Raw genomic sequence first — 67,294 nt, forward strand, 5'->3', positions numbered from 1 at the left:
TGGGTGGCTTCGGGGCCGGCTCGTTCCCCAGGCCCGGCACGTGCCGCGGTGTGGCTCCTGCCACCGCGCACAGCGAGGCGTTAACCAGGTTATTGTTCCACTGCGCTTGTAACCCACATGCGTCGTAATTATTATTATCAGCAAATTATATGGTGTGGTGTGAGGGACTCGGCGGGCGGGTGGCAGCTGGTGGCCCTGGGTCTGGTGGGGCAAGGCTGAGCCCTCAAGGACTGCACCTGTCCTGGGGCTGTCCTGGTACCCCAGGGCTGCCCTGGTACCCCAGCACTCCCGGGGCATGGCCCGTGGCCACGGGTGGAAGGTCCCAGGGTGCCCCCACGACCCCAGGGTCCCCCAGGAGGATGCCCAGGGGTGGTACCACCTGTCCCGGTGCCAGCCCAGCACCGCGGGGCAGAGCCCACGCTGCGTGTCCCGCCGATAGCAGTTGCCCGGCCCCACGTGTGTTCCCCCTCGCCTTCCCCCATCCCGCCTGCCCCCCGCCGCACCGGGGGTCCCGGGGCGCCGGGAGGCGGCGGCAGAGCCGCACCGGAGCCATCTTGCGCCGCCGCCGCCCGCTCTGACTCCCGCGGAAAATCCACCGCCGTGTCTTGGCTGCGCCGCGCTCCGCTCCGCGCCGCTCCGCGCCCATCCGCGCTGCACTGCGGGGCCGCCGCCACTCGCATGCTGCCGCCCGCCGCGCTCCCACGCGCGGGGCGCCGGCCCGGGCCGCGCCGGGACCAGCCGAGCCCAACCGAGCCGCTCCGGTACCGGCCGGGCCGGACCGTCGGGGAGCCGCCCGGCAGCGGCCGGAGGATGTAGGCGGCGGGAGCGGGGTAAGAGCGGCGGGGGACGCGGGGCATCGGCGGGCGGACGGGCGGGGGCCGCGGTCCCGGGGGAGCGGCGGTGCCCAGCGCGGGGGGAGATCGCCCCAACGGGGAGCCGGGGCCATGCGGGACCGGGACGTGTCGCCCGGGGACCCATCCATCGTCAGCCAGTGGGTGCTGGGGAGGTGCCGAGGGGGATGGCAAGATGGCTGGGGGCATCTCACCGGCACCGCGGGGCTCAGCTCAGCCGGTGCGGCTGCTCGGGATCCCCCCGCGGGTGCAGGGGAAGGGGTGCGGGCATCCCCCATCTCCTGGTGCGTGAGGCTTTCGGGAGGGGGCTGAAGCTCTCAGGCTCTCCAGCATCCCCTCGGCAGGCAACACTGGCCATCCTGGTGCTCCCCTGCTGCGGAGGGCTCAGGCCAGGCTTGAGCAGGCCCAGGACCCCTCCACAGCCCGGTGGTCTCTGCTCCTGCCACCCTGCCAGCCAGAGAGAGCTGTGTCCCAGCCGGGCCAGTGTGGGTCCAGGGCTGCTGGTGGGTGCTGGGAGCTGGCACAGAGCACAAGCCGAGTGGCGACTCTCACCATACATCCAGGCTCCATGGTACAGCCAGCCTGGCAGGCAGGGAGAGCTTTTCAGGGGTCTGGGGCTGGGTCTCTCTCCTCTCCTCACCTTCCTTCTCCCAGCTGGTTGGGTTTTGTTGGGGCAGCCAGTCTGGTCCATCCACCCTGTGCCAAACCTGCAGAGCAAGTTGGCTCTGGGACCGTTTGTCACTCTCCATCCTGTGACATCCAGCCCTGCACGTCACCTCCTTCGTGGGGCTCAGGGCCACACTGCCCACAGCAGGTCCCTGCCTGCTCCCTGGGCAGCTATGGAGCCCCGAGCAGGCAGGAGACAGAACCAGGCTGTTGGGTGCCTGCTGCCCCACAGGAATCTGGGCTGGGAGCAGAAGGCCTCCCTTGGTGTAAATTGGGGCAGGATCTGGCTAGTAACGCAGATTCTCCTTTAGGAAATGGATGTCGTTTCCCGTCTATCTGGGTTCCTTGCTTCTGTGCTCCCGGTGTCCTCCCGCACGCGTCTGTGGCTCCCAGCCCCCCAGGACCTCATCAATGGGGGATGGACCAGGGGCATGGCCACCGGGAGACGGGCACAGCCACTCGGGAGTCTGGCAGGAGGCATGGCAGCCCTTTCTAAGTATTATTCAAGCGCCTGCAGGGCCAAGAGGGAAAAAATAGCCATCAAAGTGACTGTGGAGCATCCCTGGAGGGGCCTCTCCTGGCTGCGGGGGTGGCGGGAGCACTGGCACAGCGCAAGCGTGAGCCGTGTTTGGGGCTGCCCCGGGTGTTGTTACCTGCTGAGCCTGGGCACCAGGGCTGGCTCTGGGCATCCCTGCTGCAGGGGAACGAGGTGACACAACTGTGGTGTCTCCATCCAGCCTGGGCGAGTTGGTGCTGAGCCCTTGGTGCCCAAATCTCCGTCCTGAGTGCCCAGCACTTGCAGAGAGCAGTGGGGACCCCAGGCTGGGGGCCCCTGGGGGCCCTTCCTTCAGCCTCCCCATCACAAGTTCAGGGCAGGGCTGTGCTGGCACCTGTGGGATGCAGAGCCCATACAGGAGCGGCTGTGCTGGTGTGTGGGTGTCCATGGGTCTGTCCCCTTGTTGGGGCAGAATCTGGCCCCACGCTGGGGTCTTGTGTGGCTGGGGCTCCAGATCCAGGTTTTGCAGATGCTCGCGTCTCTCCAACAAGCTGATCCGAAACCCTGGATCCCACCCAGCCAGAAACTGGGATCTGGAGCCAAAGGTGATTCTTGGCCCTTCTTGCCATCAGGGGCGAAGCTAAAATCTGGATCCGAGCGGTGACATGAGGAGCCTGGATCCAGATTGTGGCTTGTGCTCCTTCTGCCCATCAAATCGGGTTTCCTGAAATAGCCTGGTGAAGACCAGAGCCCGGCAGGGACCGTATGACAGGTCGCCAGGGGTGTAGAAGCCCCACCGCGATCCTGGCTGCCTGCTTCAGGAGGTTGGCAGCCAGCAATAATTGTAATATACAGTGCCATTGCCGGAGAGCGCAGCGCTGGAGAGCTAAGAATAGCAGGCGAGACGTGCCGGCAGCCGGGGGACACGTGGGGAGGGCTGGGGACCGGGGGTGCACGGTTGGATGTGTCCCAGGGGACACCCCGGTGATGGGATGGGTGGAAGTGGCTGCTCGCCTCCCTCATCGGCGGGAGAACGTTCCTGCGGTGCAGGTGGCACAGGGCATGGCAGGTGCCAGCGGAAGGTACGGGGACGTGCCGAGCAGTGCCTGGTATTGCTGACCCTGCGTAGCACCCTTCAGTGTGGCCTCAGGGCTCTGCTGTCCCCAAGAGCTGCCTGTGAAGCCTGTGCCACCAGAGTGCTCTGTGCCCTCGGGATTGTGGCCGTCTTGATGGCCCTGTGTCAGCCACTACCCCAGCAAATGGCAGCATGGAGGGGGCACCCTGGGATGAAGGAAAGGACCAGACTCTGAGCGCAGCACCCCATGCTCGCCTCCCTCTCACTGGGCAGGATTGAGCCCCTTCTGCTGCCCCTGCCCTGCCCAGCACCCAGGGGGGATGGAGGGGCCGTGGCGCCATGGGCACACGAGCTGAGCGTGAGCAGGGCAGGCCGCTCTGTGCCAGCCGTGGCGGCAGCATGTGGCAGCAGAGCAAGTGCCCATCAGATTAAGGAGAATTAATTTGTACTTTCCCTGTTTCCGTGGGGCCGGGGGTGCTGTGGGCGCCCAGTGTCCCCCTTCCGCGAGCAGCTGTGCTCCCGCAGCTCCTGTGTCAGCTCTTCTACAACCTGTCCTCAATCCTAATTAGATTTTCCATGTTCCCCCCCCATGACCTCAGTCCTCCCCAAATGCTGGAGCGGGAAGGAGCCATGACATGGTTTCTAATCAGCTTCTGAATTCAGATTTCTCTTGCCTGTTGGAGGAGGCTTCTTCCAGCCTTTGTCTGGTGCTGCCTGAGCAGGGTGCTGCTCTGCAGTTCTCCTTGATGCCGCGCCGGCAGCCGACGCCGGTGCCCCAGGGAGCCAGCGGCTCAGCATCGCACACGGAGGCAGCCAGGAGACCCTACAGAAACACGGCGCTGTTTGGAACTGGGCACTTGCGAGAGCATCACCAGCACCCACAGACCCTGGCATGGGTGGGAGCCAAAGCGGGCGGCCCCCTCCGCCACAGCGTGGGGCTGGCAGGTGCTGGAGCTGCTGCGCGGTGCTGTGCCAGCGGTGCCGTGCTGGTTTTGCCGACCGCTCCTGGCAAGCACCAAGCACCACTGCTGCTCTTTTCCTCGGGCTCGCTCTACCTCGCTCCCACACGGCTGGCCGACGGGTGCAGGAGCCGGGTACCGTGCCCCACGTGCCCGTCCTGGCACAGCTCCACTGCGGCCGGTGCATTGCTGGGTTTGGCTCCTTCCCTGGCACCCGGACCTTGTCAGCAGCGAGTTGTGGCTCTGAGCGAAGCCAGGGGATGCAAACACTTCCCAGCGCTGCCAAGCCCCAATTAATAGCCCGTGAATCATGATGCCGTTGGAAGAGCAGATGTTTGTGGCGTGGTTGCCAGCGCTCGGCGTTTCACCGAGGGTCTGTTTGGCCTTAAACTGGCAGCTCCAGGCGGCAGGCGGTGGCGGGAGCCTCGCTGCCTGCCTGGCCCTCTCCCCTCTGTGGGGCCAGGAGCCGTTTGGGCTTGGAATTAGCTGAAGTTTTTGGTGGGCAGAGCAGAGCGGGAGAACAGCCTGTCCGTGGGCGTGTGGGGGTGCCGCTTCGGAGCGAGAGGACTGCGAAAGCTGCAGGTACTGAATCCCAGCATGACGCCCAGGGGGACCTGCCGGTGTCCCATCCCTGGTGCTGTGGCCCTGGTCTGGGACACCCCCTGTCTCCGCAGGGGGCTGGAGGGTCTGCGGTGGGACTGGGAGCCCTGGGGATGGTGAACTGGTTGTTAATGGGGATATGCTGCGTGTCTTGGATGTGGCTTGGCCAGGTTGGTGTCCCCAGCAAGAGGGTCAGGGCGAGACCCCGTGGCAGTTGATGCACCCAGGCTGGTGTTGGTGCAGGTGAGCCGAGGGGTCTCAGTGTTTCATGTCATGGTGTGTCTGCTCTGGACCCCCCAGGGCCCTCTCTGGGAGCGGGGGAGCCGCAGTGGATGCCAGTGGGTGTCAGGGTGCGGGGGCTGGTGGGGGCGAGGGCTGCGCACAGGTGCTTGCGGGGTGCAGAGGAGTGGGTGGGTGTGGGGGGGCGTGGGGATGCCGCGGGTGGGAGTGGGGGGGTGCAGGAAGTGCAGCGCTGCAGCAGGTGTGCATGGCTGTGGGAACATCCAGGTGCACAGGGATGCAGAGTGCTGTGCGTCCGTCCCGGCGTGCGGGGCTGTGTGTCCATCCGGGTGTGCAGGGCTGTGGGAACATCCAGGCACGGGGATGCAGAGTGGTGTGTGTCCGTCCGGCTGTGCAGAGCCGTGTGTCCGTCCCGGCGTGCGGGGCTGTGTGTCTGTCCGTCCGCGCACGGCGATGCAGCGGGGCGGTCCGTGGGCGTGCGGGTGCTGCTGGCGTGGGCAGCCCCTTCCCGGGGGTGCAGGGCTGTGCGCGGGGGTGGCCGGAGCGCGCCGGGGAGCGCGCGTGGGTGTGTCCCCAGCGTGCGGGGGCGCCGGCTCCGCCCCCGCCTCTCGCCGCCTGCAAGGTGCTGGTGTCGGCCCAGGCGCTGGGAGCGTGGCCACCGCCACTGCCGTGGGTGGCCGTGACCCCGGGGACGCCGGTGGCCGCTCGCCGCTCGCTGCGTGGCGTGGCCGCGGCATGGGCAGCCTGCGGGGATTTCGCAGGAAGAGAGCGAATCCAGCCGCCGCGCCGCTTCCGTCCTCCGGCTCCTGCCGAGCACAGACGGGCAACTTCGTGGCATAGCGGCAGCGGTGGGTGAGTGGGGCGGTGGGGGCAGGAGAAGGGGCTGCCCGGTGGGAGGGGAGCGGGGCTGGCTGTGTGCAGGGGGGTCCGTGCCTTGCAGAGCACGTCTCCCAGGAGAACCCTGCTTTGTGCCAGCGGTGCCGGTGCAGCGGATGCGCTGGTGGGGGGAGCCGAGTCCCCCTATCTGGGCAGAGTGGGAGACCTCCAGGCAGCCCCTACTCCCGCGGAGCTGCTCCTAACCCTTTCCTGGCCAAGTCCTCCTCCCCGGCAGCCACCTCCTCGTCTGGGTGTGCAGTATATGGCTCCCGGCCAGCCCTCCCCAGACAAGCCTCGGCACAGCCTCGGAGCTCACCCGGCTGGGATGGGGACTCCCAGCTCCAAGCTCTCTGTTCCCTTTCCCTGCGCTGGGGGCTGTATCTACTGGGGCCGGGGAATGCGTGCATGGGGGCTGTGCCCGCGCTGAGCTCACCCTTGGGGACACAGTATGCTCAGCCCTGGGGACATGGTGGTCTCCATGCGGGTGTTTGCTCAGGATGGAGGAGGCAAGACCTCGCTGCTCCCGGCGCAGCTCTGCACGGCGCCACACTGTGCTGGTTGTCCCCAAGCCCGGGAGCAGAGTCCCAGGGTGGCCAGGCTGAGCATGTCCGAGCGTGTGGGAAGCAGGGCAGGGCTGCACCTCTGTGTGTGTGAGGAACAGGGTCCCCTCGGTGGTGTCGGTGTGTTTGCCCATGGATGGAGCTGGGGAGCCCCGGCTCTTCCTGCCTGCCAGACGGCCCTGCTGCTGGCGAGCGGCACAGCCGGTGCCGACATCTGTGCTTCGAGCCCTGCCTGTCTTTGGTTCACTCCTTGGCACAGTCACAGTGGCAGTCGGGTCCCTCTGTGCCTCTCCATGCTTGTCCCCCATCATCTTGCTTCTCACTGAGATGAACCTGTATTCTCTGTTGTGTTTTCTTGGTGTGAAAACTGAGGCAGGAGAGAGGGAAACAGCAGAGCCCTCACCCGATCCCCACCATCCTCAGGCTCAGACCCACGCCTCACCTCGGGTTGTTTCTTTCCTGCTAAGTGAGTGATGCCAAGAGCCGGGGGGGAGCAAGGGCGTCCCGGGACACAGCCCAGGGCCGTGGCTGCCCTGGGGCCCTGGAGCCGCCTGGCTCCTCCTGCCGCCGCCTGGCGCGTCCCTGGCCTGGGGCTGCGGAGCAGCTGTCTGCGGCGGGCGCTGCCGGGCAGCAGGTGCCACTGGGTGTGGTGGTGGCCGTAGATGCAGTGGTGACAGCCGTAGGTGCACTGGTGGCCATAGTGGCCAAGGCGGTGGCCATGGCGGTGCGTGCTGGTGGCCGTGCTGGTGGCAGGCGGGCGCTGTCCGCGGTGCTGATCACTTTGCGTGGCCGGACAGGACAGGGAGCAGCGTGTCCTGGTCCCTCGGTCTCCCCGGGGCTGCGATGGCCGTGCTGGGGCTCGGGGTCCCCCCAGTCTCCTGGGGACATCCCAGCCTTTGATGTGCGGCAACTCCAGACAGAGCTGGCAGGATGGGCAGCTGAGCTGTGGCCATGGCTGTCACCCCACGCCCTGCCTGTGGGGCTGGGTATGGCCTGCCCACCACTGCCTGCCCCACTGCGCAGGTCGGACTGGGAACGGGTGCCACCAGTCGGACTGGGGAGTGGGGCAGGGCAGAGCGGCCACCTGAGAACACAGGCCACCAAGGCTCCATCACACCCTGCCGGGTCTGGGGCAGGCTGCAGAGGTGCTGCCAGCTCAGTGGGCGCAGGGTGGCTGATGTGGCATGTCCAGGCAGCGCTGCTGGCTGGGGACATTGCACCCACCTGCACCCCCCGGAGCTGTGTGCCCAACCACGGTGCTGGTGTCAGTGCTCCCAGCACAAAATGTCAAACGATGCAAATGAGGTTGCAGGAACGGCTGATTGAAGGGCCCTGCCCCGCCTCAGAGTTGCAATCAAATATGCAAATGGATCCTGAGGAGGCTAGTGAAGGCTATTAATAGCGGGGGATGAGGCTGTGAGGAAGCATGGTGTTCCTTGGGCGGATGGGGCTGTGCTGGCTCTGTGTGTCCCTCTGCCCTGCACGTGTCACCTGGGCAGGCACCTTGGCTGGGTCACAGGTGGTCCCCGTGGGAAGCCCAGGGACACTGGCTATTGCTTTGCCCACCATGACCCTTTGCAGGATGGGTGCTGCCCGTGTGCCTGTTCTCCTCTGTGAACAGTGCTTGTCTCCACGTCAGACAGCTGAGGAATCCCTGGGGAAAATCACATTCATTGAAAACACCAGGCTGAGATTTTCCCCCGGTGAGTCGGACACGGAACAGTTACGTACCTGGGGGCACCTGGGTGCTGCTGGGTGGGTTACTGTGGCTTGGTCTGGTGGAGGGACCTGAAGTAGGTGTCACTGTTTGGGTGCAGGGAGGGGCTGGGTGGTTCCTCCTGGCCCCCCACCCTTCAACCTCTGCTTTCATCTCCCGTTCTCCCTCCTGGTTTTCTTCCATTGCCATTGCGACACAGGATGTCCCTCCTCTGCCAGCTCCAGTGCCAGCACGAGGCAGGTTCCCACCATGGCACTGGTGGGGACTGTGCTGTCCCCAGCATCCCCAGTCAGCGTAGGGGGCTCAGTGTGCTTGGGCCCCCACTGCAGCCTCTCTGTCCCATCTCACGGGTTTTGGGAGCTGGGAACCACCTGACCTTTTTAGAAAATTGTGGAAGTAAGGCTGGAGACAACAGTAACTCATTATTTAAAAATCTGAAACTGGAATAATTAGCCCAATTAACAGTCTCAGGTGATGTCTTATTCCATCTGATAACGGCCTGAGGAAGAAGGAAATTAATTAACCCATCAGCCTGACATTTGTAGGTCACTGCCAGCTCCTCATGCCCACCTGGGCAGGAGCAGGGGTGGATCGGGGTGCTCGTCCTGCTTGGTGCAAGGGATCTGTGGCTTTTGGGGGTCTCGGTGCAGAAGGGGGAGCTGTGGGTGAGTCCAGGCACCGGCTGGGGGAGGTGATTTGGGGATTCATGTGTGGGGGGAGAGGCTGCTGTGGTCCGAGGTCAGGGTGATGGGCAGGGGGACGGGGCTCGGTGTCCCCCAGGACCGCTGCCAGCGTGGGTTCGTTAGCGAGGCAGCAGCTGTAGGCCTTTAAGGTTGCTGTGGAAACGGTGCTGCTCGTTACCGGGAGGAGCCTCCTGCTTTCCAGGCAGGGCCCCCCCATCGCTGTGGGCGGGGGGACCCACACCCTGGACACCTGGGACTGCACAGACCCCCGGGTGTGGGGAGGGACATGGCAAGGGCATGGCCGTGCGCAGGCAGGTGGGTGGTGTTGGGTGTGCAGCTGCCATGGTCCAGGTCCCCTCCTGTCCCCTCCAGCACGGGCGCCCCAGCTTGTCCTTGGTGTGGCTGGTGGTGCCAGGCAGGGCTGCACACGCATGGACATGCATGCACACGCGTGCACATGCATGCGTCCCTGCACAGCGTGGGTTGCCAGTGTGCACACCTCCCCGGGCAGCACAGTCATGTCCCCACAGCCCCTGGGGACACTGTCCTCACACCTCTGCTGTCACAGCAGCGTGCACACATGGACAGGGACCTGGCTGGCACCATGGCCATGGGAACCACGCTGCCAACCCTCCTGGCACGGCGTGGGGTGCAGACCGTGCCACGGCAGAGCCCCCGACCGCAGCCCCACAGGTGGCTCGGGGAGGCCTCAGTGCTGCTCTTAGCTCGTGGAGTTTTAATGAGGTAAACTGTCTGAAAAGCTCCGTTTGCCCTAAATGCCCATCCCTGCGTGAAGCTGCAGCGGCGCCGCCCGGGCGCACCCCGGAGCGGGACAGGGGCTGCGGGCGGGCACACGCTCCTGGGCCTGGCACGTGGCAGCGGCAGGAGGAGGAGGAGGACGAAGGCGGTTTAGCACATTTGCAATCATTTCCCTCCTCCCCTCTAAGTTTACAGCTTACCTCAGCGGCTTATCAGCCTCCAATCTCATTAAATCAGGCAAATTGTAGCATCTGATATTTTATGGAGATTAAGGTGTGCGCCCAGACTCTATAATTATCGGCAAAGATGTATTTACAATACCTTGTTGCTAGTAAACAAAAAATAACTTCAGATCAAAGTGCTTTTACAGAGAAATAAATCTACCAATAGAGCCCCGCTGCGGCCGTGGGACGTCGGTGCTGCCCGGGGTGGGTGGGCAGCGCGGGGGCGGTTCGGGGATGTCCCTGGTCCCACGTGGCCACTGTGGGTCCCGTGGGCTGGGGCCACCCCTGGGCTGGTCCCTCATGCTTGGGTGTCCCTTGCTGGCATCTCCCATGGGTGTTTTCTGGCACCCACCCCTCTGGCCGCGGTTCCACCAGGGGTTTCCACCCTGGAGCCCTCCCCGCTCGTCTGCGGATGCAGGACTGGGATTTATTGGCGTGAGTGTGCAGCAGTAGCACCTTGCCCTTCCATTTTTCAGCGCGGTGGGAGCGCTGCGGATTACCGATGCGGTGATGCTGGTTTATTGCTGCCTGAAGTGGATTTATCTGCGTGGTGGGGACCGGGCTCACCGCTCGTGTAAATCACCGGTTCGAGCCCCGGTGCGGTGGCTGCTCCCACCGGGACAGGCTGTTCCAGCCTCCCCAGGGGTTTCCATGGCCAGGCTCCCCCTGGGGCCATACACCGTGTACCCCAGCTCTGCTGCCCTGTCCCTCCTCTGTTTCACTCTCCTGCCCACTGAAACGAGAATAAAATGGTGATAATGCTGCAGACATCCTCTGGAAAGGGCTCTGAGGCAGATGAAAAGCCCTACTTAAGAGTGAGGGCATTATTATTAATAACTCGGAGCGAGGCTGTAAATTCAGCCGACACAGCTATTACGGGAAATGAACCTGCTGCCGTGCAGGATCCAAGGCTGCACGGGACAGGGATGGGGACCGGGATGGGGACAGCAGAGCGGGGCTGGACGGCTCTGTGCTGCTGGCTGGGTCGTGTCCGCAGCCATCGGGGCAGCACAATCAGCAGGGGCAAAACCTCTTGGCAGACACCAGCTCCCTCTGGGCTCACTGAGATGATTTCTCGGCTTTTCTGGAAAGGCTGGAGGTGTGAGGGAGGGGATATGGTGCATGGGTCTCCCCCTAGCAGGGAAGGAGATGGCTGCGGTCTGCAAGAAGGCTGAGGCCTGGCCGCAGCTCGGGACAGGCTGTGGTCAGCAGGACAAGGGAAGTGATCCTTCCCCTGTACTCTGCATTGGTGAGGCCACACCTGGAGTATTGTGTTCAGTTCTGGGCCCCTCAGTTCAGGAAAGATATTGAGGTGCTGGAGCGGGTCCAGAGAAGAGCAACAAGACTGGTGAAGGGACTTGAGCACATGACCTATGGTGAGAGGCTGAGGGAGCTGGGGTTGTTCAGCCTGGAGAAGAGGAGGCTTAGAGGTGACCTCATCACTCTCTATAACTACCTGAAGGGAAGTTATAGTCAGGTGGGAACTGGTCTCTTCTCCCAGGCAGTTAGCAATAGGACAAGGGGACATGGGCTTAAACTCTGCCAGGGGAAGTTTAGGCTGGATATTAGGAAGAAGTTCTTTACGGAAAGAGTGATCAGGCATTGGAATGGCCTGCCTAGGGAGGTGGTGGACTCACCGTCCCTGGAGGTTTTTAAACTGAGATTGGACATGGCTCTTAGTGCCATGATCTAGTAAATGGGCTGAAGTTGGACCAAGGGTTGGACTTGATGATCTCTGAGGTCTTTTCCAACCTAGCCAATTCTGTGATTCTGTGATTCTGTGACAGGGGACATGGCGACAGCTGGATGGGACCTGCCGCAACTGTCCTGGTGCAGGCTGACTGTGCCCATCTGGGGAGCATCCATAGCAATGTTACACCTTGGCAAAGGTTACATTAAAATAAAAATAACCTGGTGCCGTTCGTCACCTGGCGCCTGCAGCCAGGTCAGCAAAAGGGGAAGAGCTGCGGTGGCTCCCGCTCCACTGGGATGACTTCACCTCCAGCACTGTCACCCCTGAGCGGGGCAGCCCTGGGGCTGGTGGGATGTGGTACCCGGGATGGCAGAGCTGGGCAGGGTCCCGCGGAGTGACAGGGCCATGGCCATGGGCTTGTGGTGCTGCCTGTGCCCGGCTCGGGAGCTTCTGCGGGGGAACGAGCTTTGATATAAATATCTTTTTGCTCAGCACACGACCTACTTTCCAGACAATGCCATTAGCCTCCCGACTCCCTCATTCATCTTCTGCCATCCTCCCCCAGCCCGCCCCGCGCCGGCACCCACACCGGTGCTGCGCTCCCGCTGTGGTGCGGTGAGGCAGGAGGGGTGCCTGGCTCGGTGGCACCGTGGGGACACCCATGCTGGGGCTCGGGGCCATCTGGAAGCCCCATCCCCATGGATAAGGGGGGAGTCTTGCTGCCTGGCCTCTGCTTTGGCCTTGCAGGGGGTGGCTGGGTGTCCTTGGGAGTTTCTGCACCCCATCCCAAGGGTGCTCAGTTCTGTTATCCCTGGCTCTGGGGCCACGCACGTGGCTCATCCAGGGACAGTCCCACGGGAGCTCCCATGTGGGGGCAGAGGCTGTGCCGCACAGTTGGGAGCGGGTGGGTGGGATCAGGGGCAGTTTTGGCAGAGGGTGCCCAGTCGCACTGACGTGGGGCTGCCCGGCACCCCTGGTGACAACCCTGCCACCAGTTTTCCCCTGAGAACTGGAGCCGCCTCCCAAGGAGGCAGCGTGGCCCCCGGGCCCACCGCCCGCACACCTCCACGTGCCCCGGGGCTGAGCCCCCACTCCTCCCCTGCAGCTAAAATTAAATATTCAATTTGTATTGCTGGTAAATCCTGTAAATCTCTTTTATCTCTAAGCTCTTGTAGCAGGAATATCAGTGGTGTAATCTGTGTGGGGGGCCGTCCCGCTGCCCTTTGCAGCTCCCCGATTTGGACCACGCTCCCCTTTCCCCGTGTTTTCCAGGGGATGCTGTGGGGCTGGTGGCAGAGCGGGACCCCAGTGACCACAGCAGAGCACCCCATGGCACCCACTGTGCCCGCTGCGGGGATGAGGATGTGCGCTGTCCCCACACTGTGCGTGATGGGGATACTGGTGTCCGATGTGGTCCCACCAGAACATCCCTCATCCCTGCTGTGCCCCTGGCTCACCAGCCATGTACCCCCCTTTGCTCTGCCCCCACACGCTAAGAGCATTGTGCAGAATTAATGTATTTAAATATTTAGGTTTTCATCAGCTTTGCAAATTAAGCCCATCCATTAAAGCGACAGTTTGGGTCCTCTGCTGGCAAGCTGGGCTGTGCCGTGCCCTGGGCTCGCTGTGCCCATCTCAGCCCTGGTCCTGAGGGTGCCCAGGGGTGGGATACAGGCAGGGAATGGGGCACAGTGGCCCAGAACATCCCTGCCAGTGCAGGGACCAAGGACTTTGCTTCCTCACTGTTCCCAGGTCCTGTTTGCTAGAAATCTTCTACTTACTGTTGGAAGAGCTGCAAGACAGGACGATGTTGCAAAGGGAACTGGTTGGGATGGGTGTTATTTGAGGTTGGAGTGGTTGGTGCAGCGTGCTGGGGAAAATGGGACACAGAGAAACACCGGTGGCAGTGAGAGCCCTGGCGCAGCCAAATGCCCGGTAGAAGCAGAGCTGGGGATGGAAGGACCAGCCTGCCCAGGAGCTTGGTGGGGACGAGCAGAGATTGTTGGTGATAAGGCTGTGCCGCCCTCAGCTCACCAAAGCAGCTTTGGAGTGATCCCCAGCTTAAGTCATTACACCGCGTGGCTGGGGAGATAAGTGGCTTTTTAAGTCTGGGCTGTGTGTGGGTGGGGAGGGCAAAATGACATGGGGTTGGGAAATGGGGTTCATCCAGCACTGCTGCCAGCCGGGGGCCCTGGCACAACCAGCAGTGCCTGGGGGGCTGCCATGGACCACAGGTGCCTGGAAAGGGTTCCCTGGTAGGAGCAGGTCAAACTCCTGGGGATGCCCAGAGCCCACTGCTCTGCAGGGGTGCCTGATGGGGATGGCGGCAGAGCCCCCAGGGCGAGCACAGATGCTCCTGCTCATCCCTTTGGTGTGGAAGAACATCAGATGTGTAGGTCTTGTGTCAGCTCTCCGGGATCACCTGTACTTTCCCCCTTTCCACCGAGCTCTGCGGGGGCACCGGGGAGCGTGTCTGCTGCTGCTGGCCCCAGGCAGCATGGGCAGATGTTGAGCATGTCCGTGGGAGGGAAGCTGTCTGTGGGCATCACCGGTGATGGGTGCTCAGCCATGCAGTGTGGTGCCCATGAACCCTGCGCCAGCTGGCACGGGCTGGGGTCCCCGTGGCCCTGGGGGTCCCTCAGGGTGGTCTCGGGGCTTGGCCAGCTGTGCTCTGGCTGCTCTGGCTGTTGGGGTCCCAGCAGTCAGCTCCCTGTGTGCTGTGTCCCATGGGCAGGATGAGCATTGCTGGGGGGCCAAGAGGGTTGCAGGTGCTGGTTCCTTGGGCCAGCTCCCTGCTGACATGGTCCCTTCCCTGTGCCATCTCTTTCCTTCTCAGCCAACGTCTTTGTGGGCTTTGGCTGCCACCCCAGTCACACCCCACTTGTACAGGGTTTTGGAGAAGAGGCTCTTTCTCAAAGATCCAGGTTTGGGCTTTGCAGGGCTGCAGCGCCAGGCTCCCGGCTCCGCTGGCTCTGCCCCGGCAGCTCCGAGATGCTCCGGCTCCCTTGCAACCCCCAGCACAGGAACGTGGCTCTTGCCCTGGGGAATTCGGCTCCAGGGACCATGGTGTGTGGGTGTGTAGTGCTGGGCTGCGGGTGCTGTGCAGGGGATCCCGCTCCCCCCGCAGCAGCGGTGGCATCTGCGTTGTGGCGGGGAGTCCCGGCGCTGGCGGCCGTGCCGGGATCCCTGGCAGCTGGGGCGCGTCGTGGCCGTATTTCCTCGCTCTGCTCCAGGAGTAATTGCTCAGACGGGGACTTGGGGCAACTCCCATCCCTCTCCCGGCATGGTAATGAGTCAAGAAGACTCAAAGACAAATGGCTCATTAAGAAGCAGTGCTGCATTGCAGGATTTTTCATCCCACCAACCGCTGCATCAGCAGAGGCAGCACCTCTCGTGCTTGCTCTCCCCAGCCCTGGAGAAGGAGCTGTCAGGCAGCTGGGGATGGAGCCAAAATTAATCATGTGCTTAATAACCTGCCCCTCCTGTGGAACGGCCTGTCCCCAGCATCCCCGTGCGTGGAGCGGGGCAGCAGCGCTGTGTTCTGGCCCCGGAGCACCACGGTTTGGTGCTTGGCAAGGGGGAACATGCCGGCGCTGAGCTGGGGAGATGCTCCCAGCATCGGGGTGCCAGGACCCCAGCCCCGCTCCCCAGGTCCTGGGCAGCACGTTGCTCTCAGCAGCCCGGGTAAACACTTCTTACTCCACTCACATTTGCAATTCTTCAGCTGGTATTTGTCCTTCAGGACTTTAAAAATCTCACCTCGTGCCAAATTTCCAGCAGCGGCTGGTTGGTTCCTGCCCCTCACAGCCACTGTCATTAGCAGTAACGGGCTTTGATTTCCTGATTGCATTGAGCACATTACTGCGATCTTTGCATCCTGCTCGCTCCCTTTCCCTTCTTTCCCTTCTTTCCCTTCTTTCCCTTCTTTCCCTTCTTTCCCTTCTTTCCCTTCTTTCCCTTCTTTCCCTTCTTTCCCTTCTTTCCCTTCTTTCCCTTCTTTCCCTTCCCAGCTCTTACTTACCAGGTGACAAACCTCTCCCCGGTGCCACTCTCCTCCCTGCCTGTCACAGCTAATGAACCATCGGTGAGCCGCTTTCAGCTATTTCAACTTTTAAGAAAATAATGACTCGGCGCAGAATTATGTACTAAATTAGGCGATCTCTTACTAAGCCCCTCTTCTTTTTTTTTTCTTTTCCAGGCTGAGTAAATTTTACTAATACAGCCTAATAAAATAACAGAGCAATTAGTAATAAAATAAAATGTTTGCTTTCCACAATCCCTCTCACTTACAATGAGCTGGGTAAAAAGTAAATAGATTAAAAGCACGGTGGAAACAACCTGGCAGTATTCCATATTTATTTTCTTCCGACGACCATAGATCAGATTTGCTCAGCTCCTAAGTGGGAAGACTGCTTTTTTTCTCCCAGGCTCCAGCTTGTGCGCGGCACCAGGCGCTCACGCTGCGTGTTTGTTCTCTCCTGCTTTCATCCCCAGCCATAAAGATCCCCAGCAGGACCTGCGCTGGCAAAGCCTCGCGCTAATTTGCAAAGCAGAACGGGCCGAGCTCGCGTCTCTGCCGGGCCAGCGGCTGGGAAAAAACCCCCTTTGCTCGCGCTGGAAAGCCGGGGTGGCTTTGTGGAGCATATGGCCGGATCCGGAGCAAATCAAAGGCGACGGCGAGGTGGCCGCTGGGCCGGCTCCGGTGCCTGCTGGCAGGGAATTGCATAAGAGGATGGGGCAGGGGATGGTTTTGGGGCTAAGCTGGGCAAAACACGTGTCGGCGGCCGCGCGGAGCCGTTCCCGGTGCTGCCGGCGCGGGCGGCGCTGCCTGTGGGGCAGGAGGGACAGCTGGGCTGCTGCAGAAACATGCAGGGAAGTGGGTCCAGCTGGTTTTGGGGAGGAACACCCTTGTTCTTCCTCCCTGGGCTTCATCTTCCTCATCTCACCCCCCCCCAGAACCTGCTTCCCCCGGGAGACCCCGCAGCGAGGAGCCGCCGTCACCGGGGCCATGAGGACAGCATCCCACTGAGCGCTGGGCGGTAAGTGCCACCACGGCGTCACCAGGACCCCAGCGGGGACTGCCTGGGAGGGCAGGGGGTCAGGACCCCCCAGGAATGGGGCTGTCAACCTCAGCTCTTCTTTGACCTGGAAATTTTGGCAAATCCCATCTTGCTCTGCCCCAGGGTAGTTTGCCAGACCCAGCCATTGCAGTGGGGTTTTGTGGTCCTGTCACCTCCCCACTGGTGGTCCTGGAACTGGAAGAAATCTTTGGGGACTCTGAGTGTCGTGGGGTCCACAGTGGGGGGTTCAGGCTCAGACCGGTCCCCACAATACCACCAAGGCAGGATCTCACCAGGCAGCTGCTGGGAAGCAGAACCGCTGCTGCCAAATGTCCCCATGGGAAATGAAGGGACGGAGCTGAATTTTGGCGTGGCCCGTGGCACTGAGGGTATGGGCCCCTGTCCCTTCGCTGACCATCATGGGTGGGAGACATGATGGGAGCAGACATCAGAGGGGGAATTGCCGGTGGGAGCTTCTCCAGGTTTCAGATGCAATAAAGGCAAGAAGTGAGTTATTTGTAATGGTAATTACGCTCTTCCAGTTTATCCTAGCACATAATTGTGTGGGCGGTAGGTTCCCACTGGTGGTAATTACCCTGGTGTTAAATGGCACAAAATTCAGCCAGGCTGGGTTTTTCCCCCCGTTTTGAGTCTGCGTTTCGGTGGCACAAATCCCCTGCGTGCCCAGGGCTGTGCGACACCAGCTGCCATCGCATGGTGAGGCTCCAACTGGGGACAGGAGTGGGCTCAGTGGCTTCTCCTGCCCTCTGCATGTGGCCGTCCCCACCAGGACATGGGGATGGGGACCCTCGACCACTCTGCCTGTGCTGAGACCCCCAGGATCACTCCTCTCCTCTTCCCCATCCCCAGGGTGCCACAGGGACTGGCTGGTCCCTGGCCAGGGCACAGGCACCTGTGTGGCTTTGGTGAGCTGGTGGTGGCCAGGGCGTAGCATCCTTCACCACAGCGTGTCCCCATCCTTCTGCCCCTCTGCTGCCCCTCTGCTGCCCGTGTCTGTGGCATTGCCGCGGTGCTGCCTCACCCGTGCAGCGGTGGGCCCAGTTTTGTTGAATTCCTCCTCTTGCTGAGCACAAATGCCCGCCGGGCTCATGGTGACGGGCTGCTCAGCTATTCTGACTCCTTCCCGCCGCAGCGGCAATATTTGGATCAGCTGAGAGCTTCCCTCCCCGAGCAGGAGATGATAGCTCAGCTCGCAGAGGCAGAGCCAGGGCTGGGAATCTGTCTGTCTGTCTGTCCTGCCGGCTCAACCCTGGGGCGGCGGAGGCAGCCCTCTCCTGTGCTGTGCCCGCTCCTCCGAGCAGCTCTCCCGGGAGGGGAGGCATTCCTTCTTGTACCAGGCTGCAGCATCCTTGGGTTGAGATGCAGCAATTAGGGAGCCTCGTTAGAACGAGAGAGAGACGGGGAGGGTGGGGGGAGAGGCGCAGGACCGAGCCATCCAGCCGTGAAGCCGGGAGGAAGGTGTCGGCAGAGGCTTATTAGGGCAGACGCGTTCCCCGGGCGCTGCCGCGGCCCCGGCTGCCGCTCGCCGCCAACGCTGGCATTGCCGCCCGCCCCCGCGCCCCTGGGGGGTCACCAGCCCCTCTCCTGTCCCAGGGCTCCTCAGGCACATGGCCCCTCCATCACCGCACGTCCTCATCCCTCTCGGCATCCCTCGTTTGCAACCCCCACGTGTCTGATGACCCCGAGATCCACGGGAACCGTCCCACAGTCATCTTTCCCTGCAACCAGTGGGGCAGGCATCCATGGGTCTCCATCCATGGTCGAGTGCGGTGGCCAGGGCTGTGTAAGGAGGATGTGCTGGATGGAGACATCAGAGCGTAGCTCCCCCCGCACCCCGCGGCAGCTCGTTAGCAGCTCTGTGAATCGCAACGGCTGAAAAACTCAGCCAGAACCGTTTTCCTAATGGAGAAACACTTCATAATATTTGGTGTTGGAGAAGAAAACAAGTTTCTGATGATGGCAGCGCATCCTCCCTCGCCGTCTGCGGGCTCCGTGATGCCTGCATCGCTGCTGGCGCTGCCTTCTCCCTCCCGTCCCAGCTTTGTGCTGCCCTCTCGGAGCAACCGGGCCGGGGGTCACCCTGGGCGCCTGGCCCCAGCGCTGTGCCCCCCTTGCCACAGGGAGAACCAGGTTTTGGGCAACCCAGCTTGGATTTGCAGGGGCTCAGCTGGGGCTGAATCCTGCCCTGGGAGCTTCCCAGTGCCCTTGGTTGGTTCCTGCACGACAGCCCTGATGTTTCGCCAGTGGAGGGGTGCAGAGGGGACCATGACGCCGTACCTGTCCTTGTCCCCGCAGGTGAGCCCGCAGGGACAACCCTGCAGGATGCCGAGGCTATGGGGCGGGTGCTGACACCATGAAGGGCTACCATGGGGAGCGTAGCCAGGCACAGCCCTCCTCCGGCCACCGCTGCCGCTGCGTCCCTGAGAACTGCCAGCATCCTGCCAGCTACGTCCAGCACAGCCTTGAGGGCCGACCGCCGTACCTCCTCAGCCCCAGCGAGCCCTGTTCCCTGGAACATCCCTTCTGCCCAGCGCGGAGCCCCGGCGAGTGCCCGGGCGGGCCCCTGAGCGAGCCGCCCTCCGCCAGCGCCAGCAGCACCTTCCCGAGGATGCACCACGCGCAGCAGCAGCCCTACGACTCCTGCGACGAATGCATGGCGACCGCCCACCCCGCCAGCAAGATCAACCGCCTGCCCCCCACGCTGCTGGACCAGTTCGAGAAGCAGCTGCCGCTGCACCACGACGGCTTCCACACGCTGCAGTACCCGCGGGCCGGCGGCGCCGAGCCCCGCAGCGAGAGCCCCAGCCGCATCCGCCACCTCGTCCACTCCGTCCAGAAGCTCTTCGCCAAGTCCCACTCCCTGGAGGCGCCGGCCAAGCGGGACTATAACGGCACCAAGATGGACGGCCGCGGGGACGGCTACCACCACCACCATCACCACCACCACCACCACCACCACCAGTCCCGCCACGGCAAGCGCAGCAAGAGCAAGGACCGCAAGGTGGACTCCCGGCACCGGTCCAAGATGATGGGCTGGTGGAGCTCCGACGACAACCTGGACAGCGACAGCAGCTACATGGTGTCCGGCCGGCACGCGGCCGACCAGGGCACCCAGTACTGTGTGGACGCTCCCGAAAGTGCCTTCAGAGACTTGACCTTGAAGAGTCTAAAGGGTGGCAGGGAAGGAAAATGCCTGGCCTGTGCCGGCATGTCCATGTCTCTGGACGGCCAGACGCTCAAGAGGAGTGCCTGGCACACCATGACGGTCAGCCAGGCCCGCGAAGCCTACCCCAGCACCGGTGGCACCGACAAGACCTTGATGCTTCAGGAGGCAAAGGCCAAAGACCGAGCGTACCAGTACCTGCAGGTGAGGGGCCGGGTGGGGTGGGGGCTGTCACCCCAGGGACCACGGCGATGATGCCACGGGGCGAGCCGGGGCTGGGACCCTCCATCCCAGCACCCCGGTCGCTGTGGGGATGCTCCAGCTCCGCTCCACATCCCCAGCACTTGTGTCCTGTCCCACGGGTCCTGTGCCGGTCCCCACTGTCCCTGTCTGCCGCCTCTTGCCCCCTTCCCACTGGCTTTGGGGTCAGACCGGCTCTGTCGGCTCAGGGCTGCTGGTGGCCCCGTGCCCGCTCCCTCCACACAGCTTTTATCCCGCTTGCGCCTGGCCGGGTGCCACCGCCTGCCTCGTCACCAGGCTCCCTTCTAGGTCACCCCCCTTCCAATTAAAAACTAATTAACTCTTCTCTCCTTTTCCCCGGGGAAGGAGACAGGGAGCAGCAATGCTGCGCTGGCTGGGGATGGGAGGTGACTGGGGCCCCTCTCCGCCAGGAGCAGGGGCATCGGGGCAGGGTGACAGCCCTGCCACCACCCCCGTGGAGCCCAGGGGACACTGTCCTACTGCCACAGCCCAGTAAGGACCCCGTGGTGCCGGCACCAGTGGCACATGGTGGGACCGGCAGCTGCTACGTCAGCCACTGGCATGGGTGGGATTTGGCCCAGCCATGCCTGCCGGGGGGGCTGCAAGGTGGGAGCCGCTGCACCACTCTGGGTTTTGGGGGTACAGGGAGCTGTGGCTGTTAGGAGGAGTCGGCTCTCCTGGATTTAAGGGCTTTCCCAGGGATGGCAGTGCCCCCAGGCTCTGTCCCCGCAGCTCTGGGGTGCTGTGGGGAGGGCAGAGGAGCCACGCTGGCACATGCACGCTGGGTTTGGGCCATGCACACGTGCCAGGCTCAGGCTGGCATGTGCCATGCGGCTGGTGTGGGGCTCAGCTCTGTGTCCCGATGGCGGGAGCCCGGCCACCACGTCCTCCACTCGCTCGCCTCCTGCCCCAGGTGCCGCAGGACGAGTGGAGCGGGTACCCGGCGATGGGCAAGGACGGCGAGATCCCCTGCCGGCGGATGCGCAGCGGCAGCTACATCAAGGCCATGGGCGATGAGGACAGCGCCGACTCGGACGCCAGCGCCAAAGTATTGCCCAGGGCGGCTGCGCGGCGAGACAGCTACCGCCGCTCCTCCAGCGCCGACCAGGCCAGGACCAAGTAAGGGCTGTCACCTCCTGGCCCCATCTCAGCACCGCAGGTGGCAGTGGGGACGTGGGCTGGGGGTCTCCAGGAGCTTTAGCTGCGCTTGGTGGGTGCTGGGGGGTCACGGCTCTGCTGGGCTTTGGGGTGAGCAAAGGTTGGGGAGGATGGGCGCAGTCAAAAGGAAATGACTGGGATGCCACTCAGTCCTGGCGGGTGACAGGCTGGCTCCTTGTCCCTGGCCTCGCTGTGTATCCCTGCGGTGGCTCCACAGCGCTGGGGGACAGGTCTGTACCCCAGGATGGCATTTTGGGGAAGTTATGAGCAGGGGCTGGCAGGAGCGTCGTTGCGGCTGCATTTCCGATTGCTCTGCTGGAATGTGTTGCTTTTGGTGCCATCCCTTCTATTCCCGCTGTCTCTCATTAGGTTTGCAAGTAGGCACTATTCTGATTCATATATCTGTAACTGTCCCAGCTGCTGCACGCCACCGCGAATGCTCCCGCGGGGACAGGGCTATGGGCGTTCCTTCACCACCGGCCAGGTAGGGTCCCACGGAGCAGGTTGGGGAAGGTCGGGGGTGGCAGATGCTCCTCACCCCCAGCCTGCCGCCCCGCACCTCACCCACCGCTTTCCCCAGATCAACGATGAGCTGAACCACCAGTTCGAGGCCGTCTGCGAGTCGGTGTTTGGCGAGGTGGAGTCGCAGGCGGTGGAGGCGCTGGACCTGCCCGGCTGCTTCCGCATGCGGAGCCACAGCTACCTGCGGGCCATCCAGGCGGGCTGCTCCCAGGACGACGAATGCCTCTCGCTCTTCTCCATGTCGGCCCCCGCCGGGCCGCCCATCACCAGCAGCATCCTGAAGCCCAGCACCTGTGAGTCCTGGGGGATTTTGGGGGTGCTTGGCCATGCAAGGGACCCCAGTGTTTCCCGACCTGTACTCACCAAGGGTGCTGCTGTCCCTGCTCCTGCACCCCGTCCTGGGCAACCCCCGGCACAGGGTGTGAGCGTCTCGCTGGTGGCTCAGCCCCAGTCACAGGGCTTTTTTGTGTCCCCAGCACCTGTCTGCCATTCCCTCTTTCCTTCCACTTCTTTCCTCCCCACCTCTGCCCCTTGTTGGGTGCTGCAACAGCGTGGGTCTGGGGTGCTTTCCAATCCCTTTCTGGGGATGAACTGGCCAAACAGCCCCTCTGAGCTCCAGCTCAGACCTCAGGCAGCTGAGGTGCAAAACCCTGTTCCCCCGGGGTCCTTGTTTGCGGCGGGAAATGAGCAAGTGTCTGTGTTTTCACGCGCCTTTTCATCCTGCGCCTCTCCCACAACAGCCTTCAGTTACAGAAAAGCTCCACCTCCCATCCCTCCAGGAACCAAAGCCAAACCCCTCATCTCCGTCACGGCGCAGAGCAGCACCGAGTCCACCCATGAGAGTTACCTGCCCAGCGAGGTTGCCCGCAGCCCCGCCTGGTCCAAAGATGCCACGGCCCGTTGCAACTCAGCTGAGAGCCTGGAGAGCTCCAAGGTGACGGCCGTGGCCCTCGACCTGCCCCCGGTCCAGCCCCGTGCCGCTCCCAAGCCCTCCACACTCATCATCAAGGCCATCCCTGGCCGGGAGGAGCTGAGGAGCTTGGCTCGGCAGCGCAAGTGGCGTCCCTCCATCGGCGTCCAGGTGGGCTTCTCTCCTCCCCGCGGGCTCTGAGCCTGCCTGAGCAATGTGGGTGATGCTGAGCTGCTGCGCTGCATCTCGGCGCCAACCCTCCAGCGCTCTCCCTTTACCCCTCGGCAGGTCGAGGCCATCTCGGACTCAGATACGGAGAGCCGGAGCCAGAGGGAGTTCCACTCCATCGGGGTGCAGGTGGAAGAGGACAAAAGGTACTGTGGGGTCGGGCTGGGCTGAGACGTGCCACACTCGCTGCATGGGGGACTGTGTCCCCGTGGGGCTCTCTGAGCTGTCCTGCAGCATCTTCTCCCTCTCTCATCTGGCTGTGGCCTCCAGAGCTCAGCACCGTTCCCAGTTGGATTCCCCTCTTGGAGCAGGATCTGGCCTTCCCTTTACCCCAGGGATGGGGCTCCCCTGCTCCCACTCTGTGCTTGGAGGTTCTTTGCTGGGGCTCAGCCCCGGGGCTCGAACCTGGCCCAGGTGCAGATGAAACCTGTGGGCTTTTCTGCAACTAAACACAATGATTTGGCTGGGGTGGGAGCGCTGTGTGCTGAGACCTGCGCAGCCCGCGGGAGGGGAGCTCCGGCAGCGTGCCCACACAGCCCCGGTGCATGGTCCTCTCCATCCCCAGTCCAGCGCCAGTAGCTATGGAAATGGGTTAAGAGCAGAGGGAATGAGGGACCGGCGGGTTCCAGCTGCTCAGGGTTGTCCCCATGGCCCCAAATATTCCAGGATCGAGACCAGTGCCCCCAGCCCCATCCTTTCTGTGGGAAACCCTGTCCCTGCCCGCAATGGCACCCGGTAGGAGGACAGGGTGGCAGGGCTCTCCTCGCTGGCCACCAGTGTCCCCACATGCTCTCGCTGCCCCCAGGCGAGCGCGCTTCAAGCGCTCCAACAGCGTGACAGCGGGCGTGCAGGCGGACCTGGAGCTGGAGGGATTCGCCGGGCTGGCCGTGGCCACCGAGGACAAAGCCCTGCAGTTCGGGCGCCCCTTCCAGCGGCACTCCTCGGAGCCCGAGTCCGGCCGGCAGTATGCCGTGTACAAGACGGTGCACACGCAGGGGCAGTGGGCGTACCGGGAGGACTACCAGCTGCAGTACGACACGGTGGAGGTGCCCCGGCGGGATGCCTGGATGGAGCGGGGCTCCCGCAGCCTCCCCGACTCTGGCCGTGCCTCCCCCTGCCACCGCGATGGCGAATGGTTCATCAAACTGCTGCAGGCAGAGGTGGAGAAGATGGAGGGCTGGTGCCAGCAGATGGAGAGGGAGGCTGAGGACTATGACCTACCGGAGGAGAGTGAGTTGGGCGGGCTTGTGGGGTCAGGAGGTTGTAGCATGGAGGATGTTGGTCTCTTCTTCCAAGTAACAAGCAACAGGATGAGAGGAAATGGCCTCAAGTTGCGCCAGGGGAGGTTGAGGTTGGATCTGGGGAACAATTTCTTCCCCAGAGGGCTGTGGGGCATTGGAACAGGCTGCCCAGGGCAGTGCTGGAGTCACCATCTCTGGAGGGCTGGACAGACAGAGATGAGGTTCTTAGGGACATGAGGCAGTGCCAGGGGTGGGGTAACGGTTGGACTCCATGGTGGTCCTGTGAGACTGGGGGGCACAGCCACAGCCCCGCTGTGCTCCCACTCTGCAGCACCTTCCCTGCCAAGGCTGAAGAGTTTGGGTGGGGGCAAGAAACACCAGGAAACCCTCAGAGACCAGAGGGGTCTGGAGGAGGGAGGAGACCCCACATGGGCTGGGGGCATCTGGGCTGTCCCGCTGCCCCAAGGGGGTGCAGGTCCCCACTGTGCAGGGGAGGGGCTCTGTGCCCCAGGGGAGTGCTGACCATCTCCTCTCGCCCTGCCAGTCCTGGAGAAGATCCGCAGTGCCGTGGGCAGCGCCCAGCTCCTCATGTCCCAGAAGGTGCAGCAGTTCTACCGCCTCTGCCAGCAGAACATGGTGAGTGCCGGTCAGCATTCTCATACCCGTAACTGGTGGAAAAGGGACTTTGGGACAGAGATCCTCCCAGCAGCATGGGGGTGAGATGGCCGCATGGCCAGCAGAGCCGATGTCCCATGGGTAGATGTGGCTGACACTCTGTCCCTGCAGGATCCCAACGCGTTCCCCGTGCCCACCTTCCAAGACCTGGCCGGCTTTTGGGACCTCCTGCAGCTCTCCATTGAGGACGTCAGCATGAAGTTCGCAGAGCTCCAACAGCTCAAGGCCAACGGGTGGAAGATTGTGGAGCCCAAGGTAAGGGTGGCAATTGTCCCGCTGGGATTGTCCACTGTCACCTCTCCCTCCCTCCTCCCCAAGCACATCTGTGCCCAAACAGCCGCTGCTGGGCTGTCACCAGCCACTGCTTCTAGCAAATACTTGTGAAAACAAACATGTGGGGAAAATGAGGCTAATGAAGGGGCTTTGGCACCCATGGCAGTGCCGTGCATGGAGGTGCACGTGTCCGGTTGTGCCAGTCCTGCCGGGATACCCATTCCCTGGAGGTCCTGGCCTCACGCCCACCCTGAAACCCCCATTGTCTGAGCAGGAGGAGAAGAAGGTGCCTCCCCCGATACCAAAGAAGCCGCCGCGCTCCAAGGTGCACCCGGTGAAGGAGCGCTCCCTGGACTCGGTGGACCGGCAGCGGCAGGAGGCCCGCAAGCGGCTCCTGGCAGCCAAGCGAGCTGCCTCCTTCCGCCAGAGCTCGGCCACCGAGAGCGCGGACAGCATCGAGATCTACATCCCCGAGGCGCAGACCCGGCTGTGACCGCAGCCGTCGCTTTTCTACCCGGACTGGACGGCGCAGCCGTAGCTCACTGTGATGGGGGCCACGGGGACACCCTGGGGCAGCTCTTGGCCCCGCTCACAGCTTCTCTCTTTTCTATCTTAGACCTTTTCGTGGATCCAACGGCGGGTGAACACAAGCCCGGTTCTGCCCCGTCCCGTTGCCCCCTGCCCGCATGCCCCTGCCAGCCTCTCCCAGGGTCCGGGGCTTTCCCTCCCTCTGTCCATCCTCCCTGGGGCCATGTCCCAGCTCTGTCCCCTTCTCACCCCCCAGACCTTCTGCACCCCCCATGTCCCAATTGAGAGGTGACCCTCAGCTCCCGGCCCCGCCGGGTTGGAGGGGAGGGGGCTGCAGGCAGGCCCCCCGCCTCTCTGTACTCAGTGCAATCCCCCGGTGCGTGCCGGGGATGGGTCCCCAGAGCCCCCCCAACCAGAGACCCCCAGCCCCGCTCCCGGCTCTGCCAGCACGAGGCTTCAGGACACGGCTGGGACAAGGGGCTCCCCCCACCTGCCTCCTGCTCGGGTGCCATGGGGGGCTCCTTCCCCTCTATACATATATAAATATAACCTGAGGAATAAACCAGAAACTCCACGTGACCAGCGCTGTGTTCTGGCTGGTGGGACGCACCAGAGCAGCAGAAACCCCCTGGTCATGGTGAGCTGCCCCGCTTGCCTTGCCCAGAGCATCGCGATGCGCTTGCCCCATCCCGCTCAGCCCTTCTGCTCCATCAGTCTGTCCCTCTATCCATCCGTCCTTCCCTCACGCCAGCCGGGAGCATCTCTGCAGCGTGGCACTAACCAGGGATGGGGACCTTGTCCCCCCATGCCTGGGATCTGTGTCCCCAGTGTGCGAGTGAGGTGGTAGTGGCGGGGAGACCTGCCCACAGCCCATTGGCACCTGTGGGGCCGGGGACCGTGGTGGCTCTGCCCTGGGCCAAGCTTGGTGCCAGCAGGTGGGATGGCGGTGTGGACACGGCTGGGAGCTGCCACCTGAATACAGAGCTGCTAGAGATCACCCGGGGGGGGCACCCCTTGTCCCCAAGCTCCTGGTGTCCTGTGGGGAGGGAACACCCCAGGACATGCACCTGGTACCCCACGGGACCAGGGGCCACCCTGGGACACTGCTGCTCACTGCACGGACTGCAAGCAGGGCAGGGAGTCCCCTGTGTCCCCTCCAGGGCAGAGCAGCACGGCAGGACGGGAGGTTGCATCTGCCCCATCCCTGTCCCCATCCCTGGTCCCTCTCCATGCATCCTGTCCCCCACAGTGTCCCTTTTGGTGGCAGAAAGGGGAAGACGCTGTCCCCAACCCCTGCCACGCCAGCAGCATCACCAGCCACCCCCCAGGCAGGGCTCATGGGTGCCGGGCAGCTCCCGAAATCCGCGGCCAAACCTCACCCAGGGCCCTCGGGCAGGGCAGCGGACTCGGAGGCAGCTGGAGGGGCCCAGCTGGCGCCCCCCATGTCACGGGGGGCCAGGGCTGGGCAGGGGGACACCTCACCGGGGGTCTGTTGGTGCTAAACACCCCCGGGACGGCAGCACCCGCTCAGCCACCCACAGCCCCTTCCCACCATGCTCCCCCCCTGCACCCCAGATTTAGGGACATGCCTGGGAAGGGCCCCCTGGCCCCCGCCCTGGCCAGCGCCGTGCAGTGACCGTGACACGTGGCTCCCTTTTTATTGTAACGAACCGCCGCAATTAATAAAGATGACTTTGGTTACTCTGGGCCAGCGGCCACCTCCCCACGGGGACATGGCCAGCGCCGGGCTCGCCTTTCCCTGTCTGCCACCCCTGCGTGTCCGTGGGTGGGAGAGGGGGGATCGTGGGTGGGAGACGGGGTCTCACTGGGGCAGGTGTCCCCGTAGGGTGGCCGGGTCGGGGTGTCCGCAGGTCCCCGTGGGTCTTTCTGTGGGTGTCTCCCTGTGTCTCTCTCCTCCCCGTCTCTTCCCGTGGGTCTCTTCCTGGGAAGTTTCTCCCCCGAAGTCTCCCCGTGGGTCTCTCGGAGGGTGTCTCCCTCTAGCTCTGGCCGTGGGTTTCCCCCGTGGTTCTCACCATGTCTCCTTCCATGGGTCTCCCCGCGTGTCTCCCCGCGGGTCCCCCAGCCCCGCCCGCTCCTCCAGCGCCGCCGATCTCCGCAGCGTCCGCCAGGGGGCAGCACCGCCCCGCGGGGCCGCCTGACGGCGCGCTGTCCCACCCGCCCCGCTGACCGGAAGGGGCGTGGCTGCGGCGGCGGCCGGGCCCAGGTGAGGGGGGCCGCCCCGGGCTCGCTGCGGCTCCGGCGGCGGCTCCGGCTCCGGGGGAGCCCCGTGGGGGTCCCGGCCGGGTCCTGGTTGAGTCCCAGTTCCCTGTGGATCAGCGTTGAGTCCCCTCTGCGACCCGCCCACTGCGGCCTTGCCCGCCGGAGCCTCTTCCGGGCGCTGCGGGCCCTCAGGCCGCGGGGGCCGGGCCCGGTTGGTGACCGCCGTACTTCGCCCCCGCCAGGCGCAGCCCCCGGCGCCATGTGGTCCGTGCTCTGGGCAGCCGTGCGCTCCAAGGCCCCGTACGTGACCTTCCCGGTGGCCTTCGTGGTGGGGCTGGTGGGTCACCAGCTGGAGCGGCTGCTCCGCGGGGACCCCCCGCCCGCCGCCGAGGAGAAGAGCATCTCGGAGCAGCGGGAGGAGCGCAAGCTGGAGGAGATCGCGGGCAAGGACCTGACCAAGGTGGTGAGCCTGAAGGACAAGCTGGAGTTTGCCCCTCGGGCCGTGCTCAACAGGAACCGCCCGGAAAAGAGTTAATGGCGGGTTTGGGGCAGATGGTGCCCTGGAGGGACTGTCCCCGGGGTCTCCCGTGTCACCTGCACAGCTTCCCCCAGCCTCCCTCCTGCACTGGCCTGGACCTTGGCGATGCACCGTGACCACTGCTGCTCCTCATGCTCCCAGGGCCCTCTGGAGGGTGGGGGTTTAACTGCCCCACGGATGCATCCAGGACGCAGCAGCCAGAGCTCCTGTGTGGCACAGGGAGCCGGGCACTGGAGAGGGAGCAGATCCAAAATCCATCAATCTGTCACAACCCCTGAACCGTGGAGCCCTCTCAACCTGGTTGCACCCATGTCTCTCAAGGTTTGGTTTCTTTTATGGTGTGAAGACAGAAGACACTTGGACCTGAGTGACATGGGGTGGGGGTCAGGCTAACCGCCGGGGGCAGGAGGACCTTCTGTCCTTACAGCTCTCCCATGGCTCTTTGCAAACCCTGATCACACACCACGCTAACACATCACACCCTGTGCAGTGGTGCAGATCTCCAGGGAACTGCTGTCTGCGTCGTCCCCAAGCTTCACAGCGAGGAAGGAGGACAGTGGGAGGTGGATGTCCTGGCCCTGCTTTGTGGTTCTCTGAGCGTGGTGGTGGCTTTGGACTGGTGTGTAGAGAATGGGGAGATCTCTGCCCTGTACAGGAACAGCCACAATAAACTTCTGTCAGTCCTTGGGCCTCTCTGTCTTCTGCATCAACACCTGGCTCAGAGCGTGTTTCTGCTCCCCATGTTTTCAACAAGCAGCCCGTTCTGCAATGGGAGAAATTTCACCATTATCCCTGGTGGGGCAGTGACCTCGCCTGGCCCAGGGGCCTGGCACGGCGGGCACAGAGTGACGGGCAGGAAGGAGGGGGAGGCACCGAAATTCCTCCCGGCTCCCCTGGTCACGTCGTCTGCTTCCTGTCAACCTCCTTATCTAGACAAGAAGGGCTGTGGCAGCGCTGGGTGGGGGCCCAGGAGGTGGGGGGTCTTGCTGGACCGCTGAGCAGGCAGCAAGCACTGGGGACAAGTGGATGGTGTCCCTTCCAGCCTCAGGTGTCACCAGCATAGCGGGACAGTTGAGCAGTTCTTGAGCAGGGCCAGCCAGTAGCTGCTGCTGCTCTCTGCCGACAGCGTGCTGGGGCCGAGTGGCCACAACCGGTGTTATCGCTGCCTCCCAGCTTGTTTTTTCCCGTGGTGCCTGAGTGAGCCCTCACTGCTGCCCCGGCCCAGCCTTCCCCTCCGGGGGATGATAAATCTGTCATGTCTGCTGCAAAGCCCTGAGGTCAGCAGCCAGTTCAGCGTTCTGCGTCGCTCCGTCCTGCTTCCTCAGGGCCAGCTCCTGCTCGCTGACAGCTTTCCTGCCGCGCTGCCCGGCCGTGTTTACCTCCCGACCTGCTGTCCCGGGGCTGGATCGCTGCCCTGCAGCCGGGCTCACAGCGGCACTGCCGGGAATGCTCAGGCCTTTGCCATCGCGGTGCGTGAGAGCAGCTCAGGCTGGGTTAGAAGGTGCAGGAGGAGTCTCGGGGTGGTGCAAAGGCTGTCCCAGCCCTGTCCCTCTGTCATCTCCTGCACTAGGGCTCACAGCACCTCTTGTACCACTGCCCCTGTACCCCTGGCAGCCTGGCACTGTCCCCTGAGCTACTCCCTGTCCTTGGCCTCCTGCTTTCCAGCCTGGCTGTGGGGTGACACGGGACAATGGCTGTTCCCTATTGTGCGCCCGGGTGGGAACAATCCTGTCCCTTCCCCCAGCTGGGACCAGCTGGACCCAGCTCGGAAACGTCTTCCGAAACCCCTTTGTTCACCCTGCGACGGAGCGGCTCCCTCGACTGTTTATAGCCCATTGATCTGCCTGTTCCCAGGGCTGGCTGGGCACAATTGGGCTTTGTCGGGACCTCGCTGCCCCGTTTCCTCCCCTGGGCCCACACAGTGCCGGTCGGGGGGGCTGCTCGGGCCCTCGGGAAGGGCTGAGCCCCGACAGCTGCTGCACGGATACCGATGGCACCTGGCTGAGCAGCCCCTGCCCCACTCCACCATGGCTGCCTTACTGGTCCCACTGTGTTTCCAACTGGTTTCTGTGCATCTGAGGACTCTCATCCATCCCCACAGCGGACACCAGCGTTGCTGCGGGGCCGTGGAATCCCTTGCAGGCACTGAGGCAGGGGTGAAGCCTCTTACCACAGACCACTTGCCTTTCTCCTAAACCCTCGGTGCCATAAACCCACCCTTCCTCCCATTGAATCCCAACAATGTGCTGCCTGGGAAGCACCGGCTGGACAAGAATAGGAGCCGGTGAGCACTCGGGGCTGGGGTGAGCAGCCACAGTGGCTCATGAAGAGGGAGAGGAAGCTTTGTTGAATAAACCATTATGGCAAAAAAACCCGACTTCCCGAGATTTTGCGAACTGCTCAAGTGCAAGTCCTTGGTTTGGTCCAGAGTGTTTGTAATCCGGTACAACCCGGCGCTGCAGTGGGAGCATGGCAAGGAGCCGTGCCAGCGGCACGACCGGGGCTGCACGAGCCGGGGGAGCCTGTCCCCACGCTGGGAGTCCCACACCAGGCTCATTTTGCAGCGAGCATCATACCAGGGCTTGTCTGGCTTCGGGAAGGGCCCTGAGAGCCCCCCCGGGCCACTCAGCACAGCTCAGCACACCTGGACAGCCACGGCGGACGTCCGGTTAGATCAGAGCAGGGATGCCCCAGCTGCGTGGGGCTGGGGACACTGTGACCCCGCGCTGGCACAGGGGCTGCTCAGAGCCACCGGTCCCCATGCTGTGAGGCCCAGAGGGTCAATTTTTGAGGAGGAGTGGAGCGGTGCGGGGGGCTGGAGGGGAATGCTGGGGCCCGTGGGGACTCACACTTCTGTGTCCCATCCTGGAGTGGCTCAGTCCCCACAGACTGGGGACACAGAGAGTGCTCCATCTGGCTGCCCTGGAGAGCAAATGGCACATCTCCCTGTGTGTCCCCCGCAGCCCCTGGGGACATCTGTGCCCTCCCCTGTCCCAACCAACTGAGGCTGTTTTTCCCAGGCTCTGGTTTTGCCCTTTCCCTGAGTGCAGCCGAGTCCTTTCCCAACCTCCCCGTCTCACTTCTGTTACCACCAAAAGCCCTGTTGTGCTATGCGCGAAGAACAGCTCTGGTTTGCATCTCGAGGCATTTCCCCAAGCCCTGGCTGGGGACAGGTACAGCAGGACACGTTCCCTCCTGCTCGGTAAAGCCTCTTGCAGCCACAGCTCAGGGCTCCATCCCCAGCACCCCTGGGCCACCACGGCTCCTTGTTTTTAGACCAAATCAGCCTCCCTGTGCCAGGAAAACCCCTCAACTCCACGGATAGCAGCCTCTGCCCTCCCAGTGCTGCATTGGGATGATGCTCTGAGCCGCTGGCGGGAGCAGGACCCATCCTGAGGTGGGCACAGGGTGCTGAGCTCTGCACTCCCGCTGCCTCCATGCGAGGAAGCATCCAGAGGGGAGCGACAATGTCAGGATGCGGGAAGTTGTCGGGGCTATTGAGCGCGTTTCCTCCCGCCCGCGGTTCTCACACAGGGCCACATTGTCTGCCGTGCCCGTGCATGGAGGGCTAAATATAACCGGGACGGGCCTGGTGGAGGAGGGGACCCATTTGGGGTTTGCTTTTCCTTCATGGTGTACTGCTGGCAGTGGTGCTGGTAAGGACAGGATTGGACCCGGTTTGGCGTTGCCTGGAGAGCAGGTGCTGGGGCGCAGGGTCCATGCCTGGCCCAGGACGATGCTCCTGCCGGTGTCTGTTCCCCCTGGCCCTGGGGAAATGGGGTGCTGGGAAGCTGCTGGCAGAGCCCTGGGCACTGGGGGGTCCCCAGCGGGACGAGGGGATTGTGCTGTGGTCCCAACTGGTGTCCCCCTGCCCAGACCTCTGCCCTTCCTCCCCTCTCAGCTGTGGTTTTGCTCCCGCCGCGGCTCTTCCTGCACGCGGGTCAGATTTAGACACTTGCTATTTTCTGTACGCTGGGAAAGCTTAAAAATAAACTCCCGGGTTCTTGGCCAGTGCCTTGGGGAAAGCCTTGCAGGTGTGACACGTCGTGGCAGCCCTCACAGCTCCTCTTCCCCAGCCCAGGGCAGGATAGTGCAGGGGGAGCCCAGCACGGACTGGTCCTAACTGGGAAGAAGGCAGGAACCTCCCTGCATGGCTGTGGGGCAGGCATGTACTCGGGGCTGTGCTCGCTGCCCATTATCTGAAAGCTGGGTCTGCCATGGGGAGCCTCTCACCGCAGCCTCCAACCTGCCCGTGCCAACACCACGCTCAGCATCACGGTATGGGGCTGGGTTTGGGACAGCGGGTACTGTTCCCAGAAAGGGACCGGAGGGGCCTGTTTACTCAGGAGGGAGCGCGGAGGTGTGAGAAAGCCCGTGCGTGTCTGGCCGGCCGCTATCTGTCCCCGGGCTGTGCCAAAGGGCTTTGCCGGGCCAGCCCGAGCCCTTATCAGCTGCAAACTTTTATTTGCCTTAGGGCCACCCACCCACCTTCTGGGGGGGCTGCTGCCAGCACCGACCCTGCTGTCACCCCCTCCCCGGCCCCACGGCGCAGGTGAGCCCCTCGCTGTTGTTGTTGGCGTGTGCCACGGGCAGGTCCCGGCACTGTGGGGTCACACCGGCCACCCTGAGCCGCCTTGTCACAACACGGGAACAATAGCGGGACGCGGAGCTGTGTTTGCGCAGAGCCCACGGCCGGGCACCGTGTCCAGGCGAGGGGGGTCTCGGCCGTCTTGTTTTCCACCTTGCACGGCCGTTCGGAAAAGCGTGATGCTCCCCTGGTGCCAACAAAAATATCAGCCCAGGAGAGGGGACATGAGTGGGGACGCGCTGCCGACGGTAAACACACGGCGTGGCTGCACCGTTACCTTTCACAGCGGCATTTCCCCCCTGGAGTGTGCCGGCTCCTCTCCCCAGCGAACCGCAGCACTGCGGGGATGGGCAGCTCTGCTGCTGCCTGGGGGGAGCTGGGCTGTGCCCCCCATTGCACTGGGGTGCCCCAAGCGGTCCCCACTGGGTGAAGGTGGGAGAAGGCAAGGGCCCTGCAGAGCTGGTGGGAGAGGGCAGGGGACCTCCAGAGGGGATCTGCACTCCTATGTTGGGTATGGGGGGGCCGAGGGCACCAGCCCCCCACCCTGGGGGATTTTAGCCCCCCCATCCCCAGCAGGGACAGGAGTCAAGGACGCGCTTGGCCGCCAGCCCAGGCACTGCACCAAGAGCAGCAGGGCCAGGTGCCTCCCTCTTCGCTTCCTCCAGTGGCCGATGGCAGCGATATCACCCCGTATCACCCATATTTCATATTCTCCAGGGTATTTTTAGTCTGTCCCACCCTTGCTGAAGAGGCCCTGGGCCGAGAGCAGGCTCAGCCCTGGGCTGCTTGGCTGGAGAAACTAAACACCAGCCCCAGCCGCATTGTGTGCCTTTATCTGCTCATTTCCACCTATTATGCAGCTGTGAGTGGCTCCACGACCTCCACTGTGTTCATCTGTGGCAGAGCCAGGGCAGGGGGAGAAGGACTGAGCTCGGCTTTGGACCACCTGTGCCTTGATGGGCCCATGACAAGTCCCTAGGCTGAGGTCAGGCTCAGGGGGACAGGACACTATAGAATCGCATAATCATTTTGGTTGGAAAACACCCTTAAGATCATGGAGTTCAACCATTAACCCACCCCTGGCACTGCCCAATGTCCTGAGAACCTCATCTCTATCCGTCCAACCCTCCAGGGATGGTGACTCCAGCACTGCCCTGGGCAGCCTGTTCCAATGCCCCACAGCCCTTTGGGGAAGAAATTGTTCCCCAGATCCAACCTCAACCTCCCCTGGCGCAACTTGAGGCCGTTTCCTCTCATCCTGGTGCTTGTTCCTTGGGAGCAGAGCCCGACCCCCCTGGCTCCAAGCTCCTTTCAGGCAGCTCAGAGATCAGAAGATCTCCCCTCAGCTCCTGTTCTCCAGGAGAAGAGCAGGGAGGGTTGTGCTTCGATGGTGGGTGGCACCAGCAGCACAAGCGGGTGCCCACACTCCCCTTCACACCCCCCATCACCCACAGGACAGCAGCTTCCCCCTCGCTCAGCCCCAACCCTCACCCCCCGCTCCCCGACACAGCCAGGGCTGGAGCAGGCACAGTCACACCACGCTTCACCTCTTTTCATTCATCCAACTTTATTCAACAAGATGCAACGCTGAGTCTGCTGGGGGAAAGGAACCGGCACTGAGGGCAGTGCCCATCCCCACACTGACACTCAGGTCACGCAGGACCCACAGCCCCTTGGTCACAGCAGGACTTTCCCCTTTCACAGCATCCACGGGCTGGGGAAATTGTGGTGACTCCTTGTGCGGCAGCAGTTGGTTCTTCCATCCCCTCAGCACCTCAGCCCGCAGGAGATGACTAGTGCAAAGTAATAAAACCAATAACCCCCCAATCCAGCCGTTGCTGGGGTAATTCCTTCCCAAAGAAACACAGGGCTCAGGGGTGCCTGGCCGTGGCTCCCCAAATCCCCTGCATAACTGCACCTTTAAGGCAGAAAGCTCCTTGCTCAGGCCAGCAGGTTAAAAATAACTTAGAGGCACACATGACATGGGAATGGGCCCAGGGCCAGGAGACGAGGGGGGAGTCACACTCCTGGGTCACCGGAGCAGTGACCCTGCAGCCATCGGGATGTGCTGGTCACCGCAGGGCCCTGGCCCAGAGCTGCCGCTGGCTTAACCCTCCCCTGCCCCAAGGGGAAGGGGGCAGCTCCTGTGGCAAACCCTGAGCAGGAGCCGCTGGCCCTGCTGGATCTGTGACAGGGTCATGGGAACAGGACGGGGCTGGTGGCCAGGACCCATCCGGCAGCACTGCCCCAGCCCCACGGGGCTCAGCCCGCTCCGTGCCGAGGCTGGAGGCGAGTGAGCGGCTTCCCACGGCCGCACGCCCGGCTCTCACCCCGGCGTGGGCTCCGGCGAGCCCCAGGGTCCGGCCAAGCCGCGGCTCGCGAGGTGCAGCAGCCTCAGGGACAGCCTGTTCCCAGCCACACGGCCCCAGGGATTTGTCCCTTTCCCACGATGGCGCGGGACAGCCCGTCCCGGGGAACTTTCTGCAGTTTCCTTCCTTGCAGGGTCTGTGGGGAAAACAGGAGAGAGTGGAGGCTCCGCTCCCGAGCATCACGTCCCAGGGGCAGGCTGGTCTCTGTGAGCGCAGCTTGTCCATATGGGCAGGAGGCGGCTGCCTGCCCGTGGCCAGCACTTCTGCAGGCACAAGGGACCAAGGACGGTCCCCTCAGCTGGCCAGGGCCAGCTCAGCACTAGACATACTGCTTTTTGGAGGCTGAGCTCCCTGGCCGGCTGCACAGCTTCTCCTCTGGGGTGGGGGCATCGGGACCCTTGGGGGTGTAGGGGTTGGACAGGGCTCTGCTGCTGCCAACCAGTGCGAGGTTCTCCTCGTTGTGGAGGTTGGCCCAGTTCTGCTCGCTGGAGAGCTTGTTGTAGGCCTGGTAGGATGTTGTGTGGCTCTCGGCCATGGGCAGGAAGGGGTAGTGCTTGGGCACGTAGGGACCTGAGGCCATGTCATTGGCAAAGGTGTCCGGGCTCGGGCCAGCTGGCACCGGCACCTTCTTGACGTTGTTGAGCAGGTTCTTGCAGCAGAGGTGGAAAAGCTCCAGGAGGTTCAGGACTAAGGAGACCAGCCCCATCACCAGCATGAAGATGATGAAGATGCTCTTCTCAGTGGGGCGGGAGATGAAGCAGTCCACCTGATGGGGACAGGGGTCCCTCTTGCACACGTAGCGGGGCACCATGGAGAAACCGTACAGGTACCACTGGCCAACGAGGAAGCCAGCCTCAAAGACACTCTTGCAGATCACACTGATGATGTACGTCCACATCAGTGCCCCTCGGATCTTGAGCCGCCCATCCTCAGTCACATAGATCTTGGACATCTTCTTCTCCACGGCTGCCAGGGCCTGCTCGATCTTCGGGTCCTTGCTTTGGATAGCCCGAAGCTCGCTCTCCTGTTGCTTCAGCTTCTCCTCCTTCCGGGAGAGATAGACAACGTGGCCGAGGTAAATCAGGGTTGGGGTACTGACAAAGAGGAACTGGAGCACCCAGTAGCGGATGTGGGAGATGGGGAAAGCTTTGTCATAGCAGACATTGGTGCAGCCCGGCTGCTTGGTGTTGCACACAAAATCCGACTGCTCGTCCCCCCAGACGGACTCCCCAGCCAAGCCCAGGATGAGGATGCGGAAGATGAAGAGCACGGTGAGCCAGATCTTCCCGATCACAGTCGAGTGCTCCTGGACCTGGTCCAGAAGTTTCTCTAGGAAACCCCAGTCGCCCATCTTCTAGGGAAGATGCCTCTGCCAGCAGAGAGAAGAGGGGAGAGGAGCCAAGTCAATTCTCTGTTTGTGCAGACAGGGCTACCTAAACCCAGGCTTTCTTGGGACACAGCTGCTCTGCAGTCGGTCCCAGCAAACCCACCAAGGAGCATCCCCCACTGCGGGAGGGAGCCAGGCAGGATTTCAGAGCCCAGAAACTCTCCTCCTACACCCCATTGCCCAGTGAAGAAACATGGTGCTGGGGGGAAAGAAGCAGCTCAGGGATTTGCCTGCCCACAGCAGCACCCAGCCCGCAGCACTTTGTGGCTGTCACTGCCTCCCAGGACACAGCCCACAGCAAAGAGCTCACTGGCAGGTGGTTTGGGGCTGCCCTGGGGGAGGACCAGCCCAGACTTGCTCTCCTACAGCTCCCTGCCCCGGCTTTACCGAAGGACAGTGAGCAACGGGGTCACAGGAGGGGAAGCGCAAACCCCCGCGGTTCAGCCGCCGCCCTGACACCCATTCAGAGCTCACCCCAAGCCGGTGGGACAGTCCCCACCCAGCTCCTTTGCTGTGGGGCGATAGCGCCCCAGTGTTCTCCTCGTTGCTCAGGGCTTTTCCCGGCCGGGGGATCCCCGAGAACACTCACCGCATACGGACCCGATCCTGCTCCGGGGTGTCTCAGTTTCACCCCGGCGAGCTCAGCCCGCATCCCCCGGCGGGAGCTCAGCCCTGCAGCAGGCTGTGAGAGAGAAAACAACTTCGCCCCTAATTATCATCAGCTAATTAGGGAGGCGTAGGTGTCAGATGGGCCGTTAAGGACACACCTAGCCGTGGTGGGGTGAGGGTGTGTCCTGAGTAGAAAGTGGGTGCCAGCGGTGGGGGTGTCCCCGTCAACAGTGTCCCCGAGAACAGTGTCCCCAAGCGGTGCCCGGGGGTCCCGCTCACTCACCTCCTCCGCTCCGGCACGTCCCGCCGGGCTCGGGCCGCGCTGGGTGTGAGTGGCCGGGCCGGGCCGGTCGGCTCTGGCCGTTCGGGGCCCGGGGGAGCCGGGGGAGGAGCGCGGGCAGGAAACGGGGGGCCGGGGCTTAGCGCCGTGTCCCAGGTGTGCGGGGCCGCCCCGCTGCCCCCGCCCGAGGGGGCCGTCCCGGCGGGGCGGGGGGTCCGCGGAGCACCGCCCGGCCGGGACCCCCGGGACAGCGGGGACCCACGGGACGCAGGGAGCCACGGGACGCGGGGACAGCTGGAACAGCCGGGACACGAGAACAACCGGGACAGCCGGGGCCGAAGCCGGTGGGGGGCGGTGGAAAGCCCGATTTTCCCTGCCCTCTCGTTCCCGGCTGCGGCTCCGCCACCGGGCAGAGCAGGCGGGGGACTGCCCGGGGTGCCCGAACCCACGGGTGGGACGCTGGGCTCACCCCTAAAGCCACCGCGCTTTTGGTGGCCGCATCGCGGGCGCGGGGGGGGACACCAGGGCAGGCAGGGCCGGGGAGATGCGGGTGGAGTGTCCCCGGGGAGGCTCGGCGGGTCCCCCCGCGGATCCGTGCGGCGCGGCGGGCGCTGGGTGGTGCTGGAGCCACACCGGAGCCGCACTGGAGCCACACCGGAGCTGCCCCGGCGCCAGGCTGAGCTGCGCCAGGGATCCGGGGGCAGGGACCCGCCACCCGGGTTTAAGCGGAGCTTTGCTGTCTAGGGGTGCGGAGCCACCGCAACAAGGAGGGGTGAACAGATGTTGATATTTGGTGCACAGGCTTAAATCCTGCTGGCTCATATGTACCCCCCTCATTGTCCTGCAGTGGCCGCAAAGGGCTGGCACACTTGGCATGGGCTGTGTGGGTCCAGCCAGGGCTGGGGGGCTTGAGCTGCTGACATCAGAAACTAGGCCAGTGCGCACACAACTGGGAGCTGCCGTCTCTCTCGCACTGAGACGTGGCATTTCCTCCTCACAGACAGTGCTGGTGCTGAGCCAGAACAGCATCGCTATATTTAATATAAAATACTTACCGTCCTTCAGGTAACATCCATGTGCCACCCCGCGCTGTGGCGCCAGGGTGCTGCGGAGCCCAGTGCCCGTCTCCCAGCCAGTCCCCATGAATACTGCCTCCCCGTCTCACCACCCTGCGTTGTGGCTGCCGAAGTGGCATGGCCCCCCTCTTGGTGCCTGTCCCCAGTGATGCTCTGTGCCCCTCCAGCCCTCGATGAGTGGAACTGATCACCTCTGGAGAGCTGCTCCAGAACCACAAAGGAACCAGAGTTGCCCCCACCTGTGGATGTGCCAGCTCCCATGTTGCTTAACCCCACAAGGACCATGCCCAGTGCAGGCTTCAGCCACAGCCCCAGCGAGCCGTGCAGGTGTCCCAAAGCAGACCTGTGCTGGTGCCAGGGCCGTTGGGACACCTTGTGCTGTCCCACCTGCAGGAGCATCTGTCCGGGTGACACAGGAGTGCCCACAGGAGCAGCCGTGTTGGAAGCATTTGCTCCATGTTTGGCACAGAGACACGTCACGCATCCCCCTCCTGGCAGTGTGGGCATCGCTGTCACGGCCTCTCACAGTGCCAGGAGCCTGGCAGTGTCAGTGCACACCGCAGCAGGCTCGTGGGGCTGGGGGAGCACGAGCAGAGCTGGGAACACAGCTGGCCAGACCCTCCATGTAGCGCCGCTTAAGGAGAAATTAAACGGAAATAATTTCTATTTATTTTAATATCTATCAAGGTTTAGTAAATAATTGATGCTGATGCCTCCTTGATTTCCTTGGGGGCCAGCGTGCAGTTCTGGTGAATAAAAGTCTAACGATGCGTGACAAGCCGGGAGGAGCGGGTGGACGCCGGGCACGCCAGCCCTGGGCATCACCGTGAGCAGCCGCAGAGCTCCAGGCTGCCCTCACCTTACCTGCGTCTGCTCGGGCACCCGTGGGCCCCTCTCAGGGGGCTTTACTTTGTTTGGTTTGGTCATTTTTCACACGGGCTGAGTCTCGGGGGTTCGGGGACTTCGCAGGCTTGAGAAGCTGCTGGGACAAGGGGAAGGTGAACTGGCTGGGACAGGCGAGCTCACAGCTCCTCTGCTCTGTGGAAAGAACAGACAGGCTCAGGAATACCCATGGGCAGCTGGCACCCACCTACTGTGCCCACACCACCGGGACACCTGGGGACCTTCCCACAGCCCCAAGCAGGAAAGATTCCACAGATGTGTCCTCCTCCCCTTTAGAGCCACCAAGGTCCTGGCTGAAGAGTCTGGTGGTGGCATCACCAGTGGCCACCTCTGGGGTCATCCATCCATGGACACATCTCCCGCCCTCCTTCCCTCCCAGCACCCTGTCAGACAGCAGTCACGTTGGGAGCTGAGGCCCGCGGGGCTGCCACACACCTCGTCTGGGACTTGTTGTCCTTCTCCTCCGTCTTGAGATGGCAATGGCAGGTGGAGGCCTTGCTGTAGCTGACGGAGCGCTTGACGGACTTCTTCCACTTCCGCGCATTCTGCACAACCCGCTTGAAGATGAGGTAGAAGATCTCACAGACAGTGAGGACGATGCAGATGGAGGAGGCTCCGACCATGAAATAGGTGAAGACTCTCTTCTCGGTTGGCCGAGCGATGTAGCAGTCCACAGTGTTGGGGCAGGGCTCCACGTTGGTGCACTTGACCAGCCGTGGCAAGTCAAAGCTGTCCCACATCTTGTGGAGGAGGTAGAGGAACAGGATCTCTATGATAAGCTTGAAGAAGAGGCTGAGCAGGTAGGTCCACCACAGCCCGCCGTGCTTCTTGCCCGTGTTGGGGTAGAGCTTGGGGCAATTCTCCCCGTTCTTCTCCCGGTTCTTCTTCTCGCGGTCCTCCCTGTAGGCCACGTGCATGATGACCAGGAGGGAAGGGCAGGTGACGAAGATGAGCTGCAGGGCCCAGAGGCGGATGTGGGAGATGGGGAAGAAGTGGTCGTAGCAGACGTTGGTGCAGCCCGGCTGCCGCGTGTTGCAGTCAAAGTCCTTCTGCTCGTCTCCCCACACACGCTCGGCCGCCACCACGTAGACCAGCACGCGGAAGACGAAGACGACGGAGAGCCAGATGCGGCCGAAGGCCGTGGAGTACTTGTTGACCCCGCTGAGGAGCGCCTGGAGCGTTTTCCAATCCATGGCAGTTGGCGGGGGCCAAAGTCACCCAACCTGGAGCAACAGCAGCAGAAGTGGCGGGTGAAGAGTGATGGGGGACAGCACTGAGGTCACTCATCTCTGCTGCTCATTGACCTCCCAGACTCTACCCCACCTAGTTACATTCATCTGGGGTGGCGAGACCATTCCACGCATGGACAGTAAAGCCCAGCCCCACACTCTCCTGGTGGCAGTCGGGGATGACTCAACCTCTCTGCACCTCCTTCTGACGGAGGTTTTGCCATAAGGGATGAGCCACCTGGCCAAGTCCCTGCCACCAAGTCCCTGGCCTGACCACGCATGTTTGTGTCAATTGGCAGCGCAAACCCGTGGGGCACAGGGGGTTGGCAGGGGATGGTCCCAGCCTTCCCTGAGCCTCAGCTTCATGGGTAGGATGGGCTAAACTGTCTGCCATGCTTTGCTAATGCTGAGAGATGAAGGGGAAGCAGCTGCTGGAGAGCTGGGGTGCCAGGACATGCCAGGGACCCGTTTTCTCTCTTGCAGGTGCCGTCCAAGGCAGGTCAAGCACAGGCAGAGCTGGGGCTGCTGAAAGCGAGAGTCTGTGCCCGTCACCGCCACGTCGCCCTGGCCAGCACCCCGCTCCCGGCAGCACCGCCGGCGGCTCCCGGCCCCGCGCCGGCCAAACCGGCTCCACGGCTCAGCCTGGGGCTGCCGTGCTGCGAGAAGAGGAGCACAGCTAAGCCTGACCCGGAGCTTTACTGCCTCCTGGATTTACAAACCCCGGGTGATTTCTACCCAGAGGTGAGTTGGTAGCTGTTGACTCAGGGCTATAAAGCTGACAGAGGGCTGTACGGGACATCAAGCTGGATCCGGCCCCGCATTGTTGGCTTTGAGTAATGCACAGCGCTGCTATGGGAGCACCGGGGGGTTTGTAACGTGGGGGTGAAGAGCAGAGCAAAGCACCCCGCGATCCCAGGGCCGAGCCCTCAAAGCACAGAGCTGAGCATCAGTGCTGCTCAGAGGAGACTTTTTTAGCTTCTTTTCAAGAATTAGTCTGGTTTTGTGAGGAGCTGCCGTGCAGTCACCCTCCCACTCCCCAGGAGCCACTGCCGACCCGGCGCCCTCCCAGACGTACCTGGACGAGGCTCAGGCTCCTTCCTGCTCACCGGGGGCTGCGGGCTGGGAAGCGCTCAGCGCAGGGCATGGCGGTTCCTTGCACGATGGCACATGGGTGTTCAGGGTCCTCTTATCCAGGGAGGGCTGCGCAGCACGGTGAGGTGTCCTGGGGCTACAGCGAAAGAGCAGAGCCTGGAGCTCTGCCCAAAGCCCGTCTCTGGATGGGGACACCCCACAGCAAGCCCCAAAGCTGCTCCCACGCTGCTGACCTGGGGATACATCGAGGACCGTGGCTGAGGTGCACGGGGCCAATCCAGGTCCTGTGCCAGCGTGTGCCCGGGGCCACGGCAGCCCCTGTGCAGCCCTGCTCACCTCTGCCTGCCGCCTTGTCCGAAACAGGGAGATCCTCCTCCCCAGCAAACCCGTGGCAGCTCGCCGGGGTGGAGAGCAATTGCTACGCTCCTGCCCAGCCCTTCGCTTTAAAACTAGGAGAGGTGCTGCTTTCCCCTCCTCAACCAAAAGCTGGTGCCAATGGTGGCATCCACAGCCCCTGCGTGCTGCCAGTGCCCCCTCGCCAGCGGGTGATGCCACCCAGCACCCACCCACCCAGCACCCACCTGTCTCAGTCCAGCGCTGGCTCCAGCCATAGACCCATGGTGAAGCGGGGAGTGTGAGCTCCGTGCTGAGCCCTGTGCCGGGGTGGGGTGTACGGTATGGGGGGAGCCAGGCAGAGCAGGGGCAGTGCTCCCGGTGTGCTCGGCTCGGCCTGCAGCGCCGCTTTGCCTCCCGCCGAGCCCGGCACCCTCGCCAGCCCCCGGCGTGCCAGCCCGCTGCGTCACCGCCCGTCCTGCCCCGCGTGGGTGCAGGGCGTTGGGCCCCAACGCACCCGGCTCCCTCCTGGGGTGCAAACGCAGCTGTGCATTTTCCTGGGGAGGGTCCCAGCCTCTTTTAGTCCCCAAGGAGGGCGGTGGGATGGAGGAGCAAGGCCTGGGGTGGCCGCTCCTGCTCCTTGGGGTGCCACGCTGTGCCACCCATGGGGCTGCAGCGCCATGGGCCAGGGACCCTGGTGCTGCCTGCGGGATCCCAATGTCACACTTCATGCACCATAACCCAGCTCCCCGTTGGCACTGTGGGGTCCCTCCCCCCACAACCAGCCCCGTGAGCCCCTTGTGCCTCCATGCTGGACATACCTGCCCAGCCGGTACAGGGACAGAGGGAGGTGGCTGGATCCAAGAACCTTTCAGAAGGTCTTTCCCAGCTGTGTTGTCTGCAGCCCTGCTGCCTGCCCAGGTTTCGTCTGCAGTGCTGAGTGTGTGTGGGGAGGGGAAGAGTAGTTTGTTCTGTTCCCAGTAACTGGGTGAGTCTGGCAAACAGCTCCGCAGAGGTGCTTGCCTGCGCACATGCACACACACGCTCGGATTGAACAATAAAGGTGGGTCAAATCTGCAGCGAGATCAACAGAGCCGGATTCCTCTGCAAACAACCCCAGGGGCTCCTGCCAGGTGATGATCTGTCCCCAGCACCGGTGGCTCCGGGCGCTGCCAACCACAGGCATGACCAGGCACCGGCTCTGGGCTTACACCGTCCCCCAGATACGGGGCGGCCAGCAATCGTTGCTAAGAATTACAAATTACACAATTATAACCCACTTTTTAAATGCTTTAGCCTTAGTAATAGTTTTGCAACAGCTCATCGGTATCTCCAACCTACAGCAACCCGCAGCCACCGCCCTGGCAACACCGGGGCGTCCTGGATGAGACCTTTCCCAAAGAGTGGCATGGACTGGGTGCCACAACGTAGCAGCAGGGTCCCCTGCACTGGGACCCCTGCCAGCTGCCTCTTGTGAGACCTGGAATATGTCCCTAAGGGGACTGTTCCTCTCCCCCCAAGGAGCCCCATTTCGTGCCTCTGCAGACATGGCCTGGGCAGGAATGCGTTTCCGCTTGCCCGTGGTTTACCGGCTGCCCCGAGGCTCTCCTGGCATTGCTCGGGCACACCCCAGGGCCCAGCACACCACCGTGTTTTCCCAGGCACTCCCTGACCCCGGAGTCCCATGCGGAGCCTCGCCAGGGCCACCCCTCCCGTGGAGACACGGGGCCACCCCTCCTGTGGGGACATGGCTGAAGAGCCACGCCGGGTGCTCAATGCTCTGAGAGGTTTGCTCCCTGCACTCGTGGCAGACACGGAGCATTTTGGCTCCAGGATGGCAAACAGTGTGTGTGGGTTTGCTGGGCTGGGGAAACCCTCCAGGAGAGCCAAAGCAACCCCTGGTGGGAGCCTGGGGGTGCAGAGCAGGGGGAGTCTGGATGAGGGGCATGCACAGGCACCCTCATCCTGTCCGAGAGCAAAGTGGGCACTCAGGACCCCCCCACATCCTGGAGCTGCCTTTGCAGGAGCAGGAATTTGAACTATGCTGCCGTAAGAGCCGGCAGGGCAGGAATCCAGGCGCTGTGGCTTTCAAGATGAAAAACCCAGGAGAGAGGGAAGAGGGTGAGAACTGTCAGCAGACCTGAGTTATTGCAAAAGCAGCAGTACCCTGCCCTACGGTAAAACCCCGTCAGGACTGGGTGAAGAGTGGGGCTGGACACCCCCAGCAGCCTCTCACCTGGAATTCTGGCATTTCAGGAGAGGCCACGTGGCCACGGCGAGAAAGTTCAGGTGCCTTTTGGCACGGGCAGAAGGTTTCCCCTAAGGCAGTTGGGTGGGGAAGGGAAACACCCCGTGTTTTGCAGCGCTGAGCCAGGTGTTTGGGTGTCCCAACAAAGGGCAAGTCCCTGCGCCCCCTCTGCCGTCCCTGGCACGGGACAAGGTGCCCATGTGATTCCACAGCTCTCGGCACCAGGGAGCCCTTGGAGGAGCCTCAGGTACATGCCTGGGGTATGTCACCCTGCTCCAGGGACATGTCACCCTGCTGCCACCCCGCTCCAGATCAGTGGGGTGACAGCTGAAAGGCTCCGGTGTCAGAATTGAACACTAAAAACACCCCGTGGCATCCAGTGGCCGAACCTCAGGTTCCTCCATAAAGGGAAAACAAACGAGGAGCGGAGCAGGCAGAGAGCAAACCAGCAGGAAAACCTCAAAAATCTCTTTAAAATAGTCTTAAATGGGGCATTGCAGGAGGGAGCACTTGGCTGCGACCCAACCCGGCCTTTGATCTCCGGCTCCCTGCCCGTCACAGCATCCCAGCCGCCCCGGCTGTCCCACGGGGCCGTGTCCCCAAGGAGGGGACCTCCTGGAGTCATGGGAGCCTGGGAGCCGGGGCAGCCGCTCGCTCCAGCACCTTGGATGTAAAGCATGGAACTTCTCAATTCCCAGCAAACAGGCATTTTGCAGGCAGGGCAGAAACAAGTCCCCGCTGGGAAGGAGAGCCTGCCCCCGACCTGTGCTGCTGCACACACAAACCCCTCCACATCCACGGCTGGGCTGGAGTTAGCGATGGTTTTGTTTTAAATCCCCTCTCCCCAAAATTCAGGGGGCTTCTGAGCACCTCACAAGCAAATGCAATCCCCTGTATGACGACGCAAAGTCTGGGAAATATTCAGCTTTTATCATGACATCCCCCAGTTTATCTGCTTTACCACCGACGCCAGTCCTGCCTCTTCGCCCAGGACACTGCGTCCCAGGGGCTGCAGGGCACAGAAACAGCAGGAAAAGAGGCAAACATGTCTGTTTGTCTGGCCAGCAGCTGCTGATCCCCAACCAGGATGGTGCAAGACACCAGAGCTCTGCAGGGAGAGCTAAAGCAGCACAACAACTAATGGCAACTGGATCATCAGGTCTCTCGCAAGGGGAAACGGCTCCAGCTGCTGCTTTGATGTGCAGAAGTGGAGCGGTTGGGCAGGGTGGTTTTTCTAGGTCTCATCTCCGTGGTGATTAGCACCTGCAGCTGGGGAACACCTCTGGATTTGGCTAATTGGGCAGCCTTGATCAATGGGGCCGGCCTTACTTGAAAACAAACAGCCCAGCCCCAGCGTTTTAAATCAGAGGCAATGGCTCGTACTCGGAGAACAACTTGTATCCTCTACCTTAAAGGCTTCAGTAAAGAACATGTTCAAATGGATAATCCAGCAAGAACGGACAGAGATGAGAATGGCTTCACTTAAAGGAGATGGAAGAAATGAATCTGTGTTTCAGCATCTGTCTGTCCTACCTCAACAGACACCAAACTCACCCCCTCGTGCCGCTTCCTCTGCAGAGCCCGCGAGTGCCGGAGCTGCCGCTGCGCATGGAAAAAATAACAATCACACCCTCTAAATAAAGCGAAACCAGTAACAGATCGAGCTGCATGTTCAATGTTAATGTTACTTACAAGTGCATTTGCCGTGAAATTATTGTTAATTATTCATCCCGGCTAATGTTCAGTTACTGTTGATGGCCTTAGAAATTGCGGTGCCACCTGAGTCACGGCAGAACGCGACATATTACAGCAATAAACAAGATTATATTCTGCCATTTAATGTTATTGTTTAATCAATGATTGGGGTGTTTTTCCTCGCCCTCGTTCGGCTGTTTTGCTGGGGTGTTTTTCTCCGGCTGGGCAGGAAGCGCCGCAGCCCACGACGGGCTCTGCCGGCCCGGCCAGATCCTCACCCCGCGCTTCGCCACGGTGGCTACACACCAAGCACGTGCTCCGGTCCCCACTCCGCTAATGAGGGTTATTAATGACGATTGCATCCTTCTGAGATGGCCCTGACACCTGTGGTGCGGCTTCCGGAGGGTGAGGGATGGGGAGAGGGGTTCCTGGGGGGTTCAGGGTGCCTGTCCCATCCAGCACCTCACGCTCACCCCCAAACTGCTTTGAAAACCCGTGATGTGTTTAAATTGCCCCAGCCCGTTCCCAGCAGCCCACAGCCGGGACTGTTTGTGCCTCTGGGTGTGCCCCGCTGTGCCCAGCAGCGCATCTTAAATCAGGAATTCGTTTATTTTTTTAAAGGCGGGGATTACAGGGAGATAATTAACATGTCCTCCTCGCTCGCCTGCATCCGGTGCCTGGTGAGATTTGCCATTCGCTTGCTGAGCGCAAGGACAAGCGCCTCCCCGGGCAGCACAGAGCTCGTAATGCCCTGGGCGTCCCAAACCCACCCGCCTGGCTGCAGCTCAGCTCCAAAGCTACCGCCTGGGTTCAGCTCCAGGGGCTGCTCCGACTCCCAGCAGAACGGAGCCCCCGGCCGACAGTTTGTCACCACGGCTGGTCCAAACCAACGAGGAGGGCTCAGGGTGGGCTCCTGGCTCCCCTGGGCAGCTCTAGGGAAGATCCTCCTCCTCGGGCAGCGTGTCGGGGGCGGAGGCCGTGGGGGGGATGGAGGCCATGGGGGGTTTGTAGTCCGCTCCATGGAAAACCTGTCCCCTCGTGTCCGCGGGGTCGGCGTGGGAGAGCTGGCAGTCCCGGCTGTGCCGCCGGCTGGTCCTGCCGCCGGCCAGGAGGCACTCGCGGCACCGCTTGCCAATCAGGTAGGCGGCCTCGATGATGCTCAGCACGACGCAGACGCAGGTGGTGACCACCATGAAGAGGGTGAAGATGTTCTTCTCGGTGGGATGGGAAATGAAGCAGTCCACCGTGTTGGGGCAGGGGGCCAGCTCGCACTTCACCACGCGGGGCAGGGTGTAGTTCCTGTACAAGTGGTAGAAGATGTAGAGGAAGACCACGTCCACGCCAGCCTTGAAGATGAGGCTGAGTAGGTAGGTCCACCACAGCCCCCCCCGCTTCTTGCCAGGGTTGGGGTAGATGCGGCGGCACTCGTCCCCGCTGGCCGCGCGGTGCCTCTGCTCCTTGGCCTCCCTGTAGGCCACATGCATGATGACAAGTAGGGATGGACAAGTCACCAAGATGAGCTGCAGAGCCCAGAGGCGGATGTGGGAGACGGGGAAGAAGTGGTCGTAGCAGACATTCCTGCAGCCCGGCTGCCGCGTGTTGCAGTCAAAGTCCTTGTGGTCGTCACTCCAGACCCGCTCAGCTGCCACCACGTAGACCAGCAGGCGGAAGATGAAGACGACGGAGAGCCAGATGCGGCCGAAGGCTGTGGAGTACTTGTTGACCCCGCTGAGGAGACCTTCGAACACCCCCCAGTTCATGGTCCCCCGATCCTGTTAGCGAGCCTGGGGGAGAGAGAAAATACAGTCACAGTGAATCAACACCAGGCTGGATGGGGGTCTGAGCAACCTGAGCTGGTGAAGATGTCCCTGGTCATGGCAGGGGTTGGACGAGACGAGCTGGGAATGTCCCTTCAACACAAACCGTTCTATGAACAAGCTGCAGGAGGTCCCAAGCACTGAGGGGACCATCTCTGGCCTCTGCTCACACACAGGGACACACACTGAGATGTGTCCCAGCACACACCTGGTATGGGTGACATCTCCACTAGGCACTGTCCCCCTCTTCGGGTCCCCACCAGAACTTGCTGGTTCTGCCATGGCAAAGCCTCCTTCAGCCCCTGCCAGCCATGGCCCGTGTGCAGCTCAGTGCTCTGCCATCCTGTGCCACAGCTCTCACGCTGTTACCCAGGTATTTGTTATTAATTTTCCTTACGTTGCCAGGTCTGGCCCAGGCAGAGAGGCAAATGGGAGCAGCTGGGGTGTGACTCACCCAGCAGCTCCGCGGCTCCACCGCCACGTCCTCTCCCATTGCTGGAATCTGCCGTCGCCTCCGCTCACCCGCTGCACCGACCCGGCCGTGCCCACGCGCCCAGAGCCGCGGCACAGCGTGGTGACAGACCCCACGGAGCAGGGACACGGGGGAGCTGGGGGCTGCACAGCCCCAGCAATGCCGAGGGGCTGACCTGGGGCTGGGCAGCCATGAGAACCAATTTTCATCAGCTCAGACTGATCTCAGCCTGTCCCAGCCCCAGGACCCCGAGCAGCCGATGTGACCCTGGATTGCATCACACCGGATAAATGCACCTGTGGGGCTGCAACCGAGCGAGACCCCCAGGGCTGTTTGGCACCGACTTCCCTTAAACTCTTTACCTATCAGTAAAATAACAAATCTCCCTGTGCTGGCAGCACTCACACGTGAACAGATCCCACTGCTCCGCACAGCAGGGCCTGTGCAACACACCCGCTCCCCCAGCACGTACCTCCCGCAGACCCAGCAGCTCCCGTCCCACCGGGGCGATCCCCAGGGACACACACGCACACCCCAGATTTCCCCTTCCCCAGCTGTGCCCATCACCCCGGCATTGCGTCGGGCTCTGCGGCGAGCGGCAGACGCACCTTCCCCAGCCCCCGCGCTGCCTCCCCAGGGCTGGGGGCTGCAGCACAGGGGTGTTCTCACGCGTTTTCGTGCCGCTTACCTGGAGGACGTCCCTGTGCCGAGGCCGGCGGTGCTGCCGGTCGGTGCTTGCCCGCGGCAGGAACGCATCGCCCGGTGCGAGAGGCACCGGTGCCGTGTGAGTCATCCCTGGGAGCGAGGAGGAGATTCCCAGGGGGAAGGGACGGGGTTCCAGCAGATCCCAGCGTGCCCATGACCTGCCATGGGGAGCACAGAGCAAGGGTGGGGGTCAGATGGGTGGGGGTCAGATGGGTGTGGGTCCAAGGAGCGGGTGCTGCCGCATGGGGTGTGAGAGCTCAGGTACAGCCGGAGTCATTTGAGGAGCAAACACACGTTTCATTTGCAATTCTGCTGGGTTTGAAAAGAAAAAAAGTAGAGAAACAAATCTAAACAGCTGTAAAGTAAATTACCACTGTTTGCGGATGGCTCCAGGGAAGAGTTCTGTAGTTTGAAAGCAAATAAGCCCTCTCTTTTTTTCTTTAATGTGTCTGTTTGGTCTATGCAGGGAAGGGGATTCTTGGGGACTGTGTCGCCCTGTGCCAGGGGCTCAGAGCAGCACCCCCGGGCTGGGGGGAGGTTCTGCCCCAAGAACCCCCAGAATTGCGAGTGTCTGAAGGGGCTCTCGAGGCTTGCTGCTTTCTGGGTTAAAACCCCCTCTCTTTGGGAGCTGGCAGATGCGCCGGGCAGTTTCTGCGGGCGCTGGGCTCCAGGCAGAGCTCACCTCCATCCTCTGCGGCCCTTGCCCCCCGCTCTGGGGGCAGAGGGTGGGCGGCTGCACATCTTCCCTCTGCATCACACTGGTTAGGGCTGCCTGGCCGAGCCGGAGCAGAGATCAACCCTGTCTGCCCAGCAAACACCTGGTGAAGGCACAAAAGAACAAATAAGGACAGAGGAAATCAGAGCATGAGGTGAAGCGAGAGGCGGGAGCTGCCATCGGTCCCTCCGAAGCAGCAAATGGGGCTGAACCCGGCTCTGTGGTCCCGGAACATTGTGTGCTCGGTACCAAAGGCTGAACCCTCCACCAGCCAAAACCAGCCAGTCCTTGGTGCTGGGGAGGCAGAGGTGTATTAATGGCAGCACTTTATCTTCCAGGAACAAGCCCCATTAGTACATTTTCACTACAACATGAAATATTAATAACGCTTTGCATTTATATAGCGTCATTCATCCAGGAGTCACCAGTTGAGCTCCTGACATGAATCAACCACCACAGCCAGCTCCGGAGGAGGCAGGTGAATAGGATTGTGCCCATTTTCCTGCTGCACACACCGAGGCACAGGGCTTCCTTCTGGACACCGGTGCTTTGTGCCGCTGCACTGTCCTGCTCGCCATCCGAGGACGTCGCCGCTCACATCTCCATCTGTCCCATCTGCTTCGCTATTGTCAGACAGAAGCTGCTGCAGAAAAGCAGAACACTTCCTTGGGCCACTGGCACATTGCTTTTTCCTTGAAGGTTTTAGAATTGCAAGGAAAATTATTCCACTTTGTAAAATAATAATAATATTCAGAGCTTTTTTTCCCTTTTGGTCCCTTCCTTGACAGATTTTTGCAGACAGTCGGGCCCCGACACAACCCTCAGGCTTCCACAGCATGGAAGAGCAAGCAGAAAAACCAGTGGGGAAAGGGCTATTTTCATCTTATTAAAGAGCCTTGTATTTAAACCCTCCTTCAGATTTGTAGCACAAGATGATTGCAAAGGCTTTTACACACTAACTCAGCAGGAATCGCTTCTGCTTTTGGTGCTGTTGCATGCAGATGCTGGTTAGGAGGGTGGAATCTCATTATCAATGCTGGATAAATAGAGAAATATAGGTCCTGGGTGCAGGTACAGAGCGGGCGCAGAAATGTTGTTTGCACAGACCACCCGCCCGCTGCTCCCTTTACCCAGCACCACTGTTATTCAACGAACACACCCTGTTTGCAGATAATTTTAAAAAAAGGTGGGCAAACAGATTAGTGAAAGCCAAACACGGAGAGCGGGCTGGATGTTGGCTAAACCGCTGCCAAAGTCCTGTGAGTGTCTGTTGCTGGGGCAGCCAAGCCGGCTCCCCCAAAACCAGGGGGGCCAGCAAAGCGTGGTGATGGTCCTGCAGATGCTGGTGGCTTGGGGACACGCGCCGGGGAACCGACGCCGATCTCCAGTAGATGCAGGAACAACCAGCACAGCCCCAGCGCTGCAGCCGTGGGCTCAGACGGATGGGAAGGGGGAAAGGCTCCAAACGCTGTTTTTAACAGGTCCCTGGGGGGGTTCTCACCCAAAGCACTTCATGCAGCTGCTGGGGAAGGAGGGAGGCTGCAATTAAAGAGAGGATGGTGAGAAGGTGGCACTGCTAATGAGGCCGACAGCAATTAAACCGCCCTGCTGGCCCAGCAGGTGGGGAGGGCAGTGTGCTAATGAGTGGGGGGGCTGCAACCCCCGGGGGCAGCGGTGCTGTGGGCGAAGGCGGCTGCATCCTGCATCCCTGAGCAGATGCTGGAGTGGCCGCAGTTCTGCTGCAGCTGGACCTGCGTGTACCAGGGTGCAAGGGGAGCTGTGGCCCAGAGCAGCCATGTGCTGCACCCCCAGTACCCCCCAGCGCCCCCAGCATTGAAAGCACCTTTTGCTACCTCATGTCAACATCAGCCCTGAGCTGCCCCAAGAGCCGCTGATGTTAATGGCTCCCCGGCACAGGTTTCCTTCACGCAGCCAGGACACGGTTTGCAGATTTGTGGGGGCTGCTCAGACACCCTCCTGCCCCGAGGGTCCGTCTGGATGAGAGCAGCAAACCCTCCACCGCCCAGCCTGGTAGCAACCACCTAACATGGCCAGGACACATCAATCTGCCCATGTTTACAAGTGCAACTGCAGGGAGTAACCTCAATTCTAGGCAGACCTTAATTAATCATGGAATCAAAGTGACTCAGTAAGATGGTTTGTTACCGAGGAGATAAATACGCATGGTCAGTGGTGGTGGAGGATGGGGTTAGTAGCGACCTAAACCATGGAAGTTGATGGTGAGCAGAAGAGGGGACAGGGTGATGAAGGGGACAGGGTGATGAAGGGGACAGGGCACACGTGTCCTGCAAAACCTTTGTGCTGCGAGGGAGCACAGAGGGGAGATGCTGCTGTGGCACTTTGCCCCTAAAAGAGCAGAATTAAGAGCATTTCCAGTCTGAGCAGACCATGGCCCTGCCATGATGGTAAAGGAAGAATGTGGAGGGCAAACTCATAAGCCGGAGGGGACCGCGGGCAGCCACCCGGTCCCAAAACCCAGGTGGGGAGGTGCAGGGTCCCTGGGTGCTCCTGAAATGGGAGCAGAGTCCAGCCCAGCCCTCAGCCCCTACCGCAAACAGGGCTGGGTACGGCTCTATCGCATCTTTTGGCCAAATAACCATCGCGCAAACGACATCTTTGCCCTTGCCGCCGACCTTGGCGGCATTCGAACGGGCGACCCGCAGGTCAAAGTCTTTATATCCTATTACCAGTCTCCTGAGTCATATCTGTCCCCTGGCAAGTCATATTATTTTGAAATGGCAGCTAAATGGGAAAGAGGTCGCGCTCCCAATACGGTGACAATAGGACATGACAGCACTTTTCTGAGTGATTAAGCCTCAGGTGATGTCAGGGCTACAAGACAAGTGGCTGAAGGCTGAAAGACTTTAATCACCCTGGACATGTCACCGCATCCTCGTGCTCCATCCTGCCCGGGCGGGCTCTTACTGCCAGACGGGAGCAATAGAACAATAATCAAGCCCAACCCGTGCACTCACCAGTTAGTTTTCCGTGCTGCGGGTAGCGCTGTTAATAATCAGCCGCCGCAGCCTGTTGGCCCTCAAAGATCATTCTGCAATAAATAAGCTCTGATGCCTTAAAATAACTGTCTGGGCTGCCGGAGCAGACACTAGATGGCATTGGGAGAACGCGCCGTGCTGCTTGCCTTCCCTGGAACAGTCTGGCAAAGCCGAGCAGAAAACTCAGGATGACGGAGCAGAAAATGTCTGTGCCAGCTCACCTTCAGCCCGCCGTGTCCTGATCGACCCCTCCACATCAGCCCACCGCATCTGCTTATCTGTCTGTCCATCCGCCCCTCTGCATCCGGCTCACCCCCTCGCCTGGGGGCATTGGGATTTATTTGTCTCACCGCAGCATCCCCAGGACAAGCTGCTGCCCGGGGATATTCTTACTGGGGCAGCACGCTGAGCCCCTCAGATGTGGCTGGAGCCAATACTACATTAAAAACACCCTATCATTTCATCCTTCATTTGCTTCAGCTGCTCTTGGGGACTCTGGGCAGCAAATGCATGAGCTGAGCTCTGAAAAGGGCCCAGACTTGGCTCAAAGCAAGAGGTTTCACATCATCGTGTCTTAAAATGTCAGCACTTTAATTAGCTGCCATCTGAAGCTGGAGTGGGTCTGTCTGGAAAATGGCGAGCAAACTGTTCTGCCCCTCTTTGTTTTCAGTTCAGGTTGAGAAATTTGTTCAAGCTGACCTTTTCCCTCCCAGACCCAAAAAACTGTTCTCAATCCATATTGGCATTTCCTAAAAATAGGACAAAATAGTCCCCAAAAAGATGCCCTCCAGCTGTAAGGATGATGCGCTCAGCTAAACTGTACCACGCCAACGCGGAGAGGAACCGCGTATTGGGGAGGTTAGTGGTGAGATTCCTGCCCCGGAATAGATGAGGTGACACTCCTGTGGTCACCCACGGCTGTCACACGTCCCAGCACATCCTCCTGGCATCTCCCCAGGGCCCCCACCATGTCCCATTGCTTCTTCAGCAACCCAGAGGGCTCCAGAACCTGCTGCTGAATGGGATGGAGCTGCAGGGCATTGCTCCTGCAGGCAAGCTCTGGAGGCAACACAGGCTTCCCTCATGCTCTTCTACCTCCATTCCCAGCTGTCATTACCACCAGCATCAGGGTTTTACCTTTCATCTCCTCCTCACACTGCTGCCACCTCCCCTTCATCCAAAAGGAAACCCCCAGTTACCGTTATCTCAGGTTGAGATGTCACCTGCTCAAAGTTTTCTAGTGCGTCATTTAAATCTCCAGTCTCACCCACCCTTTTAATTTTATTTTTCGTACCTGTAAGGCTGTCAGAGTCCTAAATTATTCTCCAGGATAATTTCTTGCTCTGAAGGATGCAGTGAATTTCTTCACGATTTGCTGACCAGCTGAGAACGCTTCTCCAGGTGGGTTATGCTGGGTAACTACTGGATTTCAGCTGCTGGAGATGGAGGTCTGGCCCTCCTTATGCCGTGTGTGTTAAATTCCTGAAAGCAAAGCCAGAGGAAGCACCAGAAAAACCCCAGGGCAGTGGGACACCACAACGCCCACCATGGCTGCTGGTTTTGGAAATCTCAGTGCTGAGATGGCCCAACACCTCAAAGGGCTCTGGAGCCCCACACAAGGCTGTGTCCACCACGACACCGAAGAGCAGAAGCCACCAAAACCCAGGACTGCCATCGGGAAGGGCCACACAAGCATCCACCATTGTGATGGTTGGACACTGCCAAGCACTCAGGGATCTTGGTTTTGGGTCCAAACTTGGCCCAGAGCCCAACGAGCATCTTCCATGATGGCCACCGGCACAGCCCAGCATCACCGGCCGCTCTGCCCGAAATGACAGAGCCACACTTGGTCCCCATTGCAGAGCAAGGGAAAGCTCGAGCTGGAGAAATGCCTTCTTCAGAGCCGAATAATTCTGCAGCATGTCAGAGGAAGACAAGCGGGATCAAAAGCATCCTCCCTGCCTCCTCGCTCATTGACGGAGAGCCTGGAGTCCTGGCCTCGCCGTGCTCCGGCTTTGGTGGAGTGCGACACTCATCTGCGCCATGGCATGCAATTACGGCTCGGAAAAAAGAAGGGGCAGATCGCCCTGGGCGTGGGAAGAATGAGAGCCAGCCGCCTTTCATCCGCACCCCACCGTCCGCCGCCTGCCGCTCGCTATTCTTATCCCTCCTGATCAAGGCGAAGCGTTTCCTCCTCCTGCAATTGAAGCCGGGAGCCCCGCCACCGCACGGGCGGCACGAGGACCCGGCCGGCTGCGCCGAGCAAGGGATGGAGCTACTCCCCATGCTGTGGGGCACGACCCCGCCAAGGCGGGTTTCAAGCTCTGAGACCGCCTCACAGAGACATATATTTATGTATATATATATACGTACAGCTCCGCCGCTTCTGGCATGCAGAGGAAGGTCAGCCTTGGATCACGCTTGATGTGGGAAGTGCCGTAGCTCAGACGATGGCGGGCGGCGGAGGGACCGTTCCTGCACCTGCCTTGGTGCTAAATGGAGCTCGTGCCCTTGGGAAGATGAGAAAAGGGTTCTAGGAGGACACTTTGGTCATTGTGGTTTAAAAATCCCCTCGTGTTCTCATGAGGAGACTCTGACTCTAAGTCTTTGCTTGGACAATTCTGCCCCAAACTCCAGTCCTCGTGAGAAAAACAAGATCTCATGAGTTATGATGACAAGTGGTCACTCAGAGGTTGTGCCCCATTGCCCTGGAAGAAGATGGAAGTTGCTACCAGCACCATCCATGAATAGAAAGCAGAGCTGCCTTGATGGCAAGAAATAATGATTCCCCAAGAGCCTGGATCCGTTCAGCGCCCACAGCAAAGGTGGGTACCCAGGTCAGACAGGGTTCAGCAAGTGCTGGAAGAAGGTGGTTGGTTCCACCCGTTCTGATGTGAAGCCAAGTCAGCAGAGCTATCCCTGGGACCAAGAAGGTTTGAGGAACAGCCAAGGAAACACCAAACTCACCTGTTGACACTCACAGCTCCCATCTGCTACAAGACTTGTGCAGCAGATGGGTGCTGCTGGCGCTTCCAGGCTGCCTTTGCCACTCGTCTCTGATTTGCCTGGCTCTGGTTCTTACAAACTGCTCCAGGAATTAACCAAGCCAAGGTTTCTGGAGGTTCTTTCTCCCACCTAATCGCTGCAATGCTGTATGTGCAAGCAACCGCCGAGCGGAAAGAGCGGAGTGGTCAGGACCGCTGGGATCCGCTCCCAGTGCTCCCAGTCATCCCGCTTTGAAACCTGGGGAAAACTGCTGCCAAAAGGTCACAGGCAAAGATGTGTGCTCCAGGCCGGTCACTGGAGAGCTGGAGAGGCCGCCCAGCATGAGCACAGGGAGCTTTTGCGTTTCGCTCTTGCTCTTGATTTCTAAATATCTGAACGAAATCGGCAGCAACAGCCGTCGGGCTCTCAATCACCCGCAGCCCGGACGCGGGAGGGCTGCTGAACCCCAGCTGACGAATTGATAAGGAAAGGATGACAGGCCCAATTTACACATCGCTCTGCTTTTTTTAACCTGAAATAAATAAATAAAAGCAGGATTTCTTCCCCCTTTCCCACAAGCAAAGCCCAGGGGCCGCGGGGCAGCAGGAGGGGGGAGGCAGGAGCTGCCGCTGCCCCTTGGGGACGTGATGCAAAGGGACAGTTTGTCAACCAGAGCTCCCAGGGACCCCGCGATCCCAGGTAGCGCATTTCTGTGCACAGACATCCCATTTCTGTGCACCGAACGATGCAGGTGTTTGGGCAGAGCACGCGGGCAGAAGACGGGGCTGGATCATCTGGAACAAACGCAGCTCCTTCGCCTTCCCAGGCTATTTTTATCCTCCTCCCAATGACAGATTGAGGGCTTCAAAAACAGCCCCGTGAACTCTCCCGCTTCCCCGCCATGGAAATTACTGCACAGCGGTTCAAAATGGGAGAGCAATTTGCAAAACAAATAAGGCTCCGATTAGCTAACAAGCGGCAGGCTGACCTTACAGGGACCCGTTCATTAGGAGACACTTCTTCCCTGATACTTCTCTATAGAGCACCGATTAACTGCACTGGGATGGAGGGAGCTACTTCAAACTGGTTTAATGAATTAAATATATGCTCCTATTTAGCTCTTAATGTTGAAAAAAATATTAAGTACAGTAATTGTCACATTTCCAAAGCCGGTCATCTCTCTACCTAGCAGTTCATCTCCACTTTCCCCTTCCTGCTACGAAGTTTAATCTGTTAATGTGCTTCTCATGTCACTATTTTCCACTAATGTGAGCTCATCAAAGCATCTTGCACTGTCTGGTGGGACTTTCTAGAAGGGCATCCCCTCCTGGGACGTCCGAGGGGCTGGAAAATAGGAAAAGGGAAATAATAATGACAAGGAAATGGTGGAGGTGTCAGGAAGCAGGTGACTGGATGTTGTGGCCACGGGGCCGCTGTCCCAACGCTCTCCCATTGCCCGGGGGGCCGCAAACCTCGCACGTTACGTTGCTGTGCTCCTGACTGGCATGTAATTTAATTACTGCACGCTTAAAAGATTAAATCCACGATTAAAAGCATTTATATGGATTAGCACAGGATGATTTTAAATCACTGCCAGCTCGCGGCAAAGCAAACCAGCAATCTACAACCTGCGGCAAAAGCACCGGTGATGGGAAGGGCTGGACGTGGGGACATGGGGAGAGTCCCCAGCCCCGTCCCGGTGGCTCCGCCGCAGAAACAGGAGCGATTTCACCTCTCAGCACATCTGTCCCGATCCATCGCTCCATCGCACACATCGCTGCTCCAGAGCTTTCCTCTCCGAGTCCCCAGTTGTGATTTTCAGGCCACTGTTAAGCCCATCTGTTATTTTTCTTAAGTCACTTACTAGATATCCCTTTATGGGGGAAAGAAAGGGCTGGAAGGGAGGAAAAATAAAGCATGGAAACTGGGAAGATTTACAAAGTAAACTGTTTTAAATCAAATTCACAGGTCTCCAGCTAAAGCTGTGCTCTAGAAACTGTTATTGGTTCTCTCTTGGGGGTGAGAAGGAGAATGTGAAATTCGTTTTCCTGTGCTGGGAGGGGAAGGGAGGATCAAGGGCAGCATTTTCATCAAACTGCTTCTTCCAACACAGCCCCTCATCCCCTTACCGGAGCAGCCACCTCTGGGCAGGGATGGAGATCGAGCCCAGCCCAGCGAAACGGCTCCATCAGCTCAAGCAAATGTGTTATAGAGAAAATTCTGCTTTCCTGGACAATGACCAGAGTCTCGCTCAGCACCAAAGCCGGCAGCCCGACCCCCAGACCTCTGCTGCATTGGGATATATTCGGTATTTCTCGTTTGCGGTATCGCAGTGCAATACTGGGCCCCGTGCAATCTGTTTGATTTGAAATATTAGCGAGGAGATTAGAAACAGCGCTCATGATTTTGTGATGCATATGGTAATTAAAGTGTTACATTGCAATTATGATGTAATTAAACTGTGGGATGCTCTTCAAGATGCAATTGCCACTCATTTGCATAACTGACAGATTTGCTTATTATCACCCTTTTAATATATGTATTAAAAGAGCATCAAAAGTGTCGGCGGCGGAGGCTGGAGCAGCTCCACTGGCGCTCAGCCCCCCCTGAACACTGCAGGGACCCACTGGCTGCCCCCCAGCCTCCATCACCCCCAATTTGCAGGGGTATCCCCAGCTGGGGTCCCCCCTACCCAGACTCGAGAGCGGCTCCGCTGACCAGCAGCCCCCCTAAAGCCCAGCAGCGCAGATAAAGAGGTTCTTCCCTATTCCAGCATCCCTAAGACAGTTCTCAGCAGCTATTCATGCTTTCAGGGATGCTATTTGGGGGTCCCTGTCCAGAAAACCACAGGAGCCCCCCCCACCAGTTTGACCTTTCCAAGCAATGACCACAAACTCCGGTACATCGCTGTACCCACAGCTGCAAACATCTGAATGGCAGGTGTGTGCAACAACCACCCTCAGCCATGCACGGACCTTTCTGGAGCTGTAGGTTTCTATAGGTACCAAAACCAATCATCTTATGGAACTTGACTGATTTTCTCTTTTTAAACTCACCAGAACTCCCTCAGAGGAGCTAAGATAACACCCTCAGAATCGGGCTGTCCATGACCTTGTCCCGATCGGGTGGTTGTGAGCGGGTGTAAGATGTGGCAGGGACATGGGCACAGGCTGGGGCAGCGCAGGAGTAACGGCTCAGGAAGAGAAATCTTCCCTGAAAGCCAAAACCTGTGACTGAACTTTGCTTTTATCCAGAGAAGGCCATGCCTTAAAACATCCCTGACAGCTGGTAATGCCTTGGTCTGACTCACTAAAGAGCTCACAAGAGAAAGGACTTTTCAAATGGGTCCTTTTATCTGCTGTTTTAACCTGCTCCGAGAAACGTAAGATTCCTGAAAAACATGACGTCGGGTACTCTGCAGAAATAGATCTATCAGGAAAATAACAGTGTTGCTTTGAGAGGAGGACAGCTTGGGCTTTCAGGGTGGGGAGGGTTTCATCCCCGGCCCCGTGAGACCTTGGAGAACATCCCCAGGTTTAACGCTCTGCAGCACATCAGGGCACCTGGTGCAGTATCTTGGTGGCAGGACCCAGAGCAATTGACACCATCAAACCTTAGAGAGATGCTCGGCTATAAACGTCGACCTTGCCAGGCTTGTTGCTCAAAACATGCTGTGCTTTCTTAAAAATACACTTGCCTTTGCATAATTGCCTTCCCAAATGATAGCTTTCATTACTGATGCTGTTAGCCTGCCTAGAAAAAAATGAACATTGATTTAGGCCAATAGTTTAGACTCTGATCACACCCATGTGTGGATCAGGCCCCTGGCCACAGCAGAACCAGGGGTTCCAAGCTACTGGGGGGGGTCAGCATCCTCCTCACCCAAAAACGCACTTTGGGAAAAACAGAAAGCATTTTGCTATATGCGTTGTTGAAATTCCAGCTGCACTGCCCGGGGGCATTTCAGCAGTCAGCGAGTCTTACAAAACGGGTTCTAAATGAGCACGGCCGCTCTGGTTTCGATGCGTTTTTGGGAAGAAACTTCAGCTTTGCTTTTCACCCCCTTCTGAGCAGGGCTGACCTGGAAAATGACAGCGTGACCTGCAGCCTGGCCAGCACGGCTCTGGGATGGTGCTGAGGAAGCGCATTGGGTGGCTGGTACCCAGGGACCTCCTGTGCCGGATCCAGGGGTGTTTTTGGGCTCTGCTGATGCCCATGACTGCAGCAAGGAGGCCGTGGCTTCAGGAAGGGGGCAGGTGATGTAGGTCTCCATCAATCAGGTCAAAAACCAGCTCTGTGAGTCGTGATCTCTGAGAAAAAAAAACCCAAACATTTATAGTCATTTAGAGGCAGGTAGAGGAAAAGCTTTTCTGCTTCCCTCTGAGCTACAACAGATCTATGATAGGGCTTTTCAAACTTGAGCATCCCCATGGTAGCCAGCATGTTAGGCCTGGAGGTGTAAATAAATAACTCCTTGCCAGATTAAAAGATAAACGTGACAGCCAAGAAGTGCAGTAGCTGAGCCAGGGGGGTCATAGATCACTGGTGCCTGGGGGCTCGTTCCCCCCAGCAGAACCAGCCAGGACCCCCCGTGAGGAACTGGGGTGTTGGGCCCCCCAAACCAGCCCTGAGGACCAGGAGAGGCCCCCACCCCGGCAGCACCCTCCCTATTCCCAGCTTATTTTGGTTTAGTTGGGAAACTGTAGAAGCTTGCTAATTAAAATTGATGTTATGTTCACCGGAGTCCAATTCCGCATCGAACTCCTGTTGCTTCCTTCTCCGCGAGAGCAGGTTTGCCATATTTAGCCAACTTTTAAACTCATTAGCAAAAGCAGATGCTTAGTTCCGCAGTCCCTAATGACTGTAAATACAAGAATTAGTTTATTGATTGATGGCCTAATTGTTGCCACCATGACCACAAGGAGTAGCATTAAGCCCGAGTTCTCTGTCCTAAAGGACGCTCAGGCTGTGGGGGCACTGAGCACCCAGCAGCACTTTGTGCAGATTGCCAAATTATTCCAGCGTTTAAACAGTCAAGAACAAGTTAATTAAATTACACTTTACCCAACAGAGGTCAAAGCCTTGGAGTGCCTATCGACGTGCAAACTTTTGTGGGGTGCACTGATTTGCCCTGCTCTTTGCATGGTGATGAAGAGACCACTGGGCCCTGTGAACATGTGCTGTATCCTTCCCACCCTCCTTCGGTGTCTGTGAACATGGAAATCAAAGGAAGGATGGGAAGGCCTTAAGAATTTGGTTGATGTTTCTCCAGCACCCAAAAATCAACAGGGAAAAAAAAATTGCAAGAGGATTTAAGAGGCATCAAGTTGCCTGGATACCAGATCTTGTAAGTACCCAAAAAGTAATTATAAAACAAGAAATCTCTCTTGGCTAAGCAGCGGGATGGGAAATTGGAAATCCATTTGTGAGAGACTTTCTGCTTTCTAACAAGCCAGGTTACGGCTCCCCCATTCTCAGCAGCCACACGTTCCTGCTCCCGAACGCTTCCAAGGGAAGTGTTTGGTACGAACAGGCTGATCATGGCCCTGTCTGCTAAACAGCGCCAATTCCCGGGCAACACGTAATAGAATTTAGGCACTGCCGGAGAGGAACGGAATTGAGAGTCTCAACCGGGCAGCGCGGTCCCTGCCGCATGGGCTCATGTTGTTCCCAGCAGCGCTGTAGTTATTACTCCACCAAACATCGCCCTGGGAAACACGTGGGATGTGATTCTGTGCTTCCCACGGCTCCGTGCACCCAAATCCCATCATCTGCTGCACCCACCGGGTGCCCCAGCAGCAGTGGATGCCCAGACAGATATCATGGGCATTTCTAACCATCACCCAAGCCCATTTCTCTTTGCAGAGCCCAGCCCGCCGATGCGTTGCAAGGAAGTATATTTATGACTTATAGAAGACTTTTGCTGCTGTAATTGTTTCTGCGTGGCCCGGGAGGAGATGGGTTGTGCTGGAAGCAAGAGAGATTTTGCTGAAGCATGAAAATAAAAGGCATTTAGTTTAGGTAACAGCTCTGGAGCTTGAGGGGTCAACAAACTGAGAACTCCAGGAAAATGCTTTTTAGGGCAGGACAGTCTGGAGAGGAAAGAGGAATCAAGAGAATGCATTTATTAAGTGGGCAATTTACCCCCTCCCAGTCCCTGTCTGCTCCTTTTCAGCAGCAAAATAGGAGCCACGGGGAGGCATCAGTGGCAGCACCAGCAGTCAGCAAGCGGGCAAGGTACGGGGCAGCTGCTGGGAGGGAAAATAAGGGCAGGGAAATGCAATGGCAGCGAGTCTGAGCTGCAAAAAGAAGGTAAAAAGAAGGGGTGGGAAGCAAAAGGCAGGAGGAAAAGCCTGGTGGCAGTGAGGTCCTGGCTTGCAAGCCCGTTCTGCCCCGAGCCACACACAGACATGCTCCGTCTCCCTCTCATTCGCCCAGGAAGCTTCTGGTCGGGGATCCCTTCTTTTCATTCAATATTTCTTCCCACTGCAAATCTCATAATTCTGCATTTCTCAAGCCAATATTTTTGCCAAGATGAAGGGCAGGCTGGGAGCGCTCCCTGTGTAAATCAGCTCATTAATGCTGGGATATGAAGGGCTTCACTGGCTTGACTCCAGCAGGGAACCGCAGACCAACGTGCATGAAATATCCGTCATTGGGGAATTAGAGGCAGCGCTGGGGGCTGCTGAGATATCCAGGAGACCAGGGATGTGGTCAGGAGGTCAGGGATGTGATGAATGTGGGAGCAAGAAGTAATCCTGCTGCAAGAGGTGACCTTGACCCAGAACATTTCTTCTTCTTTTGTTCTTTCTTCTCACCTCTCCCCAGCACAGCCAGTGTTTCTGGTTTTCAAAGGCAAATTCTGGCTCCAAAGAAATGAATTGCCAAACATTTATCACGATTTGCCTGGAGGTATGTAAAATACAAGAGGAAATCTCCCCCCCTCGCCTCCCACCGCACCCTGCCCTGAATGCAAGAGGAAAAGTCATTTGAGTGATCTTAGCAGAATCAGAACAAGCATTTAGTGGTCTTTAAGGACCCATAAAACACTTCAGTAGTTTGCTGGTTTATATCTGACTATCTTCTACATTAGCCATTTAAATTAAAACATTTATAATTAATTGAACAAATCATTTCCTCTCGCCCCCTTTGGGGACCGGAGCGCATAAGTCTTCAGTAAATTTTAGTCTCTTAAGCAACAGGGGTATCCATTTCTTTTATAGGGCTTATTTTCCTGCAGGGTGGGAATCAAGGGCAGGCAGAGAGCAGTTTTAACTGGAAAATCAATGGATAGGAAAGACAAATTACAGCGTATTTTTTCAAAAGGGGAAATGAAGAGGAGAGAAGGGGGCCTGGAGCTGAGCGTGGGGACGCAGTCGTGTCCCAGGCTGGTGCAGGGTGAGGGACACGCAGGCACCGCGGTGCGGGACGGGAGGATGCGGGGATGGGTTATCCCAGCGGGAGCTCTGCCCGCAGTGTGCAGAAGAGGCAGGTCGAGGGTAATTCTGCCTATCGCTTCCAAAGAGCCGCTTTCAGATAAGAAGCTTAAGCAGAAGGATTATCTGGGCAGGATGATCTGCGTGCTACAACTGCTGCCCAAGACAACATCGCCAAGACCTGTTGGTGCTGGGAACCAGGGCATTCCCTGGACAAAGATGGTCCAAACAGCCCTGAGACAGCCCAACGAGGGGGTCTCTGTGGCCAAACTCCCCCTAGAAGATGCAGCTGGGACCATCGCTGCTGCTCCGACCACAGCGGGACCCGGGGGAGACAGGGACCACACTGGAGCTGCGTGCTGGGGCAGCGATGTGCTCACCCAAAAAGCAAATTCAGAGCCAGCAAAAGGAATGGGAAGGACCATAGTGGGATAAAAAAAGCAAAGGAAAACCAGAGCAAGGCTCTGCAATCCCGTAACAAAGAGGACCCGGAGCGGATGGGAGCTGGTAAGGCAGGTTGGATGCTCTTGCATCCCCAGGCACACAGGGGATGGGCAGAAGGGCCAGGAGCAAAGGGGGAGATAACTGACCCAAGATACACCACGCACAGGACTGTTCCCCATGGGTGACAGACGGGGTGACCCCTGATTGAGCCTGGGGCCAGGCCAGGTGTCCCAGGGCTGGTCCCAGTGGCTGTTCCCGGCCGGGCTGCTGCCAGAGGAGCTTTGGAAGAGCCCTGGTCTTCACAGAAAATACAGTTTATTTTGATGCCCTGGAAATGCCTCTGTCAGCAGATCTATTCTTTCATTGTGAAAAAACCTATTAGCTTCTGCTTTCTACTTCTATGGGAATTTATTCCTCTATCAGATCTTCAATATAAAAGTGCTTTCCTTACAGAGATTGATACCGCGTATATGAAAAGCTCCGTGTGCCTCTGGGCGAGGCGGTCCCTTCCCTTAGGAAGGATGAAGGATGGCTTTGAGAGCAAAGCACTGAGCAGCTTGAGAAGATGAAATCTCAATTCCAAGGTCTGCTGTGACATCCTGGTGACCTTGGGCTGTCACCAGGGTCCCCGCACAGCGTGGGACGTGCTGAGCTCTCAGCAACAGAGCAGCCCGTGGGTGTGCGGAGAGCTCGTGGTGTGTGTGCCCCGCACACCCCACACAGGTGAACGTCCCCCAGCGAGGGGGGCTGTGCTGGTGAAGCTTTATGACCCCATCTGCAGAGAGCTGATGTGACACCGTGACTTCAGCCCAAAAATTCAAGCCCTTCTCTCTGTTCAAGCTGGCACTCAGGAGGTGATGCCATTCGTGGCGTTTGGCACACATTTGTCCCTTCGCTTGCAATCCAAGTGGCATCAACGTGTGCAGTGCCCTTTGAAGCACCCACAAGTCCCTCTGCCCGTGCCTCTGGACACACTGGGCCACCTGTTGCTGCTGCAATACCAACAAATGAACAGTAACAGGAGGAGAAACGTGCTTGACCAGCTGCAGGCATCTCCTGAGCTGTAACAGCAAGCAGTAGGCTGGGGACAGTGTGCTCGTACCATGCACGCAGACAAACCTTGTAAACAGCCTGAATCTCGATGGAGGGAGTGACGCCTGCCTTCAAATGGCTCCGATGTCCCCATGCCGAGGCTGGCGTGGTGTTTTGGTAGCACCTAAACAGCCCCCGTGGGCGAGGGAACTCCAATGTGGTACCCCTGAGCATCCCAAGAAGAGCGCGGTCCTGTCCCTGACACCCAGCCCTGCGCCACCACTGGTCCCCTCCGACCGAAGGACAGTGCTGGTGTGGGACATCACCCCCCACGCTCTCCTCCTGCACCCAGGCTCTGCCCATCTCCGTTCCGGCTCCTGCAGAGGGGACCAGGGTGAGATTAAAATAATAAATAACAATAATCATCTGCTTGGGCCATTACAGAACCGCATTGCCATGGCAACCGCCTGCTGGCAGCGATGCTGCCTCGCTGATGGGAAGCGTTTGCCTGGAACGGACGCGAATTCCTCCAATGCGACCCCAGTGCAGCGTGTTGCTGTTCGGGGACAGGCCAGGTGATGAGAGGGTGACAAGGACAGGTGCTGACAGGGACAGGAGCCAGCCCTGACTGCCCACGTATACATACAGCAAACGGGGACCATCGCAAACAGCCACACGGGAGCGAGCACAGCCCCGACACCAGCGTGTGACACTGCTTGACAAGGATAGTTCTTTAAGGCCAAGCGACAGAATCAATTCTCACCAGCAAAGAGCCATCACGCTGCTTTTAATTATCAGGAAAGGTCCCAAAGCATCGCAGTCTATTTAAGTTGGGCTGATGGAAACATACTTGTCACGGAGCCATTTTTTTCTTTCCTGCTGCATGTTTCTTTTCAGAGCAAACCAGCTGGAGAGCCAAACCACACGGGCTAACACTGACCATGTGCTTGGGCTGCAGCTCTACCCACCATGTCCCACTGCTGAGCCGGGACTTGGGCGCTCGGCTGGGGAACGGGACAAAAACACCAAGCGGGAGCCTCTCCTGGCTCTGCCTGTGCCTGCACGAAACACGAAATTCACATTAAAAACCAAACCAAACAAACACAAACCATACCAAAAATTCTCCAACCAACCCCCCAAAAACCCCCAAACAAAAGAATTATTGAAACTGGAAGACGGCCAGGCTGAGAGTGCTGCTCTGCAATGTGGTGCCCTGGAGCACAGGGTCACTGGTGCTGCCGCCCTTCTTATCTGCCCACAGTCAAATTTAATATGCTACAGCTTTATACCAGGCGCTCTCAATTTAATAATCAAAATACCTTGCAGGGGATTAACTGCCAGTTTCCGCTCTTAATCACTATTGATATAATGAGATGACAGCCAGCTTTGCGAGGAGGGGAGGACATATTTGTCAGGAGGGCTTTTTGCCTCTCCCGTGGCTGCCTCTCCGCTTGGCAGAGACTTTGGAGCCCGTCTGAGACGCAGATTTGGACGCGGAGGGGATGGGAGCAGGTTCGCAGGGGCAGGTTTCCAACCATGCAAAGGAATCTCTGTAGAACACCAGCCCTGGGGAAAGGACTTCATTCTGCTCCTGGAGCATGTGCTGTGGGCTGGGACTGTGTCCTCCGAGGGGACGGAGACCACGGGCACATCAGCTAGAGGCAGGTGGGTCATTGCCGGGGGTTTGGGGCTCCAGGCTGCTTCGAACACGGGGTTTTCCCTGCCCAGCACATGGAGAGCACGGCAGGAGAGCCGCTCTCCCTTCCCAACCCCTTTCAGCTCCCAAAACAAAAAATTGGAAATTAAACATTTATTTTGCCAAGTCATAAATCCCTTGAGAAAAAGAAACGCTCAGGCAATGAGCACCAGACTTAATCCTCAGATCCTTTTGTTCCAGCAGGGTGATGCTGGCTTTTGGAGGAGGACGGCTTCTCGCAAGAGGGCTCCTGTACCAGCTCACCTGTCCTGCTGACACCTGAGCCCATGGACACCACACAAATCTCATGGACATCGCCAAAATCCCATGGACACCACACAAATCTCATGGACATCACCCAAATCCCATGGACATCACCCAAATCCCTCAGTCATCACCCAGATCCCATGGACATCACCCAAATCCCTCAGACATCACCCAAATCCCAGCCTCAGGACAGCTTTTGCCACCCACGAGGCACCCAAGGCTGTAAACTCTTGTCAACATTTGCCCCCTTCCCGGGTGGCTGACACTGAGATGTGATAACCCTGCCTATAAATCATATTTTGCCCAGATTTAGAGGAGAAAGGCGCTATTATGAGAAATAGATCAGAAGTGACACAGCTCATTATTACGAGGTGAGTCCGAGTTGCAGACAAGGGCAAAGTTAATAAAAAACGTCTCCAATCCACAATGGTAACTTTAATTGTTACCACTAATGAAGCCTATTTAGGATGGATTATGTATCTGGCACTTCCGATGCAGCTCTCAATTCATCTTCGGCGTCAGATGTCTCATTGCATCAGACCCAGAGAAAGAGGGAAGGTTTTTCCCCTTCCACCCAACAACTGGGGTCAAAATACAAATTCTGTATGATCCATCAACTGCGAGGAGCAGCCACCCAGCCCAGGGAGATGCTCATGGGGGCAACTCACCCCAAAGCACAGCCGGGAGCTGCGGGAGGACCAG

General features: G+C 59.9%; 5 protein-coding genes across 10 annotated transcripts; 2 read left to right on the forward strand and 3 right to left on the reverse strand.

Annotated features, from left to right (window-relative positions):
• Nucleotides 1–651: 651 nt before the first annotated feature.
• On the forward strand, nt 652–27,197 carry DLGAP3 (DLG associated protein 3). Of its 3 annotated transcripts, none has more exons than XM_065857338.2 (12): nt 652–830; nt 16,356–16,438; nt 18,776–19,847; nt 20,818–21,023; nt 21,480–21,546; nt 21,643–21,877; nt 22,325–22,665; nt 22,783–22,868; nt 23,528–23,952; nt 24,508–24,599; nt 24,750–24,893; nt 25,186–27,197. In XM_065857338.2, exons 3-12 carry the CDS (start codon nt 18,834–18,836, stop codon nt 25,402–25,404), a joined length of 2,829 nt encoding a protein of 942 aa, XP_065713410.1. In that variant the 5' UTR covers nt 652–830; nt 16,356–16,438; nt 18,776–18,833; the 3' UTR covers nt 25,405–27,197. The 3 variants fall into 3 exon arrangements, with proteins under 3 accessions (XP_065713410.1, XP_065713407.1, XP_065713408.1); XM_065857335.2 differs by having other exon boundaries at nt 653–830; nt 21,432–21,546; XM_065857336.2 differs by lacking the exon at nt 652–830 and adding an exon at nt 5,593–5,739 and having other exon boundaries at nt 21,432–21,546.
• Nucleotides 27,198–27,629: 432 nt separating this feature from the next.
• SMIM12 (small integral membrane protein 12) lies at nt 27,630–28,880 on the forward strand. The gene has a single exon (XM_065857381.2). The coding sequence runs from the start codon at nt 27,919–27,921 to the stop codon at nt 28,192–28,194; it is 276 nt and encodes a 91-aa protein (XP_065713453.1). The 5' UTR covers nt 27,630–27,918; the 3' UTR covers nt 28,195–28,880.
• Nucleotides 28,881–34,335: 5,455 nt separating this feature from the next.
• GJA4 (gap junction protein alpha 4) lies at nt 34,336–37,641 on the reverse strand. 2 transcript variants are annotated; one of them, XM_065857320.2, is made up of 2 exons: nt 37,434–37,641; nt 34,336–36,523 (listed from the first exon to the last, which is right to left on the reverse strand). In XM_065857320.2, the coding sequence occupies exon 2, from the start codon at nt 36,503–36,505 to the stop codon at nt 35,474–35,476; it is 1,032 nt and encodes a 343-aa protein (XP_065713392.1). In that variant the 5' UTR covers nt 36,506–36,523; nt 37,434–37,641; the 3' UTR covers nt 34,336–35,473. The 2 variants fall into 2 exon arrangements, with proteins under 2 accessions (XP_065713392.1, XP_065713393.1); XM_065857321.2 differs by lacking the exon at nt 37,434–37,641 and adding an exon at nt 37,131–37,405.
• Nucleotides 37,642–39,152: 1,511 nt separating this feature from the next.
• On the reverse strand, nt 39,153–43,008 carry GJB3 (gap junction protein beta 3). 2 transcript variants are annotated; one of them, XM_065857210.2, is made up of 4 exons: nt 42,885–43,008; nt 41,714–41,963; nt 39,845–40,632; nt 39,153–39,544 (listed from the first exon to the last, which is right to left on the reverse strand). In XM_065857210.2, exons 3-4 carry the CDS (start codon nt 40,600–40,602, stop codon nt 39,529–39,531), a joined length of 774 nt encoding a protein of 257 aa, XP_065713282.1. In that variant the 5' UTR covers nt 40,603–40,632; nt 41,714–41,963; nt 42,885–43,008; the 3' UTR covers nt 39,153–39,528. The 2 variants fall into 2 exon arrangements, with proteins under 2 accessions (XP_065713282.1, XP_065713281.1); XM_065857209.2 differs by lacking the exon at nt 39,153–39,544 and having other exon boundaries at nt 39,635–40,632.
• A 2,914-nt stretch (nt 43,009–45,922) lies between these two features.
• On the reverse strand, nt 45,923–51,311 carry LOC136112540 (gap junction beta-5 protein-like). Of its 2 annotated transcripts, XM_071799152.1 has the most exons (3): nt 50,231–51,311; nt 48,984–49,818; nt 45,923–47,790 (listed from the first exon to the last, which is right to left on the reverse strand). In XM_071799152.1, the coding sequence occupies exon 3, from the start codon at nt 47,764–47,766 to the stop codon at nt 46,939–46,941; it is 828 nt and encodes a 275-aa protein (XP_071655253.1). In that variant the 5' UTR covers nt 47,767–47,790; nt 48,984–49,818; nt 50,231–51,311; the 3' UTR covers nt 45,923–46,938. The 2 variants fall into 2 exon arrangements, with proteins under 2 accessions (XP_071655253.1, XP_065713361.1); XM_065857289.2 differs by lacking the exon at nt 50,231–51,311 and having other exon boundaries at nt 48,984–50,017.
• Between the last annotated feature and the right edge of the window lie 15,983 nt (nt 51,312–67,294).

This window comes from Patagioenas fasciata, chromosome 25, assembly GCF_037038585.1.
Source record: "Patagioenas fasciata isolate bPatFas1 chromosome 25, bPatFas1.hap1, whole genome shotgun sequence".
In the NCBI taxonomy this organism is placed as follows: domain Eukaryota; kingdom Metazoa; phylum Chordata; class Aves; order Columbiformes; family Columbidae; genus Patagioenas; species Patagioenas fasciata.

Excerpts from the sequence above, each read along its gene's own strand:
- DLGAP3 (XM_065857335.2), top strand. The coding sequence starts at position 18,834 with ATGAAGGGCTACCATGGGGAGCGTAGCCAGGCACAGCCCTCCTCCGGC. Across the intron at positions 21,878-22,324 it reads CATCCTGAAGCCCAGCACCT|CCTTCAGTTACAGAAAAGCT; the intron begins GTGAGTCCTGGG and ends CTCCCACAACAG. Across the intron at positions 24,600-24,749 it reads GCCTCTGCCAGCAGAACATG|GATCCCAACGCGTTCCCCGT; the intron begins GTGAGTGCCGGT and ends CTGTCCCTGCAG.
- LOC136112540 (XM_071799152.1), bottom strand. The coding sequence starts at position 47,766 with ATGAACTGGGGGGTGTTCGAAGGTCTCCTCAGCGGGGTCAACAAGTAC.
- SMIM12 (XM_065857381.2), top strand. The coding sequence starts at position 27,919 with ATGTGGTCCGTGCTCTGGGCAGCCGTGCGCTCCAAGGCCCCGTACGTG.
- GJA4 (XM_065857320.2), bottom strand. The coding sequence starts at position 36,505 with ATGGGCGACTGGGGTTTCCTAGAGAAACTTCTGGACCAGGTCCAGGAG.
- GJB3 (XM_065857209.2), bottom strand. The coding sequence starts at position 40,602 with ATGGATTGGAAAACGCTCCAGGCGCTCCTCAGCGGGGTCAACAAGTAC.